Source organism: Bubalus bubalis, chromosome 17 (assembly GCF_019923935.1).
Source record: "Bubalus bubalis isolate 160015118507 breed Murrah chromosome 17, NDDB_SH_1, whole genome shotgun sequence".
Taxonomy (NCBI): Eukaryota; Metazoa; Chordata; class Mammalia; order Artiodactyla; family Bovidae; genus Bubalus; species Bubalus bubalis.
The window spans coordinates 51,792,452-51,864,540 of NC_059173.1; the positions used below are offsets into that span (position 1 = coordinate 51,792,452).

General features: G+C 36.5%; 1 long non-coding RNA gene across 1 annotated transcript; it reads right to left on the minus strand.

Moving 5' to 3' along the window:
* Positions 1-16,064: 16,064 nt before the first annotated feature.
* Positions 16,065-56,396, minus strand: LOC112579964. The gene is made up of 3 exons (XR_003104318.3): positions 55,988-56,396; positions 20,660-20,929; positions 16,065-16,378 (listed from the first exon to the last, which is right to left on the minus strand). It is a non-coding gene; the product is annotated as an uncharacterized LOC112579964 (long non-coding RNA).
* Positions 56,397-72,089: the final 15,693 nt, after the last annotated feature.

Here is a 72,089-nt window from a genome sequence, read left to right on the forward strand (position 1 = left end):
TTGTTCCAAGGAAACTAGCTCTGCTCTCGTGCATTTGGACTTTCACACTTGAATACATTCAAGTGTGCATTTAGACTTTAGATCTGCTCTCATGCATTTAGACTTTCACACTTGAATACATTCAAGTGCATTTCACACTTGAATACAGACTTGATTCACTTGAAGTACACTCTCATTTGTTTTGAGATAAGGAGGAGATACTTCCTGATCATAAGAGGTTTGAGGAAACCCACAGTATACCAGCAATTACTTCTCTCTAAAGACCTCCATTACATTGTCTTCAAATTTATAATAAAACTTAGAAAAAACATTCAAGATCACATTTAACATGTTACATGCATTTAGTTTTCACATGTCATGATTTATATTGAATTAATTTTTGTAAAGTTCTTGTGTTATCTTGTTTATAAAAAATTCAGGCAGCTTGAATTATTTAAGCAAATTTCTATGGAATAACACACATTACAAATGTTTATTTGTATGTCCCCTTTTCAGTGTGGCCTACATTCAACTTCTTATTTAAAACTGGAGACACATCCACTTCTAGAATACACCTACTGCCCTTCCTTGCTTAATTTTTCCCCACAACACTTGTCACAACATAACAAATCTAACTATGCTATATTATACTATTGTACTTATTCCTCTTATTTATCTTACAGCTACATAGAAAACAATAACATTGTATACCAGTGGAGATAGTAATCATAGAAACTGAGAACAGTCATCAGAGTTTTTATACTATATACAAATGTAGAAGTGATAGGATATACTGATGTAGTGAACGTAAAAGTGAGGGAAAGAAATCAAATATGTGTTCTGCTTTTTGAGCCAGAACAATTAGATGTTTTTATTGTTTGGTTTTTAAAATTACTGTTGTGCAAAAATTTACTGAAAAATTGAAAGTATTTTTTAAAATGTGAACTTTGGTGAAGTCATTAAGAGTTCCTGAGAAACTAGAACATTAAAAAAAAAAACTTTAAAGGATAAGGGAAGGAAACTAAGAAGGAACAGTCAGGCTAGAGGGAAAACAAAGAAAGTTGGGACACTGATGGTTTGGTGAGATATCGAAAATAGTGTAAGAAGCCAAGTTTGTAAATGTCTCTAAAGTAGGACAAGAAAAAGCTGGAAAAATATTCATTGTATTTATAACTATTAAGACCGTGGAATTCTCAGATGGATTTGACAAGAAAGATAAAGGTCAAATCCACAATGAAGAAATGAGTGTGAAATGGAGAATAAAGAAATCAAAGCATAGCAACTCTTTCAAGAAGCCGGGATGGTGCTACTGCAGAGGCAGAAGGTTGACAGTTGGAGGGGGGTACAGGTTAGGAGAATGGATCTGGATCTGAGGACTATTTTATTGTTGTTTTTAAAGAAACCTGGGCATGTTTATACACACATGAAAATGGATCAGTGTAACTACAGAATACACAAAAGACAAATAACACTTTTAAGTGTAAGAATTCTGAGCAGATATACAATCTATGTGCTTTATAGGATAGAGCTACTGTGGATAAACAGAGAAAAGGTGTCCTTTATTATTATATAAATCCTACATGTATGTTGATGATGAAAGTCATAATAATAGAAATATTACAAGGTAATTCAGTGTAGGACAGAATAGTAAAACATTTTACCTCTCTTATCTCAATTACTCATACCATTAAAATTTGTGAATCAATTACTATTGTTATTTCAATTCACAGTTCAAAAGCTGACACAGAAAATTTCTCCAATTCTGTCACTCCGGAAATGCTTGGATTGAGGATTTATAAGTTCTTGACTGTAAAACACCAACTCTTAAATCTTTGAAATACAATGCCGAGAAAAGTTAAGGGAAAAAGATAAAGGGAGGCTTTTCATCTTCATAACCAAGTCTAGCTGATAATGATATTTGACATATACTAGAATAACTAGAGCTTATGAAGTTTTATTTTCTCTTAATATTATATTAGAAAGCTAAGAATCACTTGGTGGATCATAATTACTCTAATTCAGATAATTTCTGGAAATTTATGAAAATGTGTGCCTTCATTTTGTAAAAATTACACTTCCAAAATGACTCTCTTGCTTCAATGAAGTTATTGAGTTTCCATAAATAGAAGCAACATTTACATTGGCAAATAGATTATATATGCATATATATGGTAATGTATCTCACATTTTATTTTTTGATCAAGTATAGGAATATAATAACAAAGTGACAATTACTGAGCAAATTTCTACAGCCTAGTTCACTAGTTTAATAAAAACAAACCCATGGAAAGTGCACATTGCAACACTTCACCTATTAAATTGCACAGAATTGAAGCAGTGTCTAAAGGCCATTCTACAAGCAACAAAAATTACCATACATACATATTAATATGCATGGGATTGATAAAGTGAGCCAGATTTGCAACCTATACATAAAACTGTCAACTCACATTTCAATGGTAAATCATGAAAAAAAAAATAAAGGGGTATTCAGGCATAGGAGGACTGCATATATTTTATGGGCTGGCAAAGACATTATCTTTGTGTGTCTGATTCATTCGTTGTGCTAATTTTCAAAATACCTGACATTTTACCAGAAAGTTAATATGACAGGTATAACTTAAAAAGATCAGTGTGAAAAATACGCCATGTTTTCACAAATCTACAGAAATCTATAAGCCACAAAGTGTTATTTTTTTCCATTTCTTATTTCCTAATATATTACAGTTTGGTAAAATCTCTACCAAAGATTCTGAAATTAAAAATATTTACTCTAGTTCTCAAAGTATTAATTGGACAGAAAGTAAACTTCTCTTATTACCTAAGAATACTATCACATAAAGTAAGAGGAAAACATAGTGATGTTTTTATGTGTTATATAGGTAGCTTCTACATAATAAATAACTAGTTGTAAACAACACTTAGCGAAAGAATGTGTAGCTACTCACACATATATAAAATGTTTAATACACATCACATTGACATTTCTTAAACTAAACTGCTTATATTCTCCTCTAAATCTGTCCATTGCAAACTTCCTTGGAATATGTTCACTTCCTACTTCTACAGATATTCTGTGTTCTGACATAATAATATCATCCCTCTACTGCAATATTCTCTTAGTCTCTCTGCTCTATCCTTGGCAAACCTAATAAATACTTTCATTACAGTAATTACACTTTGTCCTTTTAAAGCAGTCAGGTCACATCACTAATCTGCTAAAATTATTGCAATATCTGCAGATTTTACCTATGTAAAACACAAACTGTTTTAAAGGGCTTGTTGCTGTTCTTCAGTCGCTAAGTCATGACCCACTCTGAGACTGCATAGACTGCAGCATGCGAGGCTCCACTGTCCATATCTTGCAGAGCTTGCTCAAATTCCTGTCCATTCAGTCAATGATGCTATCTAACCATTTCATCCTTTGCCACCCCCTTCTCCTTTTGCCTTCAATCTTTCTCAGCATTAGGGTCTTTTCCAATGAGTTGGCTCTTCTCATCAGGTGGCCAAAATATTGGAGCTTCAATTCGGCATCAGTCCTTCCAACAAACAGTCAGAATTGATTTCTTTCAGGATTGACTGGTTTGATCTTCTTGTGATCCATGGGACTCTCAAGAATCTTCTTCAGCACCACAGTTTGAAACATCAATTCTTTGCCGCTTCTTCATGATCCAACTCTCACACTCCTACATGCTACTGGAAAAACATACCTTTGAGTATACTCACCTTTGTCAGCAAAGTGAGGTCTCTGTTTTTTAATAGGCTGTCTAGGTTCATCATAGCTTTCCTTCCAAGGAGCAACTCTCTTTTAATTTCAGAACTGCAGTCACTATCCACAGTGATTTTGGAGCCCAAGAAAATAAAATAAAATCTGACACTGCTTCCACTTTTTCTCATTCTATTTGCCATGAAGTGATGGGACCCAAAGCCATGATCTTAGTTTTTAGAATGCTGAGTTTCAAGCCACCATTTTCACTATCCTATTTCACCCTCATCAAGAGGCTCTTTAATTCCTCTTTGCTTTCTGCCATTAGAGTGGTATCATCTACGTGTCTGAGATTGTTGATATTTCTCCTGGAAATCTTGATTCCAGTTTGTGATTCATCCAGCCTGTTATTTTGCTTGATGTACTCTGCATAGAAGTTAAGTAAACAGGGTGATGATATGCAGCCTTGTCATACTCTCTTCCCAATTTTGAACCAGTCCAGTATTGTAATCCAGTTTTAACTGCTGCTTCTTGACCTGCATATAAGAGACAGGAGACATCTATGGTGGTCTGGTACTCCCATGTTTAAGAATTATCCACAGTTTGTTGTGATCCACAAGCCAAAATCTTTAGTGTAGTCAATGGAGCAGAAGTAGATATTTTCCTGGAGTTCCCTTGCTTTCTCTATGATCTAACAAATGTTGGCAATTTGATCTCTGGTTCCTCTGCCTATTCTAAACACAGCCTGTACGTCTGGAAATTCTCAGTTCACATACTGCTGAAGTCTAGCTTAAAAGACTTGAGCATACACTTGCTAGCTGTGAAATGAATACAATTGTATAGTGGTTTGAATATTCTTTGGCACTGCCTTTCTTTGGGATTGGAATGACTGTTTCCAGTCCTGTGGTCCCAGCAGAGTTTTCCAAATTTGCTAATATATTTAGCACAGAACTTTAAAGCATCATATTTTAGGACTTAAAAAGCTGAGTTATAATTCCATCACCTCCACTAGCTTTGTTTATAATAATGCTTCCTAAGGCCCACTTGACTTTACACTCCAGAATGTATGGATCTAGGTGAGTGACCACACCATCATGGTTATCTGTGTCATTAAGACCTTTCTTGTATAGTTCTTCTGTGTATCCCTGCTACCTCATTTTAATCTCTTCTGCTTCTGTTAGGTCCTTATCGTTTCTGTCCTTTATTGTGCCCATCCTTGCATGAAATGTTTCCTTGATATTTCCAATTTTCCTAAAGAGATCTCTCATCTTTCCCAATCTATTGTTTTCCTTTATTTCTTTGCATTATTCATTTAGGAAGGCCTTCTTATCTCCCCTTGCCATTCTCTGGAACTCTGTATTCAGTTGGGTATACTTTTCCTTTTCTCCTTTGCCTTTTGCTTCTGTTCTTTCCTCAGCTATTTGTAAAGCCTCCTCAAGCAACCATGTTGCCTTGTAACATTTATTTTTCTTTGGGATGGTTTTGGTCACTGCCTCCTGTACAATGTTATGAACCTCTGTTCATAGTTCTTCAGGCACTCTGTCTAGCAGATCTAACCCCTTGAATCTATTTGTCACCTCCATTGTACAATCATAAGGGATTTGATTTAGGTCATACCTGAATGGTCTAGTGTTTTTCCTTACTTTCTTCATATGAAGCCTGAATTTTGCAATGATCTGAGCCACGATCTGAGCCACAGTCAGTTCCTGGTCTTGTTTTAACTGACAATATAGAGCTTCTCCATCTTTGGCTACAAAGAATATAATCAATCTGATTTAGGTATTGACACATGATGTCCATGGGTAGAGTCATCTCTTGTGTTGTTGGAAAAGGGCGTTTGCTAAGACCAGTGTTTTCTCTTGACAAAACTCTGTTAGCCTATGCCCTGCTACATTTTGTACTCCGAATCAAACTTCCCTGTTATTCCAGGTATCTCTTGACTTTCTACTTTTGCATTCCAATCTCCTATGATGAAAAGGATATCTTTTTTTTTTTTTTTTTGGTGTTAGCTCCAAAAGGTGTTGTAGGTCTTCATGTGTATGTGCTTAGTCACATAGTCATGTCTGGCTCTTTGCAAACCCATGAACAGTAGCCCACCAGGCTCCTCCGTCCATGGGAATTCTCCAGGCAAGAATACTGGAGAATGGAGTAGCCATGCCCTCCTCCAGGGAATCTTCCCAACCCAGGGATCGAACCCAGGTCTCCCACATTGCAGGCAGATTCTTTACCATCTAAACCACCAGGGAAGCCCCTAGGTCTTCATAGAACTGGTCAATTTCAACTTGTTCAGTATCAGTGGTTGGAGTATAGACTTGAATTACTGTGATGTTGAATGGTTTGCCTTGGAAATGAACTGAGATAATTCTTTCATTTTTGAGGTTACACCCAAGACTGCATTTCGGATGCTTTGGTAGACTCTGAAGTTTATTCCACTTCTTCTAAGGCATTCTTGCTCACAGTAGTAGATATAATGGTCATTTGAATTCTATTCACCTATTCCTATCCATTTTAGTTCACTAATTCCTAAGATGTCAATGTTCAATCTTGCCATAGACTGCTTGACCACATCTCATTTACCTTGTTCCATGGATCTAACATTCCAGCTTCCTATGCAATATTGTTCTTTACAGAATTGGACTTTGCTTTCACCACCAGGCACATCAACAACTGAGGGTCATTTCTGCTTTGGCCCAGCCTCTTCATTCTTTCTGGAGCTATCAATAACTGCCCTCTGCTCCTCCCTAGTAGCATATCAGACACCTTACAACCTGGGTAGCTCATCTTCCGGTGTCATATCTTTTTGCTTTTTCCTCCTCCAGTGGACCACATTTTGTCAGAACTCTTCACTATGACCTGTCTGTCTTGGAAGTTTGGCAAGACATGGCTCATAGCTTCATTGAGTTATGCAAGCCCCTTCACCACAAGAAGGCTGTGATCCATGAAGGGAATAAAGGGTTTAGAAAGACCTTAATGATCTAGGCCCTCATAATCATCCTAAGCTCATTTCCTACCTCACCCCTGTCTTTCAAATAGGTCCCCTTCCCATTATACTGGCCTCTATTACTCTAATTTGCCTCCCATGATCCTGTCTTAGGACCTTTGTACTCTGTTTCCTCTGCCTGGAGCACTTCCTGTAACCCCAGGGAGGGATATGGCTAACTCCCTAACTGCCAGTCTAATCTTTACAAAAATGTCATCTTCCCAATATTAGCCTACTCTGATTACCTTATTTTACTTTGCAACTACAACTTTTGTCACTTCTATTTCCTTTATATTGTTTTACTTTTGCTTATTCCACTAATATTATTTTCTAATATTCTGTTTAATTAGTGTATTCATTATATTTCCCTATATCAATTAAAATATAATTTCCACTGAGCAAAGCAACTTGTCTATTGTTGAGCAAAACATCCTCAAGGATGCAATACAAAAACCTAAAACAATACCCTAGAAAGTATTTAAAAGATATTTTGAAGAGATTAGAATATTTTAATATAATGCTAGTGACAAAACACACACATACAAATTTAATTCTAGGAAGAGTAAGACAAGAAACATAAATAAGACAAGAAACAGTATTTTTTGATTGGTAGGAAAAAATATATTATTTGGATGGAAAGAAAAATAAGTGCTTTCAGAAGACTGTATCTGAGATGAGCCTCTAAAGATTGGTAAAATTTAATAAGTAGATAATCAAGGTGTAGGAACTATAAGAATTAATTAGAGGAATTAAGAATAAAACTAAGTATTATTTGCTTTGTATGTTCTATCATTCTATGTGACAATGGAAAAACAAAGATGAGTAATCTGGTCACTGATTTCAAAGCACCTGCTGCTAGTGAAATGTGTGTGTATGTGTTTCAATTCTAATACTCAATCAATAATAAAATAAAGTGCTAAAATGAAGAATATTTAGCATACACCTCTGAGAAGACATCTTCTCAGAGGAAGTTGCAAAAGTAAAAAAATCCCAAAATATCAGTTTTTTCCATAGTCAATGAGTAGACCTTATCTATATGGAATATTTGATAATATTGCCAAAGGAATAAAATGACATAGTATCTAGAAAGTATCTCAGTTCATGCTCAGATGGGTGTTCACTTGCAGCTGATTTTATAAAGCTTATTTATAAAATTTTCAATTTGGACATAATGTTCACATCCTTGCAGATTCCAAATCTATTTCTTGCCCAACAGTAAGGACTGCCAACCAGGAAGATGAATAAAAGGGAAGTTTCAGACAACTCCATGACTTTTATTCCTGGACATAAAACTTCTGTTCTCTTCTCCCCATTTGTCCTATTCCAATAAAAATGGTTGAGCAACTTAGAAAAACACAAAAGAACCTTTAGCATTACTTGGAGCTAAACTCCAGGCCAATCCTAAGCTTTCCCTCTTCCAAGTAAGTCTCATTTCATCACAATCTTTTAACATTCTGCAACAAATTACTTCCCAAAGGTTTTGCACAAATGAAAGAAAAAAATGGAGAAATGAGAATGACTTAAACAATGCTCCAAGAATCCACCAAGAGCAACCCCATTGTATCACACACTCAAAATTCTATAATCTCCAACACTGCATAGAAAAAAGAATATTCCACCTCTTTTGCCTGCCGCAGATTTGAGTTTCATTTTGATTCCTTTGTTCTTTCTGCCAAAGTTAGATCTTTATTTGTGTATTTTCAACTCCCAGAAGTAGTAAGATAAATGAAAATAAGCAAGAGCTTCCCTTTCATTTTTTGTTGTGGTTAACCTATTTTCTCTCAATCTGTATTCAGTAAATTCCAAAAGAATAAATAGAATCACTGTAAAAGGATGCTTCCCTTCAACTCATATACTGAAAGTGACCAAATTATCTTTTAAAGAACAGCTGCTACATTTTATCTCCACAAGTTTTACTAGCAAGGATATGATGAACTTAATTATTTTTAAAATTGAAGTATTTGTAAATACCTTAAGTAATTACGATCTTTGTAATAATTCTATAATATGAATGAGTTGGTACCTAATAGCCAAGGTGAACATCAACAAAATATTTTAGTGAAGGTATTTTCCCTTGGCTTCGCTCCCTTCTGGAATCAACTGAAACATCATTTTCTTCCGATAGCCATCTGTTCCACTAACTTTGGTTCATTATTTACAGAACAAAAATTAAAATATACATGCAAACTGGCCAAGGATTTTTAAAACATGTTTAAACTCAGATGAATTAAAATAATATTGGAGACAGGAGGAAAATAAAAAACATGTTTACCATCTTATTTTCTGCTGAAGCTGAAGACTAGAACAACTAAACTACATCCAAAAGAACCAAGATTAGAACCTTTGTTTCTTACACTTGTTCTGTGTTCTTTTCCCATTCTATCACATTCCATGTTGCCTCTCTATATTTTATGAATTTTAAAAAAATCTTCAGAATAGAACACTTCATAAAATTATAACATTTCATAATTTTTTACACATGAATATAATCTGTTTTTAAAAATTGTTAAATTTGTAGTCTACCCTTTTAGGTATTTTAGACACCTGAGGTACTATGTAATTATGTAACACTGAACATTTCACATGGAAGAATGAAATATTTCTGGAGCTTTCAGGGGGAAAACAGAAACATTCATTTAAGAGAGAACTGAAAAAAGAAAATATTAATAAACTTGTCTTCAAGAGGAACATACTATTTTAGACTACAATTCTACATATCATAAGGCCCAAACTCTCCCATGCTATTGCCTTGACTTTTTGAACTTCACAGGTCCCCTTGCTCTCACCAGGTATGCTTCCACACAGGAAGAAAACTTCCCACCTGGCCAGATCTTCTATCAGCTAGACCATCTGGACGCCATCTGATGATCCATAACATATGGGTTTTATCTGCTTGCAAGTCCTTGAAATCATTCAAATAAGCCAATCATACCCTCCCAGACCCTGTAGAAAGAAGCGGCAACCCACCCCAGTATTCTTGCCTGGAGAAATCCATGGACAGAATGGCCTAGTGGGCTATGGTCCATGGGATCACAAAGAGTCGGACATGACTGAGCAACTAACACACCCTCCCAGAGTTACCCCTGCCCTCTTTTTACCACAAACCCTACCTCCTAAAGCCTGTTTATTCACTGTATTCCTGAGTGCAACCCTGTATCCCTGTGTAGCATGTTACATCCTCCTCTGGGGCTGTGAGTATATTTGATTAATAAACTTCCATTTGATTGCTGAAGTGAAGTTGCTTAGTCATGTCTGACTCTTTGCGACCCCATGGACTATAGCCCACCAGGCTCCTCCATCCATGAGATTTTCCAGGCAAGAATACTGGAGTGGGTTGTCATTTCCTTCTCCATTCGATTGTTGGGTGGCATGTATTTGCCCATGACTGTGGGTGAAATCCAATTCACCACATTTCACTAATCAACATCATTTTAACACTTGCTTGTCCTCCAGGCAGCACACAACCTAAACAATACTGTAAGATTTCTGCCTAAGTTATTTTCTAGGAATTTGGAGTCAACTGCATCTAATTCAAGCTGAGTTAGTTACAGACAGGACCACCAACCCTTCAACTGGACAGGCACAAGTGTCCTCAGTGGCTCTGGACATCAGAGGGCTGAAAATTACCTTAAGAACAAGCAGAGGCCTGTAGTCCAGTTAAGTCTGTGCAACTGGACAATTAGCATGCTTTTCCAGTCACCTTTCCCTATAGTTCCCATGCCTTGGACTACTTTGCTTCTCTATTCTTTACCCCATAAATGCTGGAAGTCCCTTGCCTCCAGGGAAGCAAAACTGAGATTTGTTCTCCTATCTCCTCACTTGGCTGCCTTGTGAATAAACCCTTTCTATCTTTGCTGCAAACCTTAGTGGCTCAGCATTTTGACTTGTGTACATAGGGCAAATTGACCTGGCTCAACATCAGCCATTTAACACTATTTAGAGTAGAGAATCCCTTACTCACCAGCAGAGTTAATAAAAGGTGATCAAAAACTATAATATGGTGCAACGAAAGGACCAAACAAAATTTCTCAAACTCTACTTTGGGACAACAACTGCTATACTTTAAATTCCAAATATTCGATTTTAAAACCCTTTTCATCACTTAGATTGCATTAGCTAAACTTAAAAACTATTTCAACTGCAAAGAACGACAACTTGCACTGCATAGAATAGGAGAGTAATAGAGAAGAGCAACAGAAGATCTGCCCTAAACTCCTATACTGCTAGAATAGATTTTCAAATCCTGGCTTGAAGATTTCCATATTCATCTAATCCTTATAAACACTGGTGTTCCATACAAATAAATGATATTTTACAAATTAAGAAACACAAAGAAGCAAAAGCAATTTGATTTCTTTTCATCTCAGCTGTTCTCTGACTCACTGTAGTATAATTTTTAAAAAATTAACTTAATTGAGATTTAATTTATTTAATTTATGATCACAATGAAATACATGTTATAGAAGTGTGGCAATAAAACACAACTCTTTATGATAGCATGAAAATTTTGATTTTGATATGAAGAAATTTTTCATTTAATACTAGAGTGATTTAGAATAATATGTGTTTGTGCTAATTTGCTTCAGTCATGTCCAACTCTTTGCAACCCTATGGACTGTAGCCCCCCAGCTCCTCTGTCCATGGGATTCTCTAGGCAAGAATACTGGAATGGGTTACCATGCCCTACTCCTGGCCATCTTCTGACCCAGAGATTGAACCCTCCTCTCCTGTGGCTCCCACACTGCAGATGGATTCTGTACCACTGAGCCTTAGAAGAATATAAGCAAAGGTCAACAAAATTGACGCTAATGATTTAAAAAAATTTTTAAGTCAACAGAATTTTACATTTTATATTAAATATTTTAATATAACATTTTATATTAAATATTTTAATATAACATTTTATATTAAATATTTTAATATAACATTTTATATTATAAATTTCATATTCAGTTTTTAAAATATTCAACAACTCTAGATCCTAAAAGGTTTGTGGGAAGAGTCACTCATTTTATTATTATTCATTTTATTTACACTGTTCAATTCCATTGTAAGTTTTCAGTGTTTAATAGCACAATCTAATTTCACAAAGCATGCATTTAAACTTGAAACTATACAGTGAACCTTTTTATTTAAAATATACATTTTCACAATTTTTAAAATATTCATTTTATATTAAGCTATATAATTTATCAAAAGCAAATAGATTATATTCATAAATTTCCTTTTTAGAAAGCACAACCAAGACCATACAGATTTGATTTTCTCACAAACCACATAAACTTATGAAGAACATCTCCACATGCATCATACTTCCTTTAATTTTTTCCTTACTTAATACTTGTAGATTAACTTTATAAGTTTTATTTTGACCTATCACATTTATGATACTTTGAGAAAGGATAAAAATACATTTCCATCCTGACCCCTGTACCTGGATAAACATATTTTTTTGACATTGCAGCTTCTGTGAGGACTGAACTGGTAGAGATGTCTTAGAAAATCTACTCAGAATTTCAGATGTTATCAATGTATGTCACTGCATTTCTAATTTCAAATTTACTACAATATAGCTTTGTGAATTCAACGAAGTCATTAAACATTCTAAACTTCAAAATCTTTTTCATCAGTGCAGTGAGGAATTTGGAACTATTTCAGTAACAAAAAAAATGTTATGAATATACCACTTTGACTGACTTTTAAATATTTATTTTCATATGTTTACACAGTTCAAAAATCCAAAAGAAAAAACTGTAAACAATGAGAAGTCTCAGACTCACTCAATCACCATCAATCTAATTTACCCCACCTCGTTCCATCAGAGGCAACCATTGTTATTACTTTTGGGTACATCACCTGGGGTGCTTTGTGCAAACATAAATATATACTCATTTTCCCTTTTTGTTTAAAAAAAAGGTAAACTTGATATAGACAATACTATGAAAATTGCTTTTCAACTGATAATGATGTATCTTGAGCTCTTTAATATCAGCATATAGAAAGTTTCCTTATTTTCTTTACCTGCTTTACTAGAGTGATATATTACTAGTCCCCTATTGATGAACACAGGCTTCCCTTGTGGCTCAGATGATAAAGAATCTGTCTGCAATGCAGGAGACTGGGTTTCAAGACCTGGATTGGGAATATCATCTGGAGAAGGGAATAGCTACTCACTCCAGGATTCTTGCCTGTAGAATTCCATGGACAGAGAAGCCCAGCGGGCTACAATCCATGGGGGCGCAAAGAGTTGGACATGACTGAGTGACTGATACATACACACGCATTGATGAACATGGGTTATTTCCATTCTTCTGGTGTTACAGACAATATTTCAGTTACCTACTTTATAGCTATATCATCTCATCTATACAGAAATGTATTCCAGATAAATTCTAGAAAGTGAGATCAGTTGGTCATAGGATACAGGCAAATATTTCGATATATTATTCTAACTCCTTTTATTGGCATTATAGCACTTGTCCTCCCACCAGCAATGTATGAAAGTATCTGTTTCCCCTTAGCCTGGCCCACAGAATATTTTCTTATTTTCTCATCCTTTTGAATTATTGCTAATCTGAGAAGTAAAAAATGGTATCTTGTTTTATTTTTACTTTGCATTTCTCTTTTGAGCAAGGTTGAATTTTTTTTAATTACTCTTTAATGTATATATAAATTTGCTTTCTTTTGTTCATTCATCTTTTATATATCTGTAAGATATTTACATAAATTAGGAAGATTAAATCTTCTTCTCACAGATGAACTGAAAATAATTTTTCCTAGTTTGTCACTTGCTTTCAGAGTTTGTTTACAGTGCTTTTTTTCCCTTCATTTTGCTATGCAGAAGTATTTGATATTGTTATAGTCAAATTTATCAATATTTCCCTTTATGGATTATGGATATTAAATCATAACTGAAAAAAGCTTCCATACTCTAAGCTCATAAAAGGATTTGCACATATTTTATCCTAGTATATTTATATTTTTCTTACCCTGAAATTCTTGCTCTTCTCTAGTACATTTATTACCCGACTTCTAGTACAATTTTAAAAAGGAATGGTGAGAAAAAACATCCTTGCTTTATAACTGATCTTAGTGAAAAAGATTCAAGTTTCTCATCATTGAGTATGATATTATCTGTATGATTTTTTGTAGATGTTCTTTTTAAAGATGAAGAAGTCCCCTTGTATTCTCAATTTACTGAGAGTTTTTATCATGAGTGTGCACTGGATATTATTAATATTTTTTCTGCATCTGTTGATATGATCATGGGGTTTGTGCTTTTTTAGGCTATTGATGTGATGGATTACATAAATTGTTATTTGAATGTTGAACCAGCCTTGCATACCTGGTAAAAAATCTCATTTGGTCATGACATATAACTATTTGTACACATTGTTGAATTTGATCCACTAATATTTTGTTGAGGACTTTTACATTCATTTCATGAGAGATACTGATCTATAGTTTTCTTTCTGTCTTTGTCTGGTTTTGTTTTTAGGGTAAGCTGGCCTCACAGAATGGGTTAGCAAGTATCTCTGTGCTTCTATTCTCTGAATGAGATTGCAGAGATTTGGCTTAATTTTTAACAAAATGTTTAATAGAATTCACCAGTGAACCCATGTGGGCTTGGTGTTTTCTGTTTTGTAAGATTATTTATTAACTCAGTTTCTTTAAAAAATAAACACATATTTGAATTATCTATTCTTATATAAGTTTAGAAATTATGTCTTTCGATGAATTGGTGCATTTCATCTAAGTTATCAGATTTGTATACATAGAATTATTCATAATAAATCCTTTATTATACTTTTCATGTCTTTGGGTTTGTGATTTCACGTTTCTCACTTCTCACATTAGTAACTTGTCTTTTTTCTTTGTTCCTTAGTTAGCATAGCTAGAGGCTTATCAGAGTTTTTGATCGGAGTTCAGTATTTCTCTGTCCTCTAGATAACTTAGGCTCTGATAATATGCCAGCAAGTTAGGCTCAGGTTAACTAGCTTCACCGGAAGGGAGGCCTTGTTAACAAGAACAGAGTACTCTGGATTACTTCAAAATGGGTTCCTTTTCCCTTTCTCCCTGCCCAAAGCCTGAACGTGTTTTTTTACTGATGAGTAATGTGGGAGCTGGCAGACCTCCTGAAGGTAAATCCCACAATACTGAAGCAGGGACTCCCTATGACTGGTTTTCCCTGGAGTTGTTAAACCTCAGATTTGTCCATACTGGCCTCCAACAATGTTGTCAATAACAATTCAGATTTTCCTTCCCCACCACTGGTACCTATATTACTTCCTGATTATATGTCTCTGCTCTAGTAAGCCATGACTCCCTGTATTCACCTATCTTTTTATCCAATTCTGGAGGCAGCAATCTGCCATGTGATCTCCCCTCTCTTATGGATACAAAAAAAGGTGTTGATTTTCAGTCTGCTTAGATTTGTACCTATTCTTAGGACAGAGGGGTGACTTCCAAACTCCTTATATGTGGAAGCAGAAACTGTTCCAACCCTTACTCAGATGTTTAACTATCAGCTTCACTTGTTGCTCCTGGCCAACAGTAATTGTCAGAGCTCTGAACAATTTAATATTTAATAATTATCTTGAGTAATTTTCTTTAAATTATAATAATTTTATTTCTTATTCTTTTCAATATAACTTTACCTCCTACACGTATTTTACTAAAAAAATTAAGAAATAAAAGTAGTTGGGAGGGAGGGGACAGTGGTTGGGAACCAACATCCATATCCTTGCTAAATGCTTTCACTTCCTAAGAAAGCTTAGTAAAAACCATTGTTAGCAGAACACCTCAAGAGGATGAGAAAAGAAAAAAAGTTATTTTCCTAAGGACTTTGGGATTGGAGAAGCTGGGCATATTTCCAGCCTCTCCCACTTATCTATCTTGGCTCCAGTGCAGCAAAATATCTTCCCCAAAACACAACCATGCTTGAAGGACAAAAGTAAGTTAACCTTTCAATCACCATATATTTAGACCAATTTCATATACAGTGGAATCATGAATCACTCTGGTAATAGTGAAATCACTTGGACATGTTAGGCAAATATACCCTCTCAGAATCTTCCAAACTGGTCATGCATCATGCATTCACTTATATCATTCAAAGAGAATTTGCAAATAACTTTTATTACTATATACATTTTAACAACAAAAATTCTATATCACCTACTTCTAACTCTACACTGGAAGAGATAGGGTCCACATATGAAATCATTTCTGAGATCCATTATTAAGATAATTTTTAAAAAATAAAAAATGCATGGAGTATATGTATAGTAATTAGTCTCTTAAGTCATCAAGCTCCAAATGTGCACTTCATTCAGAAAATGCCTGTAATAATGGAGATTAACTATTCATCCCATAGTTGAAATTTTATTTTCCTTACTCTGCAATCTGCTTTCTTTTCCCTTTTTCAGAAAGCTTAAAGTTTGTTAAAGTCAAAGAACTTCTCAGCTCTTGTATGTTTTTACATATGATAAACTCCTATTTCAGAGAGGATGAGGTTGATGCAGCCCTCTGAACATCAACATTTCTAACATTAACACCTTTAGCATTTAGTTATAAAGACACAAGAATCCATAGTTTTAGTTCTTGTTTCACTTACCTACTAGATTTCTGGTTTAGCGCTTCTTAGTTTCAGTCTCTGTTGGGAATTCTCAGGCATCTCTACTCCTCCAGGTAAAGCCAATGAACTCCAAAATCTAAAGGAGAAATGTTCACTTTACCATTTTTGGACCATACTTTATTTTTAACCCAGTTTGATAAGCCTTCTGAAATCTTAGGATATAATGGTCATAGTTTACTGAAACAATCCTTCATCACTGGTAAATACATATAGAGTATTTGCTCAGAATGGTCTGGGTGCAACCCTAGCCTTCTATATCATTGTCTTGCTGAACTACTTTGCTGTTGTTTTTCCTAATTACTTCAAATCAACCCTAATAATCAGATTCTAATTTCTTCAAGTCAACTTAATTTTTAAGTTCTAGGTCTTGGCGCTAATCCATATTCTGACACCAACCTTTGAGGTTGATGGAAAGATGTTAACTGACAAAGATAAAGGATACAAATTTTCTTAAATGAAAAAAATAAGTGAACAGCTACTAAGACAACCACACAAATTGGGAAATCTAACATTTTCAGGCTCTAAGTCCCTAGTTTCCTATTATTTCTGCATAGGACTCTTCCAGCTATAAGAAACTTGCTTTTCTATTACAAAGAGGAATTTGTTCTGATAACTCTTCTGTAAAACTTGGCTACTATGATGGTATAAATAACTAATGCAAATAATCTCAGTGCATTTTTTAAATTTTTCTTGGATACCGAATGAATCTGAATTATCAGTTTTCAAGGCAGTACAAGCTTTAGATTTTCTTGAGGTAAGTAACTTGCATGGGGATCCATAGGTAAAGCCAAACCTGGATTCAAAACTAGTTCACTATCCTTTACACACTCTGCTCTACTGCCTGTGCCTTGTCACTAACTTTGACAGAACTGATTTCACCTTATTAAGCTTTGAAACTGCCCCTCAAATAATACTGATAGACAGACATAGATGCAGAGTTTGCCATGCATTTATTAGAAGTCTATAAGAGAAATTACTTTAAAATATAAGCATTTAAAATTTTTCCTTCTACTTAGCACCCATCATTTTCTCATGGATACAAAAAATTATGTTAATAGTCACATTTTCTTATTTTGTTTTGGCTATTGAGAAATAGTCAAATTTGGGTACATATTTTGCAATGCAGAGGAAGTTCTGGTCTCATTCCATTTATATTCTCCTTGAAGTTGCCAATTTAACAATTTTATTTAACAATGTTTTATAAGTGCAAAAACATCCATAACTTATAGATGGTTATGGTGACTGCAGCCATGAAATTAAAAGATGCTTACTCCTTGGAAGAAAAGTTATGACCAACCTAGATAGCATATTCAAAAGCAGAGACATTACTTTGCCAACAAGGGTCCGTCTAGTCAAGGCTATGGTTTTTCCTGTGGTCATGTATGGATGTGAGAGTTGGACTGAGAAGAAGGCTGAGCGCCGAAGAATTGATGCTTTTGAACTGTGGTGTTGGAGAAGACTCTTGAGAGTCCCTTGGACTGCAAGGAGATCCAACCAGTCCGTTCTGAAGGAGATCAGCCCTGGGTGTTCTTTGGAAGGAATGATGCTAAAGCTGCAACTCCAGTACTTTGGCCACCTCATGCAAAGAGTTGACTCATTGGAAAAGACTCTGATGCTGGGAGGGATTGGGGGCAAGAGGAAAAGGGGACGACAGAGGATGAGATGGCTGGATGGCATCACTGACTCGATGGACGTGAGTTTGAGTGAACTCCGGGAGTTGGTGATGGACAGGGAGGCCTGGCGTGCTGTGATTCATGGGGTCGCAAAGAGTCAGACACGACTGAGCAACTGAACTGAACTGAACTGAATAACTGATTTTATTCTGTTTTACATAAATTATTTTATTCAATTCTCACATTTTCCTTAGGACATATAGACCCTTAATTTTTCCAGCCAGTAGAAATTTTTCCAGTCAAGGGTAACCTTCTTTAAGGCTGTGATATGGAAGCTGCATATAATTCTGCCTGCATACAATTGGAGCCAATGTATCCTTATAAATATAGGCTAGGGATGCAGATTACAGACCAGTAGCAATATATTTGTATAAATAAAAGTAAGGAAGAAATAATAGACTATAAGTGATTGAAGAATCCAACAGAGTTTCTTAAGATAAATGAGAAGAAATAAAAAAGCACCTAAATTGATATTTATTTAAATATGAAGCAATTTGGCCTGAATTACCCAGTTAGACTATTCACATTGTTCACATAAACCAGTAAATTCTCCATTTCCTTCAAGTCATTTCTACATATAAGATTAAATTATGCCCTATCAATCTTTATTCTAGAATATGCAATGATATAACAAAAATGATTTAAAACTGCTTGAGCATATTATAAATTGAAGACTATCCTATATTTAATTTGAAAATGCTTGTATCACCACTCACGCTCTTTTACTATAATTTTAGTTTACTCTCCCATAAAAAATGCATAGGTGCCATTCATTGATTAATATTTTATATTGAATATGATTTATAACATTCTCTTTTATTGGGGACATGTCAAGCACATCAGATTTTAATGCATTGGCTATCCTGCATCATGGCACATAATTTATTTTTATTCCACTAGTCATAAATTTGGCTATAAATTTGTGTCAGGAAACTGTTTTCAATAAATACACTGAAATTAATTTGTATTGACCTCTGTATTTAAGAGGGATTCTGAAATATAACTATAGATCAATAACTAATAAAATTCAAAATCACTCTGTTTTGACAAGTTTTTTTCCTTATTGGTAGATTTCATTAAACCAAATATTTATTGGGTACTGGGGGGTGTACCCAGTACCCTTTCTATGCCTCCTTTTTATGCTTCTAGCATTGTCTTAATTTTTAGATGGTTATAAAAACATCAAAAAACATGGCTTATTTTCAGAGATACTTAGAGATTGAAGCCACCTGGGAAGATAAGATAACTTAACCAGAGATATCTTAGCTAATTTGACCATGTCTGAGGATGAAGATAGAGATGGTGTACTTTTAAAAAGGAGAAAAAAAACAAATGTTTAGCCTTGCTTATGGAATTATATGGTGACTGTATACTGATAACTTTAAATGATACTTTTCTAAATCAATAATAATTGTGTTTGAAAATGAAATCATCTCTTTATATATTTGTCTCTTATCACATCTTTTCTATACTGGAAATCAAGAATCTTATGAAAAGAACTATGTCAGGAATGACTGAGAAGTGACCTGAGGACCTCCAGGTTTACTGCTTATGCTAGACTTTTGCTGAGCACTCTAAATTAAACTGCTGAATAGTTGCTGAGTTGCCAAAAGGAAAGAATAATGCTGAGACCTGGAGTTTTCCTGCACTAAAGAAAATATACCTTTTCCTAGTAACAAATGCATACATTCTATAACCCAATCATATGTACAGAACAGTTTTACTCTACAACCCAAATTCTTGGTACATAACTTGTATAAGACTGCATTAACATACCCCCTTTTCCCCATAAAAACCCTTAATCATTTTCCTCTGGTAGGATACTATTCTGGGTTCCTCCTGAATCTGAGAGCCCCAAATTTTAACTGGAAGTCTTCAAATTGCCTTTTTGCCTCCTTGTAGTAGTTTGGGGTCCTTTAGGTTGACAGTCTTAGAATTGATCTAACTCAACAATTTTATAAATAGGTAAATATAACTTTAAGAATATTGAATTATTCAAATTAAAATTTCAATAATTAATAAACAATCTTGTGCTTATGCAAAGTCGTGTTCAACTCTCTGTGACCCTGGGACTCTGCAACCCCACAAATTGTAGCCTGCCAGGTCCTCTGCCCATGGGCTTTCCCAAGCAAGAATACTGGACTGGGTTGCCATTTCCTCCTCCAGGGTATCTTCCCAACCCAGGGATGGAACCCAGGTCTCCTGTGGCTCCTGCACTGGGAGACAGATTCTTTACCACTGAGCCACTAGGGAAGCCTTTAATGAAGAATATGTCTATGTATTAGATATAATACATATGTCTATGTATTAATGTAACAATATTTATCGAATACCTCTATACCAGATTCCTGAGCAAGTGTGGAGATAGTGTGGTAATCAGATCATATTCATTTTCTGCCCTTGTGAAGCTTCCGGGTCTAGTGAGAAAGAAGGATGCGTCAACTAAATACCCTGTGATGTGATTACAAAGCATTGTCAGTATTATGGGGAAAAATAAACAGGGAGAACTACAAGATATAAGAAGGCATTGACTTTATCAAGCTCACAGAACCAAGCAAAGGGTCTGTGAGAAAACGTACTTTTACCTAAGATAGGAAGGAGGAAGAGATGTTCAGTCACTTTTATTTATGGTGCACATTTTTCCCGTCAGGATTTAAAATTTCTGTATTTAGGATAAAACTTACAGTCAGTGGAGTATCCTTAGTTGACACTCTCCCTCGCGAGCGAGCTCTCTCCCTCTCCTTCATCTCTCTCCCTCAGGCTGGCTTGCAAGTTTTCTACCAAGCCGGCGCGCTTTCTCGCGAGACAGCGCTACCACGCAGGGTTCTACACAGTGCAGGCGCACTTTCTCGTGATATTGCCATCTCGCGATCTCACCAACTGGCTCTGCGGCTCTCAGCTCTCAAGTCTCATGCGCGCTTCTTTTTCCCCTCGGTTCACCGTTCCTCACGTCTCTACGGCACAAAAAATATTATTATAAAACCAAAATAACACATCACTACACGTCTATCAAAATGGCTTAAAAATAATCTGAAATGCTGGCAAGGGTACAGAGGAACTTGATCACGCGTACACTGCTGGTGGAAATGGAATATAAAATGGTAAGCCACTCTAGAAAAGTTTAGCCAGTTTCTTATAAAACTGAACGTGCATTAACCCTATGACCCGGAAATTGCACTGTTGGGCATTTAGTCCAGAAAAGGTGAATGTTCCCTAGCAACTTTATGAATAGCCGAAAACTGCAAACAGCCCAGATAGCCTTCGACCCTGAGTGATTAAACAGTGGTACACCTATACCAGGATTCCATGGCAGCTCAGACAGTAAAGAATACACCTGCAGTGTGGACAGACCTGTGTTCGATCCCTGCGTTGGGAAGATCCCCTGGAGGAGGGCATGGCAACTCGCTCCAGTATTCTCGCCTGGAGAATGCCATGAACAGAGGAGTCTGGCGGACTACAGTCCGTGGGGTGGCAAAGAGTTGGACAGGACTGAGCGACTAAGCACAGCACAGCACACCTATACTGTGAAGGCAAAATGAGAATGGGGCCGAAGAGGAGGTGATGGTTGGAGTAGAGTTATGGACTCAAAGTGCATGAATTTGAGGAAACTCTGGGAAATTGTGATGGAGGAGGGATTCTGGTGTGCTGCAGTCCATGGGTTCACAAACAGTGGGATAGGACTTATCGACTGAACGACAACAATGCTATGAAATACTGCATGTTAATAAAATCAGTTCAGTTCTGTTACTCAGTGGTGGCTGACTGTTTGCGACCCCATGGACTGCAGAAGGCCAGGCTTCCCTGTCCATCACCAATTCCCGGAGTTTATTCAAACTCATGTCCATCACATTTGGTGATGCAAACCAACCATCTCATCCTCTGTCGACCCCCTTCTCCTTCTGCCTTCAATCTTTCCCAGCATCAGGTCTTTTCCAATGAGTCAATTCTTCACATCAGGTAGCCATAGTATATTGGAGTTTCAGCTTCAGCATCAGTCCTTCCAATGAATATTCAGGACTGATTTCCTTTAGGACTGACTGGTTGGATCTTCCCAAGTTTGGAAAGGAATACATCAAGGCTATATATTGTCACCCTGCTTATTTAACATATGCAGAGTAAATCATGCAAAATGTTGGGCTGGATGAAGCACAAGCTGTAATTAAGATTGATGGGAGAAATGTCAATAACCTTATATATGCAGATAACACCACCCTTATGAAGAAGACCTAAAGAGCCTCTTGATAAAAGTGAAAGAGCAGAGTGAAAAAGTTGGCTTAAAGTTCAACATTCAGAAAATTAAGATCATGGCATCTACCCCCATCACCTTATGGCAAATAGATGGGGAAACAGTGACAAACTTTATTTTGGAGGGCTACAAAATTGCTGCAGATGGTGACTGCAGCCATGAAATTAAAAGACGCTTGCTCCTTAGAAGAAAAGCTATGATCAACCTGGACAGCATATTAAAAAGCCAAGACATTACTTTGCCAATAAAGGCCCGTCTAGTCAAAGCTATGGTTTTTCCAGTAGTCATGTATGGATGTGAAAGTTGGACTATAAAGAAAGCTGAGCACCAAAGAATAGATGCTTTTGGATTGTGATATTGGAAAAGATTCTTGAGAGTCCCTTGGATTGCAAGGAGATCCAACCAGTTAATAAAATGGACCACAGTATTAAAACATATGTATATACTGAGGTCACCTTACACTCTGATTTTAGTTTCTAAAAAAAAGTTTCTAAAATTCTCTGATATAAGGATCCAGGGATCCTTCGATAAATAGCTGATTCTAGAACTGATGAAGTAAATATAAACAATGAGCCTGGGATATCGTGTACTGCCAGCAAGTGAGAAAGTCAACAACAATAAGGAAATGAACAAACCCAGTGAAAGGGCATGCAAAAGGGACACAAGAGTCAATTAAATGAGCTCCCAAAGCTGAAACAATTAAAGCAAAGAAATAAATTGTATTAGAATATAATCTAAGTATAGAATAAATACCCATGAGTCTATAATGATTAAGTAGACGATTGAATAAATAAGTGTGGAAGAAAAGACAAATCTCCTGCAGAAGAATTCTTTGTAATCAATGTACACACCTTACCACCAAAAAGCTGGCAGGTAACTCCCACTTCTTAAGTATGACTATGCATAGTGACTTCCTTCCTAACATTACCATTTTGGAAAAGGAGAAAAAAACACTTTTAAGTGGAGAAACTTAACAACTACTACTCAGATGATTAAGGTTGATATCAACAATGATAGGCTATACCCTGAAAAATGAAAATGACCTTTTACCTTTGTGGTCTTCTTCCCCCAAACCCATAACCCCAGTCTGATCATGAACAAAAACATCAGACAGATCCAGTAGAAGGACATTCTTCAAAACACTTTAACAGTACACCTCAAAACTGTCAAGGTTATCAAAAACAAAAAAATTATGAGAAACTGTCACAGCCAAGGGAAACCTAAGGAGATTTGACAACTAAATGTAATGTGATATTCTGGGTGCAACTCTGGTACAGAAAAGATGATATTTAGGTAAGTACTAAGAAATGTGAATAAAGGCGAATTTAATGATAATCATATTTTTCATTAAATGTAACAACTGTCTTGTATTAATTATAAGGTGTTAATAATGGAAAACTGGGTGTGGGGTACATCAGAACTCTAAGCCATCTTCATAATTTTTCTGTAATTCTAAATGGCCTAAAAATTTTTAAATATATTACCAAAAAATTTTTTTAAAAAAGAAAAAAAATTAAAAGCTTACATGCAGTCCATTAGTATAATATCCTTGAAAGGACAGTAATATAGAAATAAGAGAGCAATTAGAAGTTGCCAGGAGGAAGGAAGGTGGCTGTGCCTCTAAAAGGGTATGACAAGAGATCACTGTGATGGAGTTATTCTATATGTTAGCTAAGATAGTAGTCACATGACCCTACACATGATAAAATTGTAAAACTAGTGAAAAGTGAATAATATTGGAGTATTATATACATGTTAATTTTCTAGCTATGAGAGTATCCTGTAATCATGCAAAGTGTTAATTGGCAGGAACTAGGTAAAAGGTTTACAGGAATAACTCTGTGTTATTTCTTAGAATTGTATGGGAATCTATAATCATCAATAAAGAGTTTAATTTAAATATTATTGTGCCATATAATCATGGCAGTAGATTTAATGGTGTACAATTGGGAAAGTGGGATAGAGATGCAAGATTGTGAAGATCTTTCTAGAGAGAGAGAATATCACTTGTAAAATGACCTGACATAGAAATTATGTTGCATTCATTGAACAAACATGAAAAAACAGCCCATGTAGCTTGAGTTTCTGAGTCTAGGATAGAGTAGTTCAATGTGGGATTGGTGGAAATAAATGGTGACCAACTTGTTGAGCCTTTTAGGGCACATCAAAATTTTGTTCTTAGTTTTAAGTGCCTTTGTAAGTCATGAAAGTGGGAAAGATTGTTTAGCATTAACTTTTCAGTCAATAGAGCAAGGGATAAATTTATATTTTAGAATTTCTGTGATACTTAGGAATTCTTATTCTTGTAAGATTAATTATATGTGCTTCTTGGCCAGATTTTTCTATATATATATACCACAGATCCATATCCTTACTGGATATTTGACATTGAGCTAATTACTCAGCCCTCATAAACAGCTTTTCACATTATATTTACACAGACTCGCCTACCTAGTGATCACCAAACCCTCATATGTATATGACTTGGACTAAACAAAATAATACATATGCAGCACTTAGTATAGTGTTTGGCACTTATTAAGCTTTACAAGACTGCTGTTAATTTTAGTTTTTCATAGACTTTTAAGAATTATACAACTAATATTGTTAATTATATAAAAGGACAAAAAAATGAAGATAAAATAAAATTTAAACTACTTGTTACAGCACCTTACATCCAAAATCACCCTTAAATGACCATGCATTAGTTAAACCTAATTATAATGAAAAAGGTGGATCATGGATGACAACCCTACAGTATCACTACTCTATCCTAGACTCAGAAACTCAAGCCACATGGGCTGCTTTTTCATGTTTGTTCAATGAATGGAGCATAATTTCTATGTCAGGTCATTTTACAAGTGATGTTCTCTCTCTCTAGAATGATCTTCACAATCTTGCATCTCCCAGAATAACACTTTTTTATGGATGCTATACATCCAAAACAAAGGAACACAAAATATTTGCTAAATGAATGGGGAGGTTAAACTTAATATATAATGGCTTTTATTTTCCCTGTGAAATAAGATTTATTCAACAAGGTTTATTCAATAAGGTTCAACAAAGAAAGGAGTGAAGGAAAGAGAGGATTTGAGTGGTGAATCTTCGAAATAACAGCTACAGAAATGTAAAAGATAGAGAACTGTGTAGCCAAATTAAGCTAGTAAGTAAAAGCAGGCAGAACAAGAATGGTGAGGGTAGAAGAAACAAGACACATGGGTTTTGATTAAGGAGTGTATTCCACATAAAAGGAAAGATGGAGCTGAGGTAGGGTAGACTGTAGATGCTTAAAAGAAAATACAGAAACACAGATAGTATTGATGTATATACAGAGCCATTATAATAGAACTAAGTGAAAGTGGAGAACATTAGAAAGCTGAAAATGGTATATTCAAATGGTTTGATACCTCATCTTGCAACAGGACAATGTTAAGATTCAGGTAAGGTCTTGGATTCATTTTGCTCACTTTATTATCTTCATATAATGTTCACTTTATTATCCTCATATATTATCTTCAATTATTTACCTTGTCTCACATATTATTAAATAAATTACTTGAATCTTAGCCAAGTTATAAATTAGAAACAACTAGTATGAACACAATAATTCTTTAGCTGCATATCTTTATGTTTATTTAATCAATTGAAGTTTTGAGAACATGTTTCATAATGTATAAATGTAGTTGTATAATGCCATTTTATCAAATATATAAATAAGTTAATGTAATGGGAATACATATCATATGTTTAAGAACTGGTTGTACAATCAGAACAGATTTGAGGTTAATACCGAAGAGGATAAAAGAGCAGGAGTCAGTAGGTTTAATTAGCTGAAAATGTAAACAGAATCCTCAATTAAAAGAGTTAAGCAACTAGCCACTTCCCTAGTGGCTCAGATGGTAAAGAATCCGCCTGCAGTGCGGGAGACCGGAGTTCGATCTCTCCGTTGGGAAGATCCCCTGGAGGAGGGCATGGCAACCCACTCCAATATTCTTGCCTGGAGAATTCCATGGACAGAGGAGCCTGGCGCTGCACAATGCGTGGGGTCGCAGAGTCCAAGGCGACTGAGCAACTAAGCACAGCACACAAGCAACCAGAAGGGGGAGCTCTCACACCCTGAGATGAAAGCAGAGCCCAACATGAAAAAAAATTCTTTACTGGCAAGTACCCAGCCAATGAAAAGCGATGGACTTTTTGTTAGTACCACTGAGAACTTTCTTTTCCTCTCAATAAAAATTTTCTCTTTCCCTTGCTGTGGGGGGACTTGCACGTGTCTTCATCATGGTTGCATATCCCTAGTTCTTTGCTGATCCCGAATAAAACCCATCTTTACTGGAGAAATATCTGGCTGCCTTTTGGACTCAGGTCAGCTTTAGACATTAATAAGAAAATAAATATTAGAGAAAAATTGAACTGTATATATAGAATAGTTACTGAAAAATGAACCTTATTTTAAATTTACCTGATATATTTATTTAGGAAACATTTATACTTTCTTTAATGATTAGAGAACAAAAGAAGTTATAAAAAGAAAAAAATTAATTTAATTTTGAAAGAAGGCGACCCTGGGCAATACAAACAAACAAAAAGACACATGCTCCTAAATAAATCACTTACCCTCTCTCCTCTGCTGAATCTTACTTTTCTTATTGGAAATGCAAATAATTTGTTTCTATTTCTAGCCTGATTTTTTTTCCCCAAAAGTTCTTGAAGGCAACACAGGAAATAGGTATGATAAAAATGATTTTAATATAAGAAAACTATGAATGTAGGGACAAAAGAAGAAACGCAATTAGATGAAGCCAAGAGAAATAATCCTACCCATGAGGAATATAGAGCCAAACTGAGCCAGTGTGCAGGATTATTAGGTTTTGTAAGTCATTGTCTATACAAATGCAAAGAATTATTTTTGTTACCAAACATGTGAAATAAGAAAGATCAGTGGCTTTGGTATGCAGAGAACTGATATTTCTTACATCAGCCCTAAAGTATCAGTATGACTTAAGCTTCCATTAATGCAAGAAAGAAGGGAAGGTTTTAGGAAGATGCCTTTAGTCTTTTTGTTCTCACGCACAAAAATGACACAATTCTTTAAAACAAAATGAAGGTTACTGATGTAGCAGATCATGTATAGAGAAAAGGGGTAGCAAGACCAAGGAAGCAGTGATGCCAACGGAGAAAGCCTTAAGTGGAATGGCCAGATAAGTCACCCGTTTGAAGGAAAAGAAATTTGTTGAAAGAGAGTGAGTCAGTCTTTGACACAGCTGGTCAAAGGAATAAACCACTTCTAAAGATATAATCACTGGCTATTCGTATAGAATTAATAAATAGAAAAAAAACTTTTCAAGTGGCTAAGATCCTTTACAGACTTTCGATAATGTATTATCAGACATTGCTTTTTTCATTTACTTTAACTCTTTATTTGTGATTGTGGTTTTCAGTCTATCTGCCCTCAGCTGGAGAAGGATGAGAGGCTTATGGAAGCTTCCTGAGGGAGAGACTGACTGAGGGGAAAACTGGGTCTTGTTCTGATGGGCAGGGCCATGCTCAGTAAATCTTTAATCCAATTTTCTATTGATGGGTGGGGCTGTGTTCCCTTCCTGTTATCTGACTTCAGGCCAAATATGGTGGAGGTAATGAAGATAATGGTAACCTTCAAAAGGTCCCATGCGTGCACTGCTACATTCAGTGCCCCCAACCTGCAGAAGGCCATCACCAACCCACGCCTCCACCAGAGACTCCTGGACACTCACAGGCAGGTCTGGGTCAGTCTCTTGTGGGGTCACTGCTCCTTTCTCCTGGGTCCTGGTACACGTGAGGTTCTGTTTGTGCCCTCCAAGTGTCTGTTTCCCCACTCCTGTGTAAGTTCTGGCCACTCTATGGTGGGGTTAATGGCAACCTCCTCCAAAAAGGCTTATGCCATAACCAGGTCTACTGCAAAAAGGCAAAATGGTTGTCTGAGGAGGCCTTACAAATAGCTATGAAAAGAAGAGAAGCAAAAGGCAAAAGAGAAAAGGAAACATATACCCATTTGAACGTAGAATTCCAAAGAAGAGCAAAGAGAGATAAAGACTTCCCAGTGATCAGTGCAAATAAATAGAGGAAAACAATAGATGGGAAAAAACTAGAGATCTCTTCAAGAAAATTAGAGATACCAAAGGAACATTTCATGCAAAGATGGGCACAATAAAGGACAGAAATGGTACAGACCTAACAGAAGCAGAAGATGTTAAGAAGAGGTGGCAAGAATACACAGAAGAACTGTACAAAAAAGATCTTCACAACCCAGATAATCATGATGGTGTGATCACTCACCTAGAGTCAGACATCCTGGAATGGGAAGTCAAGTGGCCCTTAGGAAGCATCACAATGAACAAAGCTAGTGAAGGTGATAGAATTCCAGTAGACCTATTTCAAATCCTAAAAGATGATGCTGTGGAAGTGCTGCATTCAATATGCCAGCAAATTTGGAAAACTCAGCAGTGGCTACAACAATGGTAAAAGTCAGTTTTCATTCCAATCCCAAAAAAAGGCAATGCCAAATACTGCTCAAACTACGGCAAAATCGCACTCATCTCACATGCTAGCAAAGTAATGCTCAAAATTCTCCAAGGTAGTTTTCAAAAGTACATGAACTGTGAACTTCCAGATGTTCAAGCCGGCTAGGAAAAGGCAGAGGAACCAGAGACCAAATTGCCAACATCTGTTGAGCCATTGAAAAAAGCAAAAGAGTAAAAGAGTTCCAGAAAAGCATCTACTTCTGATTTATTGACTGTGCCAAAGCCTTTGACTGTGTGAATCACAACAAACTGTGGAAAATTATGAAAGAGATGGAAATACCAGATCACCTGACCTGCCTCTTGAGAAATCTGTATACAAGTCAAGAAGCAACAGTCAGAACTGGACGTGGAACAACATATTGGTTCCAAATCAGGAAAGGAGTACATCAGAGCTGTATATTGTCAACCTGCTTATTTAATGTATTTGCAGAGTACATCATGAGAAATGCCGGGCTGGATGAAGCACAAGCTGGAATCAAGATTGCCAAGAGAAATATCAATAACCTCAGATATGCAGATGATACCACCCTTATGGCAGAAAGCGAAGACGAACAAAAAAGCCTCTTGATGAAAGTGAAAGAGGAGAGTGAAAAAATTGGCTTAAAGTTCAATATTCAGAAAACTAAGATCATGACATCTGGTCCCATCACTTCATGGCACATAGATAGGGAAACAGTGACAGACTTTATTTTTGGGGGCTCCAAAATCACTGCAGATGGTGATTGCAGCCATGAAATTAAAAGATGCTTGCTCCTTGGAAGAAAAATTATGACCAAACTTGACAGCATATTAAAAAGTAGAGGTATTACTTTGCCAACAAAGGTCTGTCTAGGCAAAGCTATGGTTTTTCCAGTAGTCATGTATGGATGTGAGAGTTGGACTGTGAAGAAAGCTGAGCACTGAAGAACTGAAGCTTTTGAATTGTGGTGTTGGAGAAGACTCTTGAGAGTCCCTTGGACAGCAAGGAGATCCAACCAGTCCATCCTAAAGGAAATCAGTCCTGAATATTCATTGGAAGGACTGATATTAAAGCTGAAACTATAATACTTTGGCCATGTGATGCGAAGAACTGACTCATTTGAAAAGACCCTGATGCTGGGAAATACTGAAGTCAGGAAGAGAAGGGGACGACACAGGATGAGATGGTTGAATGGCATCACCAACTCAATGGACATGAGTTTGAGTAAACTCGGGGAGTTGGTGATGAACAGGAAGGCCTGGCGTGCTATAGTCTTTGGGGTTGCAAAGAGTTGGACATGACCAAGTGACTGAACTGAACTGAACTAACTCTTTATTGAGATTGAATTTTATGTCCCTATTTTTCACCATAATTTTTACATAAAACAGTGTGTAGCACACAAATATAATTAAGTTATATGCATTTCTTGGTATCTTCAGAAATGATGCCTGTAGCCAGAAAATAAAAAGTTTAGTTATCATTACTATCATTTTTGATATTACTTATTCATACAGTTGAACATAAAAAAAAAAAAAGATCTTAAAACACAGTCTATAAAGATGTGACAGTTTTAAATTTTTAAATCTAAAAATAACATTTAATAAAATGTTTTTATTACTTTTTTCTCTTTTGACATGTAATAAACAATTTTGTCCAGTTATATAAGTGTATGCTCAGTCTCTCAGTCAAGTCCAACTCTTTGCGAACCCATGGACTGTAGCCCAACAGGCTCCTCTTCCATGGGATTTTCCAGGCAAGGGTACTGGATGGGTTGCCATTTTCTTCTCCAGGGGTCTTCCTGACCCAGAGAGCAAACCCGTGAGTCTTGCATCTCCTGCATTAACAGGAGGATTATTTACTAACTACACAACCTGGGAATCATTTATTTACCATTACTTATAGTTATATTTTACTTAACTTTGCTATCCATTTATTATTATTTAAAAGTACATTATCAATGAGCTCCACTAAAGCATTTTTCTATAGCTATTTGTCTTTTTGTGAACTTGTAATCTTACTGTGAACATTATTTGAAGGAGCTAACCTCTGGAAATGTTCTCAGATATTTTGCCACAGTTTTCTCTCTTTCCACTGATTGTACATTAAAAAATAAAACTACCAGTCCACGTTTGATGCACGATACTGGATGCTTGGGGCTGGTGCACTGGGACGACCCAGAGGGATGGAATGGGGAGGGATGGAATGGGGAGGGATGGAATGGGGAGGGAGGAGGGAGGAGGGTTCAGGATGGGGAACACATGTATACCTGTGGCGGATTCATTTTGATATTTGGCAAAACTAATACAATTATGTAAAGTTTAAAAATAAAATTAAATTTAAAAAAAAAATTAAAAAAAAAAATAAAACTACCAATTCTTAAAACATTTCCCAAATGTAGCCAGTTGATGTCTCTCTTAGACTCATCCAACCAATACAAAGAGGCCCTTTCTCCTCCTTGAGTTGGAACTCACCATACAATGCAACACTGTTTGGGACATTAAGCTATAATGTTACTTGGTACTTGTCCCTTGAGGTACTGTCAGTAAAATTTAGACAGACTGCTAAATGTTGACATGACCAATATACAAGGGGAGAAAATAATATCAATAGTTCTTTTATCTTTTTAGGGGGTATTCTGCCTGGTTCAAGAGTAAAACTATTAGATATAGTAAGGCTGAATGGTTTAAAGTAATGGCAACTAAAAGCAAAAAAAAAGATGTACTTCACATCTGTGAAGAAATAAACAATAGATTTATTAAGCAAATATAACAAATACCAATAATATATTCAGCATTGTGCAATATTTGTGTACCAACAGATCAGGTAAGCTCTAAATTTACTAAATTCTGATTTATCACATTATGAAAAAAAAATCATGAGGATTTAAAGTAAATCTATAATTAACTGTATGCAAAATATGGTATTTAGAATTTAATGGTGTATTCAACCTTTTCAATTCACATGGAGTTTATTTTTCAATTTTTTGAAAATGGTATACAATTTTTAAAAGTTGCTTTCCACTTTCGATTCTTATAAAATATTGGCAGTAGCCCCTGTGTTGTACAGTACAGCCTATCTTACACCAGTGGTTTGTCCCTCCCATGCTCCCTCCCCTGTATTGCCCTCCCCACCCTCCCAACTGATAACTACTACTCTGTTCTCTATATCTGTAAATCTGCTTCTTTTTGTTTTATTCACTAGTTTATTGAGATTTAGATTCCACATATATGTGAAATCATACAGTATTTGTCTTTCTCTGTCTGACTTATTTTACTTAGCATAATGCCATCCAAGTCCCTCCATGTTGCTGTAGATGCTATAATTTCATTCTTTTATGGCTGGTGGATTCTTTACTGCTGTGCCATTTTTAATTATTTTCCAAAGAGAACTTATTATATCCTTTAACTCATGTGCTTTTCATTAAAATTTTGTTTTATAGCTAAAATTTACTTCATCCAGCCCCATCATTTTATAAGAAAAGTATTTATAAATATAGTTTCAATATGATGCTATAAATTGAATAGGTAATATATACTTACAGAAAATATTAAATAACTTTGGTTTATTTATTGGTTGACTTTCCTCCCATTACTATCTTCCATTTCTCCAGTTTCTCTATTCATGGATAGGCTTTGATACTTATTTTTTGCATTACGAAGGTATTAGATGCATTTTAAGCATATTTAACTTCCTTTTGAATGCAAATGATAGAATACCACCTAGTAGGAAAATAAAACTAACAAGTTGTACAAAGACCCAGGTAAATCCAAATCTTCACTTTTTCTGTGCATACAGCTGAGCATCTACAACATGGCTGGAGAGAAACATACAATCATACTCATTAGCCTCACTTTTCCGTTAACTGTACTTGGCATAATTTTGCCTTAGTCCAGTCACTTTCTCAGTCCTCAAGATGAGTATTTAATCCTTGTTCCTGCTCCATAGATTTCCAAAACTGTGTCCTTCACACTCAGCTTATGACCTTGTTTCTGTTTCACTGAGAGAGCAAAAATAATGAGAGGAGAGTTTCCCACCTTTAATAGCCCTGTGCTCTGCCTTCTTTCCTATTAGTGTAGGTGAGTTTGCTGCACTCCCAGCAAGTATCAATTACTCATTTGTGAGTAGATAACATCCTCTCTTGTCTACATGTCTACATGATCTAAAATCTGGCAAATCTTTTCTTTTTCTAGTATGTCACTAATTGTTCCCTCTCTATTGAATTATTTTCATATTTCTGTTGTTTAAAATAATTGTATAAACAACCAACCTCGCTTGATCCAGGTTCCACTTTAATTGTTGCCTCGTTTGTCTCCTTCATTTGCAACAAAATTATTTGTCACCAAGTTTACCCTTCTCTTCTGTCTTGAATATAATTATATATGGTAAATATAATTATATTTCTTACTATATTATATAATATAAATTAATATGATATATAATTAGAATCAGTGTAGATTGGAAATGAAAACATTTCTAACATCGGGTTGATTTGCTATAATAATCATTCTACTTAGGTATTTTATATCCTTGATTATAATTTGGTATTTATTTGATATTTCTTCAGTGGAGAAGCAAACCAATACCTGTTATTCTTACATTTTCTGAAGGTTTTGCTTCATGGTGTTTGATGCTGAGTTCTTTTCTCAAAGTTATTCATAACTGATGCTTGTAACTATCTGTCATACTGTATTAGTTTGCTAGCATTACCATAATAAAGTACTGTAGTACTTTAATGTACTTTAATGGTGGACTAAACAGACAAAATTAATTTTCCCACAGTTCTGGAGGCTATGACTTTGAGATCAAAATGTCAGGAGAGCTCATTTCTGCTGAGGCCTCTCTCCTTGGCTTGCAGAAGGCCACCCTCTCCTTCTGTCTTCATTTCTTTCCTGCCTATCTGCGTTTTTATCTCCTCTTAAAAGGAAACCAGTCATATTGGATCACTCACCTGATATCAATCAACCTGAAATACCTCTTTAAAAGTCATATCTCAGGGATAAATGGGAGTTTAGGGATTAATATATACACATACTATACTATATATGTAATAGATAACCAACAAAGACCTACTGTATAGCACAGGGGACTATACTCAATATTTTGTAATAACCTATATGGGGAAAGTATCTGAAAAAGGATATATATCCTTTTCAAATTCTTTATATATATATATATATATATATATGCTGCTAAGTCGCTTCAGTCGTGTCCAACTCTGTGCGACCCCATAGACGGCAGCCCACCAGGCTCCCCGTCCCTGGGATCCTCCAGGCAAGAACACTGGAGTGGGTTGCCATTTCTTTCTCCAATGCATGAAAGTGAAAAGTGAAAGTAAAGCCGCCTAGTCGTGTTCCACTCTTCGCGACCCCATGGACTGCACCCCATCAGGCTCCTCCATCCATGGGATTTTCTAGGCAAGAGTACTGGAGTGGGGCACCATCGCCTTCTCCGATATATATATATATATAAAAAGATTATATATTTTTCATATATATATAAAAAGATTATATATTTTTCATATATATACATATATATATATCATTGCTTTACTGTATGCCTGAAACTAACACAACATTATAAATCAAGTATACTTCAATTTAAAAATAGCTTTTGCTCTAACACAAAAAAAATCCCTGGCTACAAATGACAGTCAAATTCTGAGGTAGTGGGGGAATTTTGGGGGACAGAATTCAGTCTTTTAATAAGTGAAATCTTTCTTCTTTGTTTGTTTAATTTAATCATAAAATTCACTTTGTACATGTTAAGATCTCATATTTTCCTGCATTTTGGAGCCATTTTTTAAGCTATACTATGTAACTTATTTTCAAAAGTAGGCTATTATTTTTTTCCCTGATTATAAAAACCTAGTGTCATGTTATAGAGAACTGGAAAATATATAAAACTAAAATTATGATGACAATATTATCCATAATTCCAGAAATATATTAGTGTTAAACACTTTGTTTCATATAAACTCACATGTGCATGTACACATACAAAAACAAATTGAAATCAGTGAAAATTCAGTCTTATTTCATATTCTTTTTCAGTTACTGGTAGCAATCATCCCTATGGTTGTTTTTTTTAAAAAATCATTATTAATAATGAATAGCATTCTTCTATATGACAATAATCTTCTTGATAATTTAGACTTTCTACTTGCACATTGAATAAACATGACTCATGGCTTTTCTCAGAACTCTCAGTAATAAAAATACCTACAGCACTGTATTCTTTGTAAAATACTGCCCTACCATGATAATTATTATGTCCAGTGCCATGTAATATCAAGTCTAAAGTTGTTTGAATATTAACTGAGGGGCTTTCTCAGTAAGTAATGAAATTATAATATTCCTTTTTCTTCTACCTTTTCTAATCTAAGCTTCTAGTTCTCTTTTTTCATAATGATTATCATGGCTTCTGGCCAGTTCATGGGAAAATGTGTTGAATGGGGCTTCATACCACCTCTGGGCTCTCCCCTGAGGTTTTCTTTAGTTAGATGAATACATTCTTTTCTGCAAGTCACTTATACCATCCTCAGAAGCTAGGAATTCAGCATTTCACTTCCAGTTCCTCCTTTGCTAAAGCCTATTTGCTCCTTTTGATGGTTTATAGCACAAATTAGAAATGTAGTAACCTCCGCCAAATTTATTTTTTCATGTGCTTCATAGATAACTTTGAGATTCTTTGCATGGACACTCTCTGTGAGTGAAGGCTGATCCAAAACCATTAGAGAGTCTGTTCCTAAAGTATCTGGCAAGTGTGCCATTTTAGCTCTGGATTTCTATAGGTAGAAAAAAAAACACACACACACACAAATCAAACTGTTACGTGCAAATAATCTTGAGGAAGCTCTACCCTTTTTACTTAAGGTTAGAAGAAGTCACAACCTATCCTTCCTGGTAAGTGGACTGGAACTTCAGAATATCAACATCTCTCTCTCTCAAAAAAAGCAAAAAACCTAAAAACATTCTCCTTATGAATTAAATCTCTCTCATCCATGTTTATGACCTTTTTGATTATGTGGTAGTGGTGACTGTGGGCATAATAATAGAAAAAATATGACAGGAAATAAATTTTAGCTGTGTATGTAATATAAGCATTTAGTGGAAACAGAAATAAATGTGACAAAATGCTAACAGCAGTTAATACAGGAGGATGGATTATATGCGTTCATAATTTAGTCTGTTCTTGAGTTCACTTTAAAATTTTCTCAATAAGATAGAAATAAAATGTTGTTAGTTCAGGTCAGCATTTCTCTTGCCAACCTATATGTTATTTGAAAATAGTTTTAAAATGGTCTTTATCCCCATCCTAAGCTCATTATCTTAGTAACATAAAATAGAGTTTGCAACAGTAAGTCTTATTATTAAAAAATTATATAGAGGATTTTTTTTATGTTTTCTGTATTATTTTTCTTCTTCTTAAAACTTAAACTGAAAGAATAAAAGACAACATGATCCCTACACCTTCTACTCCTTATTCTGTATAATATTCCAAGGCATTGAAAATGTCATGTAAACTCTTTTTGGCAGTGTCATTCTATCCCACTTTAATTCATAAGACTGGAATTAAGTTGTGCGTGCATGCTCATTTGTTTCAGTCGTGTCTGATTCTTTGTGACCCCATGAACTGTAGCCCACCAGGCTCCTCAGTCCATGGGATTCTTCAGGCAAGAATACTGGAGTGGGTTGCCATTCCCTTCTCAGGGGCTCTTTCTGAACCATGGATTGAACTCACACCTCTTACTGTCTTCTGCATTGGCAGGAGGGCTCTTTACCACTGGCACCACCTGACAAGCCCCAAATAAAGTCAGCACATTTCTAAAACACTGGCACGTTTTTCACCACACCCTGGGATAAACTGACCTAATTATGTTATTTTATGCCACGCTAGTCTAATATTTATTTTATTCAAAAATTATAATAATTGAGCACCTACACTGTACCTAACACTATTCAATATATGAGAATAGAGCAGTAAAACCAATATAAATTAAACTAATTAAAGCTAGAAATCATACAATCTAACAATTAATATGAGGTCCTCCTTAGAGTTGGGTAGTTAGATCAAAGATATTTGACAATAATATTAAAACTTAGCTGCAAAAATTGTATTTCAAGGGCACTATTATATTTCCTGGGAGAGGTGACCTTTGACAGAACCATATTTCTGGATAGATAATGCACTTAAATAGGAGGATAAGAACTCAGATATCAGGAACATCTATGGGCTATTATAGACATAACTTGTGGAGGAGGGGGAATTTGCAGGGGATGGGTTTCAAGGGCTGGAGAGCAGAGATTCATGAAGCAGGACTAACAGACTTATTGATTCAATACTGAGAAGATGACATGTTTTCCCATTTAAATAATGTAAAATGTATTTCTTAATCTGACTCTGTCAAATACACACAACATAAAAGTACCAAGTCCTGACCAATTTTACTAGTAAAGATACCAAGGAGTTACTTTTAGATTCAGAGACTTTATAGAGAAAAAAGTGAACAAAATTGCCAGCTCCCATGGACTTTGTCCCAACAGCAAAAAGGATGACACTGAAACAAAAGGGGCCGGTTGAGGACAACATGAGTAGTGGGAGCCAATTCTTTACTGCAGCTGAGTAGTTCTGTTTTGAAGCTTTATTGTGACTGTGGAGTTACAGAAGCCTGCTATCTCATTAGAACCCAGAAGGTGATGAGAAACAGTCTCATGATAACCCCCAGGGGAGATGGAGGGGAATGAGTAGGAGATGCCTTATAGAAGTTCTTTCTTTCAGGCAGCTGCCAATACTCAGATTCGCTCTAAATATATGCAACTTTGCCATGGTATCATGTGAAAGTGAAAGACACGCTCAGTCGTGTCTGACTCTGCAACGCAATGGACTATACAGAGCATAGAATTCTCCAGGCCAGAATACTATAGTGGATAGCTGTTCCCTTCTCCAGGGGATCTTCCCAAACCAGGGATCAAGCCCAGGTCTCCCATATTACAGGCAGATTCTTTACCGGCTGAGCCACAAGATAAGTTGGGTATCATGTGGCATGGCCAAAAATTTTGGAAAACATCAAAAATACTTAATGTGCTGCTTTTTCATTTTTGTCTACAGATTTTCTAATGTGCTATTTAAGAGAAATTGGATCAACTATCACTGTGTGTGCTGTCAATTTTAAACATCTTTCAGATAATCTAAAATATACTGTATAAAATAGCATTTTTCCTAGGTCTCCACTTTATTAAATGTCATTTGTAATGGACTACCCTCACTCATTATTCTGAAAGATCTGTTTTACCCAAATGTAACTGAATATTAGAGCTTCCTTGGTGACTCAAGAATCTACCTGCAATTTAGGAAACATGGGTTTGATCCCTGGCTTCGGAAAATCCCCTGAAGAAGAAAATGACAACTCATTCCAGTACTCTTGCCTGAGAAATCCCATAGATAGAGGAGCCTGGCAGGCCACAGTCCATAGTCTTGCAAAGAGTCAGGCGTGACTTAGTAACTGAGCACACACAACTGAATAGTAGAATCCACTTCAGGATCACCTTTTGAAAGCTTGTCCAACTAAGTAACAGATATCTCTGGCCCACCGTATTATTTGTGTTTCCATTACTATGCTTCAAATGTAATTCCCCCAAAATGGCTAGTGCAACCCCCAATAAGTAGTTTTTCTTTATGTAAATGATGTTTAGCTAGTCTGATTAGCCAACACTTTATGTTTTACCTCTTTTTAAAGAATAAATAGCTTTGCAAAGTTTAAAGTATAACCAAGACTGGTTATTCATCATAGATTTTAGTGCCTGTAGTCTAGTAGTTACTGCTACACTTTTTAAAAGGGTTTAAACCTAAGTAAAATTGAATCATGCAATTATACACAATGCATATTGTAAGGACAGCTAATGGACTCTATCATTTTGGTGCTAACAGCTGTTTTCCCCTCATACATTCTATTCTTAGACTCTATCCACACTACCAACCAAAATAAAACAGGAAGTTAGAGGAGAAAAATAGAATAGAAACATTCTCTTAGTCTTTTAAAACCAGGACCATTGTCTCTGGTTTTAAATGACCAAATAATTCAGGTGTATTTTAAAAAATCTTCTTGTTTCTTGCAGAGAGGAAGAGAGAGAGCAGGAGGAGGAGGAGAAAGAGGAGTAGAAGGAGAAGAAGAGAGAGAAGAGGGCAAAAATAACTAGCACATTAAGGAAGATAAGTCAGATTTAATGATGCAATTCTAATATTTGTTAAAGAACTTAAATATTGTAAGAGAAGCTGAAGTCCCTGGAGTAACTTTTCAATCCCTTTTCTCACCTTTACTCCACTAAAGTGAATATTGCATCAGTTTTTGTGATACTACTGCTCTTGCTAGCATAAGTTAACCATGTAAGTATTAATAAATTTTTTGTGTATTGGTTATATTTATAGTTTTATAATGTTACAAATACCTTCATTAAAATAAGCATTGATAAAGCTCCCTTTTACTTTCCTTCTTTTTCAAAGTTTTTGTTGATCTTGGCTTTTTTTTTTTTTTTTCAGTTTTGTATACATTTTAGTAAGAGTTTGATGAAATTCTAAGAAATACAACAAATGGCTAGTTTGATTGGCCAGAAATGGGATTTACAGTATGGATTGTGCCACCCACAAGCACTATATATATCTTCATTTATTTAGCATTCTTTTTTTTTTCTAAAGTTTTGTAAGCTTTTTTCCATAAATATGTTGCACTTCTTTTGCTAAATTTATTCATTTATAACATAATATTTCTTACTACAGAGATTTATTTTTAACTAAATTTCTTCTAATTTTTCCTTTATTTTCTCCTAATTATACTTGTAGTAAATTTGAATATTGTAATATTATCCCCAAACGCCTTTTAAAAAAACTAGTAAGTCCACATATCAGGAAAAAGGAAAAGATATACTCATTGCTATGCTATGCTATGCTAAGTCACTTCAGTCGTGTCTGACTCTGTGTGACCCCATAGACGGCAGCCACCAGGCTCCCCCGTCCCTGGGATTCTCCAGGCTAGAACACTGGAGTGGGTTGCCATTTCCTTCTCCAATGCATGCAAGTGAAAAGTGAAAGCGAAGTCGCTTAGTCGTGTCCGACTCCTAGCGACCCCATGGACTGTAGCCCACCAGGTTCCTCCATCCATGGGATTTTCCAGGCAAGAGTACTGGAGTGGGGTGCCATTGCCTTCTCTGGATATACTCATTACATCTTTTTAAAATGAAGCAACGAGAATACCCACAAATCTCAAAATAAGAATGAGGTTAACCAAACCACCAAAGCAGCAGCAATAGAACAACAGCTGATGGTGGGAAAAGCAGAGTGAAAATAAAATACAAAATTAACCTTTAATCATGTAAATACTCTCCCTCCCCAAAATAACCGCAAACTTATTATCACTTATTGTAGTGTATTCCACCCTGACCAGTGAAACTGAGAAAATTCCTCACAGAGGCAATGCAAAGTGTATGAGCAGATATAGAAGATTAAATATTGCTATTTCAGCATATCCTACTGACAATTTCAGATATATTAAGCTAAACTTCTTTTAGAAAATGGCTCACACAGAAACCAAATACTAATTACAAAATTGAAAATGAGCAGGACAAAACCTCCAGATCCTCAGTTCATATAGCATAGGAGGGTAACCCAGGTTGCAAATGCTTGTAAAAGCCATGAAGTTTGAAAATGTGCCCCAGCTATTTTCCCTGGAAAACTTTCATCATTTAAGCATCAGATCAGATCAGTCACTCAGTCAAGTCCAACTCTTTGCGACCCCATGAATCCCAGCACGCCAGGCCTCCCTGTCCATCACCAACTCCTGGAGTTCACTGAGACTCACGTCCATCAAGTCAGTGATGCCATCCAGCCATCTCATCCTCTGTCGTCCCCTTCTCCTCCTGCCCCCAATCCCTCCCAGCATCAGAGTCTTTTCCAATGAGACATCTCTTCGCATGAGGTGGCCAAAGTACTGGAGTTTCAGCTTCAGCATCATTCCTTCCAAAGAAATCCCAGGGCTGATCCTTTAGAATGGACTGGTTGGATCTCCTTGCAGTCCAAGGGACTCTCAAGAGTCTTCTCCAACACCACAGTTCAAAAGCATCAATGCTTCGGTGCTCAGCCTTCTTCACAGTCCAACTCTCACATCCATACATGACCACGGGAAAAACCATAGCCTTGACCAGACGGATCTTTGTTGGCAAAGTAATGTCTCTGCTTTTGAATATGCTATCTAGGTTGATCCTAACTTTCCTTTCAAGGAGTAAGCGTCTTTTAATTTCATGGCTGCAGTCACCATCTGTAGTGATTTTGGAGTCCAGAAAAATAAAGTCTGACACTGTTTCCACTGTTTCCCCATCTATTTCCCATGAAGTGGTGGGACCGCATGCCATGATCTTCATTTTCTGAATGTTGAGCTTTAAGCCAACTTTTGCACCCTCCACTTTTGCTTTCATCAAGAGGCTTTTGAGTTCCTCTTCACTTTCTGCCATAAGGGTGGTGTCATCTGCATATCTGAGGTTATTGGTATTTCTCCCAGCAATCTTGATTCCAGTTTGTGTTTCTTCCAGTCCAGCGTTTTTCATGATGTACTCTGCATATAAGTTAAATAAACAGGGTGACAATATACAGCCTTTACGAACCCCATTTCCTATTTGGAACCAGTCTGTTGTTCCATGTCCAGTTCTAACTGTTGTTTCCTGACCTGCATACAGATTTCTCAAGAGGCAGATCAGGTGGTCTGGTATTCCCATCTCTTGAAGAATTTTCCACAGTTTATTGTGATCCACACAGTCAAAGGCTTTGGCATAGTCAATAAAGCAGAAATAGATGTTTTTCTGGAACTCTCTTGCTTTTTCTATGATCCAGCGGATGTTGGCAATTTGATCTCTGGTTCCTCTGCCTTTTCTAAAACCAGCTTGAACATCAGGAAGTTCACAGTTCACATACTGTTGAAGCCTGGCTTGGAGAATTTTGAGCATTAGTTTACCAGCGTGTGAGATGAGTGCAATTGTGCGGTAGCTTGAGCATTCTTTGGCATTGCCTTTCTTAGGGATTGGAATGAAAACTGCCCTTTTCCAGTCCTGTGGCCACTGCTAAGTTTTCCAAATTTGCTGGCATAGTGAGTGCAGCACTTTCACAGCATCATCTTTCAGGATTTGGAATAGCTCAACTGGAATTCCATCACCTCCACTATCTTTGTTCATAGTGATGCTTTCTAAGACCCACTTGACTTCACCTTCCAGGATGTCTGGCTCTAGGTCAGTGATTACACCATCGTGATCATCTGGGTCGTGAAGATCTTTTTTGTACAGTTCCTCTGTGTATTCTTGCCATCTCTTCTTAATATCTTCTGCATCTGTTAGGTCCATACCATTTCCGTCCTTTATCGAGCTCATCTTTGCATGAAATGTTCCTTTGGTATCTCTGATTTTCTTGAAGAGATCCATAGGATACCACAAATAAATAAAACAAAACCCAAGCCTATGCCAGTGCATTCCAAGATTAAAAGATAAAAATAAATCAGATGTTTATATAAATAATGAGAAAACACCAGAAATAAATGGCAACAAAGAGATAAACAGGTAAAACAATAATCTACTTATACAAGTAGGAAAAATAAATTTTTAAAACTTGTGCAAGCCATGGAAGATCAGCTAAAATTAGATATATAGTAGCTCAGAAATATATGTATAGGAATCCAGAAGACCTCTCAGATATCAGGAAAGAGATATGGTGCGGGGTATTTGTGGGAGGAAACAAAGCAGAAGATACAGTAGAGGGAAAAAAAGAGCAAGGGGGAAACAAAAGATGGAAAAGACAAATATATAACAATATTAGAGTAATAAGAAAAACTGAGCAGAGTAGAGAATAACAGGTAACAGATCCATAATCCCATCTGTATCAACCAAAGAACACAGACCCCCGAAAATGGAAACAATAGTGGAATTTTTTGCATATTTTATAAAATAGTTTCCAAGTTTCTTTGCATAAGCGTTTGTGTTAAATTTTGTTTTTTTTTACCAGTAGTATGTGAGACAGTCTCTTCCTATTTTAAAGTCTTATCTGATGGGAAAAACATATTATTTTAATTTTTATTTCTTGATTAATAAAACTGGAAATAATTTATGTAGTCATTCATTTTCCTCCCTTTATCTCTTCTATCTACTTTACAGATAATGTGTCTTCTTTAATTAAGATTTTATTTTTTAGAGCATTTTTATATTCACAAATAATTGAGAGGAAGGTACAAAGATTTCTCATATATCCCTCACCTCCACAAGTGACTGACCTCCCATCTTATCAACATTCCCCACCAGAGTGGTATATTTGTTACAACTGATGAACCTTACATTGACACATCCTAATCACCTAAAATCACTATGTGCTTTATAGTTCACATTAAGAGTCACTCTCTGGGCTGTTCATTCTATGGATTTTGATAAATGTATTTGCTATCATACAGATAGCAAATACATATCATCATATGATATCATAGAGATGCCCTAAAAAAAAAATAGTTTTCAAGATGCTGAACATTAGGCCATATAAAATGGTGATAGTCTGAAAGAAGGACAGAAAGCCTTCGAGCCTTGCATTTATCTCAGTTTGTTGCCTTGAGAAAGGCTTCAAGCATAGTTCAGAATCCTGGCACACTCCCTAAGTTGAGGAACCTGAGAAGAGCCCTTAAGGAGAACTGCTACTGCTGCTAAGTAGCTTCAGTCGTGTCCGACTCTGCGCGACCCTATAGACGGAAGCCCACCAGGCTCCCCCGTCCCTGGGATTCTCCAGGCAAGAACACTGGAATGGGTTGCCATTTCCTTCTCCAATGCATGAAAGTGAAAAGCAAAAGGGAAGTCGCTCAGTCGTGTCCGACTCTTAGTGACCTGGACTGCAGCCTACCAGGCTCCGCTGCCCATGGGATTTTCCACGCAAGAGTACTGGAGTGGGGTGCCATTGCCTTCTCCCTTAAGGAGAACTAAGTGGCTATAATTTACAATAGAAAGTACTGGAGAGGAGAAAAGTGCACAAAATTCTGAATATCTGCGGAGTCTCCCCTGAGTATTCAACAAAGTACTGAGCAACCTGAGGATGTGGGGGGAAAACATTAGACAAGATTAGAGAGGACAGTTCCCAGTGCTTTAACAGGGCTTGAATACTACCTGTTTCTATCTGCCAGACTGAAAAAGCTCAAGAGTTATAAAGCACCACATTGAATACTCAGGAGAGTTTTGCCTCAGTAATGGGGAACGATTAACCCACTACTCAGCACTGTTCAGGAAACACCTAAAAAGAAATCATAAAAGCAAGACCAAAATTAATCCAACCATTTTTAGGTAACTAAATGAGGCAGTTCGGTTTTGCCTTCTAGAACAAAGATACAGGGTATTTTAGGAAATCAAACCATACAGCACAATTTGAATGTAGAAATCAAAATGTTTGGCATCCAAACATAGAACTAGGATAGGAAAACATGACTTTTAATGAGGGAAAAAATAATTATTATAAGCTGACAGATACTGACAAATTTTAGAATTTGTAAAAAAAAAGGGGGGGGCATTAAAGCCATTAGCATAGCTGTAATTCATATGTTAAAAAAATCAAAATTCTCAAGATAAAATCTTAATATCTGAAATGAAATTATACACTGAATGATATTAATGTAAGATTATACATTGCAGTAGAAAAGATATGTGGATTTGAAGACAAAACAATAGAAACTACAAAATGAAACAGGAAAGAAAGATTACCTACAAAAAGTACAGTTAACATTATCCTTAATATTAAAAATGCTTTCACCCTAAGGTTGGACCTAGACAAGTATATCTGCTTTCCCTCCATCTATTCAGCATTGAATTCATAGTTCTCGCTAGTACAATAAAGAAAGAAAGAAAAAGAAAGAAAACTAGACTGGAAAGGAACATATAACATTTTTCTTATCCACAGACTTCACCACAGGTTTATTTTTGAATATTTATCTTGTATCCAGCAATCTTGGTGAAGTCTAATTTTAACAATCTGTTTTTTTCAAATGAATTTTCATATTGGTAATAGGTTTTATGAGAATTCTTTTTTCCTCCTTTGTAAAGCTAATGCCCCATATTTCATTTCCTTTTCTTTCTTTTTTTTTTTTTTTTTTCTCCACTGGCTAGAACTCTGAGAAGCTTTTTAAAAAAATCTTATTTTGTTCCTGTGTTCAAAAGAGATAGATCTTATTATGTTTTAAGTATTATTCTTTCAAATAAAATGTGCTACTTTATCAAAATCTCCCTTTCTATTTAAAGAGGTAAACTTATATTTGGGCTATTTCAATCATTTTATTTTGTGTTTTGTATTTCTACTCATTGTATTCATTATCCTGGCTTTCATTCCATTTTTGACTTCTCTAAAATTAATAGAACATTTTATATTACCTTTCCCCTTTACAATTTCAGATGTTACATAGCCCATATTTTGTGTATTTATACCTAACATTTTTTACCTCTTATCTTTATAGATCATTCTTAATTTTACAAAGCAATGAATTTTCTCGAAGTGAGCATGGCATTCTTAATCATTCTCCAGGATAGGCAGAAGTTCACAAACATCCAAGAAATCTCTGGTGCTCCCTGCCAGTCACTATCACTAGCTACATAAGCTTCCTCTACGGGCTTCCCAGGTGGTGCTAGTAGTAAAAACTCGCCTCCCAGTCCTGGAGATGTAAGAGACGCAAGTTCGAATCCTGGGTCGGGAAGATCCCCTGGAGGAGGAAATGGCAACCCACTCCAGTATTCTTGCCTGAAGAATCCCATGGACAGAGGAGCCTGGTGGGCTACAGTTCATAGAGTCGCAGAGAGTTAGACATGACTGAAGTGACTTAGCACATGGCATATTAGGTGATTTCTTTAGATCTTTCTCCCAGTTCACCAATTCTCTATTTAGCTCTATGTAATCTTGAGTCTTTCAACTGAGTTTTCAGTTCAGTCATCATATATATATTACTTCAGGTTCTATTTCTTTTTCAAATTTTTATTTTCTTTCTTAGCTTTTCAAAAATGTTAAGCATATATTTGGTAGTTTCCTTCTGATTCTTGCATCTACTATAAACACTCATAAAAGGCTCACTTCTCATGTTTCAAATTTTAAGAGGTAAATTTCATCAAACATTTTTTCATATCTGATTACATTATTTCAGTCTCCCTATTTCTGACAAAGTTGAGTCGTTTTTAATGCCCTTGGAAAAAATCGTAGGTAAATATAAATTTGAAAGCTAAGTATTGTTTGTTTTTTTTTTAATCACGGAGTTTTGATTTTTCCCAGCACATTTTCTCTCTTTATACCAAAGACTAGACAGAACAGAAATTTTATGTCCACATTTTTTCTTTATGGGTAGTTTTTTTAGTTCACTTTTAATGGATGAAGAATCTCTGTGAAAGAATTTTCAAGACTAGAAAGTAGGGCTTAACTAACTTGAACAGCCACAGGCCATCTCCCTATCATTTTGTATGGATTTAAAGTCTAGGCTTCAGCCTTCAAACCCTGTGTAGAGGATAAAATCATTATGGATTATAGAGTCATAAATTCACAACATATTGATTTTTATTATTTTCTGTGCTCCTTAAACCTTTCCTTTTATTCCTTTGTGTTTGATTACATATTATTTTTAGAGTTTCATTTTATCTATGATCTCATGTTTGTAACAGAAGGAAAATTATCTGACTCAGCTTAGGACATTCATTGTGCTTTTCAAATAAGTTGTCCTAATAAGCAGCTGGACTCCACATCTGTGTCTCTTTTATTATAGTTCTCTCATCTTCAATCCTCATGTCCCCTCTTCTCTTTTCTACATTTCTCTCTAGCCTGTTTTCTCACCCCAAACAACCAGAGACCTAATCTCATCATGTGTATGTGACATTTCCACCATTTCATTGAATTTTCTCCAAACATCAAAATTCTTTCTTGATCTTTAATTTAGTTAAATTTAATTCACAGAAATAGTTTCTCTAATTACCGGTTTGGGGAAATCAATTGATATCTCCTCTTTTAAAATTAATTTTTAATTGTTGGTTTTCAGTAGTCTACTTTAAAGAGATACTTGCTGTTGGAGAAAACAAACAAACAAAAAAGTCAAAATCCACAAAAATCAGGCACACACACTATAAGGAACTATCATGAAAACCATGACTTTGTGTAACCCTTGATTAGCTGGAGTTCAGTTCAGTCCCCGTCGTGTCTGACTCTTTCCAACTGCATGGACTGCAGCACGCCAGGCCTCCCCCAGTGATACCATCCAACCATCTCATCCTCTGTCATCCCATTCTCCTGCCTTCAATCTTTCCCAGCATCAGGGTCTTTTCAAATGAGTCAGCTCTTTGCATCAGGTGGCCAAAGTATTGGAGATTCAGCTTGGTATCAGTCCTTCCAATGAATATTCAGGACTGATCTCCTTTAGGATGGACTGGTTGGATCTCCTTGCAGTCCAAGGGGCTCTCAAGAGCCTTCTGCAACACCACAGTTCAAAAGCATCAAATCTTTGGCACTCAGCTTTCTTTATAGTCCAACTCTCACATCCATACACGATTACTGTAAAAACCATAGCTTTGACTAGATGGACCTTTGTTGGCAAAGTAATGTCTCTGCATTTTAATATGCTGTCTAGGTCGGTCATAACTTTTCTTCCAAGGAGTAAAGTGAAGTCCCTCAGTCATGTCCAACTCTTTGTGACCCCATGGACTATATCCTACCAGGCTCCTCCCTCCATGGGATTCTCCAGGCAAGAGTACTGGAGTGGGTTGCCATTTCCTTCTCCAGGGGATCTTCCCGACCCAGGGATCAAACCCAGGTCTCCCGTATTCCAGGCAGACGCTTTAACCACTGAGCCACCAGGGAAGCTTCCAAGGAGTAAGCGTCTTTTAATTTCATGGCTGCAGTCACCATCTGCAGTGATTTTGGAGCCCCCCAAAATAAAGTCACTGTTTTCACTGTTTCCCCATCTATTTACCATTAAGTGATGTGGCAAGTCCATCCTAAAGGAGATCAGTCCTGAGTGTTCATTGGAATGACTGATGCTGAAGCTGAAACTCCAATACTTTGGCCATGTGATGCGAAGAACTGACTCATTTGAAAAGACCCTGATGCTGGGAAAGATTGAAGGCAGGAACAGAAGAGGACAACAGAGGATGAGATGATTGGATGGGATCACTGACTCAATGGACATGAGTTTGAGTAAACTCCGGGAGTTGGTGATGAACAGGGAGGCCTGGTATGCTGTGGTCCATGAGGTTCTGAAGAGTCGGACAGGACTGAGCAAATGAACTGAACTGAACTGAACTGAACTAATGGGACCAGATACCATGATCTTAGTTTTCTGAATGTTGAGCTTTAAGCCAACTTTTTCACTCTCCTCTTTCACTTTCATCAAGAGGCTCTTTTGTTCTTTGCTTTCTGCCGAAGAGTGGTGTCATCTGCATCTGAGGTTATTGATATTTCTCCCGGCAATCTTGATTCCAGCTTGTGCTTCATCCAGCCCAACGTTTCTCATGATGTTCTGTGCATATAAGTTAAATAACTAAGGTGACAATATAGAGCCTTGATGCCCTCCTTTTCCAATTTGGGTCCTGCCTGTTGTTCCATGTCCAGTTCTAACCATTGCTTCCTGACCTGCATACAGATTTCTCAAGAGGCAGCTCAGGTGGTCTGGTATTCCCATGTCTTTAAGAATTTTCCACAGTTTGTTGTGATCCATGCAGTCAAAGGCTTTGGCATAGTCAAATAAATGTTTCTCTGGGGTCAGGAAGATCCCCTGAAGGAAATTGCAAGCCATTCCAGTATTCTTACCTGGAGAATCCCCATGGACAGACGAGCCTGGCGGGCTACAGTCCACAGGGTTGCAGAGAGTCGGACACAAATGAGTGACTAAGCACCAGCTGCAGCAAATGTTTTTCTGGAACTTTCTTGCTTTTTTGATGCTGGCAGTTTATTATATATCTTGTTAGTCACTCAGTCTTGTCTGACTCTTTGTGACCCCATAGACTATAGCCCACCTGGCTCCTCTGTCCATGGAGTTCTCCAGGCAATGATACTGAAGTAGGTAGCCATTCCCTTCTCCAGGAGATCTTCTTGACCCAGGGATAGAACCCAGATCTCCTCCATTGCAGGCAGATTCTTTACCATCTGAGCCACTAGGGAAGTCCATTGTATATAGTAAACCATATTAAATATTAATATTAATCCTAAAGGGTCAATAATACTTCCCTGGTGGCTCAGACGATAAAGCGTCTGTCTACAATGCGGGGGACCCGGGTTCAATCCCTGAGTTGGGAAGATCCCCGGAGAAGGCAATGGCAACCTACTCCAATACTATTGCCTGGAAAATCCCATGGAGAGAGAAGCCTGCCAGGCTACAGTCACAAAAGGGTTGGACCCGACTTAGTAACTAAACAACAACAGGGAGATAGGAGAGGATGGGGAGTGTGGTGTGCTGCAGTCCATGGGATCACAAAGAGTTGGACACAACTTAGCAACTGAACAACATGAAGACCGTATTAAAAGCTGTTAGTCAACAATGATTGAAATCAGTACCCTGGAGGAGGCATGGCAAACCACTCTAGTATTCTTGCCTGGAGAATCCCCATGCAGTCCACAGGGTCGCTAAGAGTTAAACACAACTGAGCCACTAAGCACACAACTATTTCAGATTTCTCTTTTTGTTTCTTTTCATTTGTTTCTTCTCTAGAGTCAAATATTTTCCCTCTCAATTTTCTTCACACTCTTTGTTTATCTGCTTCAAAGCAAACCATGCTTATTAAAAGTGAAGCACAATAGTGAATGTACTAAGTGCCACTGAATTGTACACATTAAAATGGCTAATTTTATGCTGTGTGAATTTCACTACCACAACAACAAAACTGGGACTTTTCTTCCCGCCAATGTTGATAGAGCAGAGCCAATTAATTTCTAATTGTGCACTGCATTTACTCCTTGGTACTTGCTTAAGTTCAAATGTGGAAATACAACATTCCAGAGATTTCACCTGGCATTCTTAATCTATGCATCCAGTTTCCTATCAATATGTGCATTTTACTGAGTTGGAAGAGACTGCCCTGCTCTTTCCACCAGCTTGTCTCCTATTCACTTTTTAACCCTCTACAATCAGGCTTTCACCTATGAAATTCCAGGAACAGATACTTCTAATGCCAGTTTCCTACTGTTTAACAAATCCAATGGATATTTTTTAACCATAGGTTTCTGCAATGTTGAAATGGAGATAACACTATTCTTTGAATATCTCTTGTAATTTGTTTTTTTTTTAAACCTTGTGTGATTCTCCACCTTTCTCATTCCTTAGTATAATTTGCTCATTCTAATTTTTTACTTCTCCTTTAAAATGTGGAAATTTCACATTATTTAATCAATATAATCCCTTTCTTACAGATAAACATCCTTTATACAATTTAGGTTCACATATCTCTTCTAAGAACATCTATTGTTCTATTAAAACTCAAAAAAAAAAGTACATTATGTGCAGTCTTACTGCTATCAATAAATTGCTGAATACCTCTAGATAAAATTACTCTATTTTGCAGCATACCAATTACATCTTCTCCAGTCTCAACTGTGCTCTGTTATTCTTTTCTATGTCTTCAATCAACTGCCTATCTTAATCTCCAGGGCAAACATTCTGAACCTCAAACATTCTTCAAGAAAATTCAATTAATGTAAATTCCATGAGAAAATTAGTAGTTCCATAAATATATTTACTTAATGAATTCATGAATGACAATCTGTATTTTACTTGCATAATTGGAATCTATATTTTTATTTAGTACAACAAAAATATTGTCTTCCATACATTTCTTACATAGTAAGGACACTCTATACATATTTGTTAAATTATTAATTTATGCAGTAGGTACATTTTGTATTCTAAAATGATCTGTTCATTCTTTCTTGAGTCTGTCAGTAAGCTTTAACTGGAATGCAGCCTAATTACTGCTGAAAATTACTTCTTAAATGCATGAAAGCTCTCTTTAGACCAATGTCAATATTTTTACTCTAACATTACTTTTTCAAAGAAAAATTGCTGCTATTAAACTTATAGTTAAGGAAGAAAAAATTTCTGTAATTATTTCTGAGCATTGAATTAAGCAATGAGTAAAAATACTATTCATTTGAAAGAAAATAATTTTTACTTGCATGTTTTCTTTTGGCTATCTAAAGATATCTTTTAAAAGTTATCCAATGGTTATAATGTTTAATATCTTAATAAATATCCCAATATTTCATTATAGAAAAGTATAATAAGATCTTTCTTAATTCTTCTACAGTTAAAACCAAATATGTTATACAATATCATAACTCAGATGTGTTCCAACTTTTGATCAATACCATGTAATGATCAAGATCAATACCATGTAATAGCCAATTGACCACGTAATAGCCAATCATTCTGTCAAATATAAATATAAAGTGAAAGTCGTTCAGTCATGTCCAGGTCTTTGCAACACAATGGACTGTAGTCCATTAAATTCTCCAGGGCAGAATGCTAGAGTAGGTAGGCTTTCCCTTCTCCAGGGGATCTTCCCAACAAAGGAATTGAACCCAGGTCTCCCATATCGCAGTCAGATTCTTTACCAGCTGAGCCACCAGGTCAGCAATAATCAAGACAGTGAAGTTACAGTTGTATTCTCTCCATCTTTTCCAACTAATTTTAAATTAACTACAGCTTTTCCCTTATTATTTTTTTGTAGTGAAAGTTTACCTTTATCATTCAGTTCAGTTCAGTTTAGTCACTCAGTTATGTCCAGCTCTTTGCGACCCCATGAATTGCATCACACCAAGCTTCCCTGTCTGTCACCAACTCCCAGAGTTCAATCAAACTCATGTCCATTGAGTCGGTGATGCCATCCAGCCATCTCATCCTCTGTCATCCCCTTCTCTTCCTGCCCCCAATCCCTCCCAGCATCAGAGTCTTTTCCAATGAGTCAAGTCTTCGCATGAGGTGGCCAAAGTACTGGAGTTGCAGCTTTAACATCATTCCTTCCAAAGAACACCCAGGGCTGATCTCTTTAGAATGGACTGGTTGGATCTCCTTGCAGTCCAAGGGACTCTCAAGAGTCTTCTCCAACACCACAGTTCAAAAGCATCAATTCTTCGGCGCTCAGCTTTCTTCACACTCCAAATCTAACATCCATACATGACCACAGGAAAAACCATAGCCTTGACTAGACGGATCTTTGTTGGCAAAGTAATGCCTCTGCTTTTGAATATGCTATCTAGGTTGGTCATAACTTTCCTTCCAAGGAGTAAGCATCTTTTAATTTCATGGTTGCAATTACCATCTGCAGTGATTTTGGAGCCCAAAAAAATAAAGTCTGACACTATTTCCACTGTTTCCCCATTTCCCATGAAGTAATGGGACCATATGCCATGATCGTAGTTCTCTGAATGTTGAGCTTTAAGCCAACATTTTCACTCTCCTCTTGCACTTTCATCAAGAGGCTTTTTAGTTCCTCTTCACTTTCTGCCATAAGGGTGGTGTCATCTGCATATCTGAGGTTATTGATATTTCTCCCGGCAATCTTGATTCCAGCTTGTGATTCTTCCAGCCCAGAATTTCTCATGATGTACTTGGCACAAAAAAGCTGAAGTTGAGTGGTTCTATGAAGACCTACAAGACCTTTTAGAACTAACACCCCCAAAAGATGTCCTTTTTATTATAGGGGACTGCAATGCAAAAGTAGGAAGTCAAGAAACACCTGGAGTAACAGGCAAATTAGGCCTTGGAATACAGAATGAAGCAGGGCAAAGGCTAATAGAGTTTTGCCAAGAGAACACACTGGTCATAGCAAACACCCTCTCCCACATGAGGGAGAAGACTCTACACATGGACATCACCAAATGGTCAACACCAAAATCAGATGATTATATTCTTTGCAGCCAAAGATGGAGAAGCTCTATACAGTCAACAAAAACAAGACCAGGAGCTGACTGTGGCTCAGATCATGAACTCTTTATTGTCAAATTCAGACTTAAATTCAAGAAAGTAGGGAAAATCACTGTACCATTCAGGTATGACCTAAATCATATCCCTTATGATTATACAGTGGAAGTGAGAAATAGATTTAAGGGACTAGATCTGATAGATAGAGTGCCTGATGAACTATGGATGGAGCTTCATAACATTGTACAGGAGACAGGGATCAAGACCATCCCCATGGGAAAGAAATGCAAAAAAGCAAAATGGTTGTCTGGGGAGGCCTTACAAATGGCTGTGAAAAGAAGAGAAGCAAAAAGCAAAAGAGAAAAGGAAAGATATAAACATCTGAATGCAGAGTTCCAAAGAATAGCAAGAAGAGACAAGAAAGCCTTCCTCAGTGATCAATGCAAAGAAATAGAGGAAAACAACAGAATGGGAAAGACTAGAGATCTCTTCAAGAAAATTAGAGATATCAAGGGAACATTTCATGCAAAGATGGGCTCGATAAAGGACAGAAATGGTATGGACCTAACAGAAGCAGAAGATATTAAGAAGGGGTGGCAAGAATACACAGAAGAACTGTACAAAAAAAGAGCTTCATAACCAAGATAATCATAATAGTGTGATCACTCACCTAGAGCCTGACATCCTGGAATGTGAGGTCAAATGGGCCTTAGAAAGCATCACTATGAACAAAGCTAGTGGAGGTGATGGAATTCCAGTTGAGCTATTTTTAATCCTAAAAGATGATGCTATGAAATTTCTACACTCAATATGCCAGCAAATTTGGAAAACTCAGCAGTGGCCACAGGACTGGAAAAGGTCAGTTTTCATTCCAATCCCAAGGAAAGGCAATGCCAATGAATGCTCAAACTACTGCACAATTGCACTCATCTCATACGCTAGTAAAGTAATGCTCAAAATTCTCCAAGCCAGGCTTCAGCAATATGTGAACCGTGAACTTCCTGATGTTCAAGCTGGTTTTAGAAAAGGCAGAGGAACCAGAGATCAAATTCCCAACATCCGCTGGATCATGGAAAAAGCAAGAGCTTTTTCTGGCAGAAAAACATCTATTTCTGCTTTATTGACTATGCCAAAGCCTTTGACTGTGTGGATCACAATCAACTGTGGAAAATTCTTCAAGAGATGGGAATACCAGACCACCTGACCTGCCTCTTGAGAAATTTGTATGCAGGTCAGGAAGCAATAGTTAGAACTGGACATGGAACAACATTCTGGTTCCAAATAGGAAAAGGAGTACATCAAGGCTATATATTGTCACCCTTTATCATTAACTTATATTAAATCATTTTTCTACTCCTTAGCCATTATTGGAAAACATTACCTTTTTTTTTATTATATTAACAGCATTGTCATTTTATTTCTGTTAGTTTTATATTTTTCTAAGCTGATTCAAATATTCTGACTTTCAAGCCATTCTATTTTCTCCACTACTTTTCTGAATAAATTATTTGTAGCTGCATGTCTCTTCTTTTTTCTTCTTTATGGCACCCCACTCCAGTACTTTTGCCTAGAAAATCCCATGGACGGAGGAGCCTGGTAGGCTGCAGTCCATGGGGTCGCTAGAGTCGGACACGACTGAGTGACTTCACTTTCATTTTCATGCATTGGAGAAGAAAATGGCAACCCACTCCAGTGTTCTTGCCTGGAGAATCCTAGGAACGGGGAAGCCTGGTGGTCTGCCATCATTGGGTCGCACAGAGTCGGACACGACTGAAGCGACTTAGCAGTAGCAGTTAGGTCACTGAAATTACAAGAAAAATAGACAGGCTTTTAAATGTTCTTCCTTTAACCAATCTATCCTTACTAGAGGGTGTCTGAAGTCTGAATATTTGGTTCAGAGCTTCTGCAAATCATTGAGTAAAGCAGAGCCCAACTAACATGGCAACACCAGGAGAGAGGCTTCCCCTCAAGAAGCATGACTCTAATTTTTCTTTCCAGGTGGCTGGTTTATTCTCATACCTTCAATTGCCTTAACCAAGCCTTCTGAGAAACTCTTTTTGTTATAGCCAAGTAGTGAATTTGGGATGACAGTCAGTTAGAAGAATACAAATGCATATATTATTTCATAATTTGGAACAAGAAGAGAAATATATAATAAAAAGAAAAATGTGTTACAAATCAACCTTAATGTCTCTATTTTAGGGAGTCTTTATTTCCTCTTATTTCACAGACATTAAAATGACTGTCTTTTAGCTATCTTACCCTGGATTTCCTACTTCACTTATTATTCCATAAAATGGTGCATTTTCTTGATCATTTTTGCATGTGATTAAGCAGGATACTTCTATATTTTACAAATATACCATACAGATCTATGTCTAACTCACAGCCTTCACAATTTAACAGCATTTACTTTCAAAACCAACTTTGGTAAAATTCCACCTTGGCAGACTTATTCCAAGTTATTTTATCAACAAGAGAATTTGTTTAGACATGTAAATGGTCTTGAAAATACTTATATAAACGTTCATCATTGTAAATTAAAAGAATGAAAAAAATAAACCTGGATACAAATTCTAGCCTCATCATTTAGTATTTGCATAAATTTACAAAATTATTTGACTTCCCTAAACCTAAAAGATTCCACAAAGTTCATGGTATGCCAGCTGTTGTGCAGCCTTGAAAATAAAGTGTGGTAGCCCAGGAAAAAAACTTAATCAATTGAATTGAATGGTAATATAGATCTTATGTTATTGTATCTTTTCAGGGGGAGGGAGATTAAATTATATAATCTATGCATTTAGAAGAGTGTCTTGAACACAGCACTTTTCCAGTGATTAAGGGGAATTAGTTTTAATAGTTTGTAACCTCTCATCTACCTTTGTTGCACAACTACTTTTCAGAATTTTAAACCATAGTATCCTATGTTTCAAAAACTCCAATTAAATCCACTATCTACTGCCATTCATTTTAATTACTCTGTGTCAGAAGTAGCATTAAAATTGGTCATATAATTTATTATAATGTCAATGTTAAAAAGACAGAAAACTACTCATCATGCAGCAGTTTGGTGGTTTGTAAAAAATATTTTACTATCATACAAGGAATAATTAGCCAAATTACAATATCTGTAGATCTATGAATCTATGATTACTTATTTTAAATTCCTCTGACAATATACTTTTCCAATAACACTTTATAACTTCAAAGTCCTTTGAAACAGAGTATATAAAGACACAACAGAAATCTGTTAAGCACTACTTCATTACTCTAAAATAGTTCATCATAATTAACACATAATTTCAACAATTAACTTACCCTTGCTCTACTTCAGTCTCTTCTTGAGTATTTTATGTTGGAGATGAAATGATATGCTCCATAGAGAAAACCTTTTACTGAAGACAAATTGAATGTGGGATCAAGAGAAGACAAAAGAAGGGTCACAGTGTAACCATTAGTGTGGAATTGCCCAATGTCCTTCCTGCTCCTTAGTTGTCTTTCAAAAGTGTGAGATTGAGAGGAGGTTTGGGGATTGCCTCTGATTCGTAGTACTTGTTCTGAATTGTCTGGAAATCTATTTGTTTTCTAGCCCAGTGCTGACATGGGGTTGATGGCTCTAAGTTTCTTGTCATTATACCCATAGGATCCTTTTCCTTATCTGCTCTTGGCAGATTGTGACCATTTAAGGAAAGACTTCTTTACTGGTTTATCAACCTTATTTTCATAGCTTCTTATTTCCCAGTGTCAAAAAGTATTATGTATGTTAAAAAAAAAAAATAGATGTTCACTCATCCATACCAGGCAATTGTAAGTAGAAATGTATTTTAAGTGATACAGCAAACAAAATTGACCTTGGCAAGCTTCACGGCTTGTCAGAAATATGACTATTGCTTCAGTTCAAGTTATATTTACAGAATGCAAGAGCTAAGCTAAAGGAAAGTGGACTGTTTTATGAAGAAAACACAACTATTTTTAAGTATCATGCCATTGTGTACTGCTCAGCAAATGACAGCCTGGTATTTTATTTGTACAAAATAACTAAAGTCCAGTATTCCATCCTGTTCTACAGAGATGATTTCCATAGTGTGGGCCCCTGACCAGCACTAGCAACATTGCCAGGAAACTTACTGAAAATTCAAATTCTCAGGCCCCACCTCCCAGACCTACAGGGTCAGAAATTGGGGTGGGGCCCAGAATCCATTTAGTTTTAAAGAGCGCTCTTGATGATTCAGAAGCTCAATCAAGTTTGAGAACCACTACAGTGTAAGCAAGCTGTAGGCTGTAATTACAAGTGAGATGAGCTCATGTTTTTAACTGCCATTTATTTCTACAACTTTCTTGTTTATGAAATTCCTCATGTGAAAATTAATTGTCACTAAAATCAGTTTTTCAGAGAAAACTAGAATATGAAAGCTTACAAATTTAAAGCCCAACAATTCACTCTAATAAAAACCCACCAAGGTGGGGGTGTGTGTGGAAGGGTTACTGAGGTGGGAAAAAATGCATATATTAATACTAAACAGAAAAAAAAAGTCTCTAGATGGAAAACTTCAAAATCAGAAAGGAAAGAACCCAGTCCCAATCCTTGCAACAATTTCTTTGAGTCACTGATAGTCAGAACAATTCCAATGATATGTTACCAAACAAGGCAAGCATTCCAGACAAACATGTTAGGGATTTACCCTATGAAAACAGTGAACACATTTTCTGCCACTAAAAAAAAAAGAAAAAATGCGTGTACAGAAATTTCTTGAGAAAATATTGCCAGATTGGGTAATAGCTTTATGAATAACCTGGAAAGTAGAGGGCTATATGGAACTTAATAGTCAAGAGAGAGTCAAGGAGTTGTAAAAAATGCATTTTGTCTTCAGTAATTCACATAACAGTGGTTTTATTTTAAAAGGTTTCATGCTGAGAGTAGAAAAGCTCTGAAAAGAGAAACAGTGAGAGTCCCCATTTTTAAATGAGCTGAGTAGGAGTGAAAATACTGCCAAGTGGGCTGGCTGCATCTCAGGATCGTTGTAAAAATAAGTTATGGTGAACTCAGGCCTGAGTCAAAGGCTACAGCCACAGAGGGCAGGATAATGGCTGAGTGCTGAGGGTCACATTCCATTCCCAGTGCTATGAAAATAGAAAGCAAATATGAAGAATGAAGCTTTGGTGTGCACAGAGAAACGCAGGCATTTCAGTCACAGAATAGGATTGCTCTTTTCTCAACGGTGAAAGGATGTATAAAACAGTGTATATTTATCTTCAAATTTATAAAACATGCATACTACTAATAACATGATGATCATATCCTTGCTCTGTGCAACTGTTTTTTTATGGAAATGAATACAAAAAGTTAGAGTGAATCACTTACAATATTAAAAATGTTATTTCCTTGTAATATGTATTTTACAAGGCAGAAGTCCCCTTAATCTTGGATGGCCACATTGTGAAAATAAGTTTTAAATTAAAAATCAAACATAACACAACTTCCAAATCATAATCTTTAATGCATATTCTAGCTTTTCAACTCCTCAAACCTCACATAAACAGTCTTTTTTCTAAATGTAGTTCATCACCAGTTGACTATCTCAAAATAGTAATGTTCATTTAATGTTTATTAGTGCTAAAACTTGTGATTTGCTATTGGCCACTGCATTTCCTTTTTATTGATAAATTTTTCCATCAGCCTTTGAGGTTAACTTTCATTGTTTTATTAGGGTAATTTATCTGGGACTCTAAATAAAAGAAAAGATGTCTAGAGCTCAGTACATGAATACAAACTATCAATTACTAATTTCCTACTTTGAATTAAAGCATTATAAATAATGTATACATTGGAGAATTATACATTGGAGAATAATTTTCAATACAGAGAATCTTTAAATGTTGAATCTTTAATATTTTAGGACTATAAAGAAATTTTACTGAAACATGGTTTAGTGTAATTCTCATTGCATAGGTAAGGAAACTGAACTTCAATTACAGTAATTCAACTGTATCACATAGTGGCAACACTAAGAGCCAAGTGAATTTCTAGCAGATTATAAACTCTTTGAGGGAAAGGTACATTTTTTTACCCTTTAGGTATGTAGAGTGCATAATACAAAGTCTTGAACATATTTGCTGTTATTTAGTCATTAAGTTGTGTCCAACTCTTTGTGACCACATGGACTATAGCCTACCAGACTCCGCTGTCCATGGGATTTCCCAGGCAAGAATACTGGAATGGGTTGCTATTTCCTTCTCCAGGGGATCTTCCTGACCCAAAGAGTGAACCTGCGTCTCCTGCTTGGCAGGTGGATTCTTTACCACTGAGCCGCCTGTGAAACTCCCTTGCACATATAACTACTAGGTAATTAATGAATGAAATATACATTAGAGCTTTCTTTAGGTTGAAAACTGGGGTCTACAAAGTCAAGACAACATCTCACTGAAGTTTAAACTTCTCAAGTGTATAGGGGTAATACCATGTTTATTGTATGTGTCTCAGAACAAAGCACAATACCCTAGAGCATGCTGCTGCTGCTGCTAAGTCGCTTCAGTCGTGTCCGACTCTGTGCGACCCCAGAGACGGCACCCCACCAGGCTGCCCCATCCCTGGGATTCTCCAGACAAGAACACTGGAGTGGGTTGCCATTTCCTTCTCCAATGCATGAAAGTGGAAAGTGAAAGTGAAGTCGCTCAGTTGTGTCCAACTCTTAGCAACCCCATGGACTGCAGCCTTCCAGGCTCCTCCTTCCATGGGATTTTCCAGGCAAGAGTACTGGAGTGGGGTGCCATTGCCTTCTCCAACCCTAGAGCATAGTAAATGTTTAGTAAAAGATAGCTGAGTTAGTGAATATAATTGTTTACATATTGATTGTATTAATTGATATTGACTAAATTTCTAATTAATGAATACTGGGCTTCCCTTGTGGCTCAGCTGGTAAAGAATCCACCTGCAGTGCAGGAGACCTGGGTTCGATCCCCAGGTTGGGAAGATCCCCTGGAAAAGGAAAAAGCTACCCACTCCAGTATTCTGGCCTAGAGAATTCCCTGGAATGTATAGTACATGGGGTTGCAAAGAGTCAGATACGACTGAGCGACTTTCACTTTCACTTTCAATGAATATCAACATTAATTAATTGAATTAATGAATATAAACATATTATATCTAATATATCTAAAATATATCTCACTTTAAAAGAAAGCAAACTCAAAAACAGATAACCAACTGTGATTGCTAGTTTTATGCATCAACTTGGCAAGATTGGTGGTGGTGGTTTAGTCACTAATTCGTGTCCAGCTGTTGCAACCCCATGGACTTTTGCCTGCCAGGCTCTTCTGTCCATGGGATTCTCCAGACAAGAATACTGGAGTGGGTTGCCATTTCCTTTCCAGGGCATCTTCCCAACCCAGGGATCCAACCCAGGGATCAAACCCAGGTCTCCTGCATTGCAGGCAGATTCTTTACCTACTGAACTACCAGTAGTTACTAATTATTTAATCAAATACTAATCCAGGCATTGCTGTGAAGGTATTTTGTAGATGTAGCTCACACCTACAATCAGTTGACTTTAAGTTAAGGAAATTACCCTGGATAATATGAGTGGGTCTCATCCTATCAGTTGAAGACCTTAAAAGCAAAAATTGAGGTTTCTTGAAGAAGGAATTCTGCCCCAAGATTATAACATGGAAACCCTGAGTTTCCAGCCTGTCAGCCTACCCTACAGATTTCAGATTTGCCACCCTCCACAGCCACAGGATCCTAGTACTTAACATAATGAACACACATAAAAAGAAAGGGAGAGAGAGGGAGAGAGAATATCTATATAACTGTATCTATATATTATCGATTCTGCTTCCTAGAGAACTCTGATTGATACACTGGAATTGTCAATTCAACTTGGAAAACATCTGGAACTTCCTGCTACCTGTTTTGTCAGAAAGTTACTGTCATTCTTAATATTAGAGTATTTAAACTCTTATATTAGTATTTAAACCAATACATGATCAAAAATTTTAAAATAATTTAATATTTTGCTGATCAGTTGGCCAAAATTTGTACTTTATTTATTTGGTTTCTCTTTCCTAAACGAATCATTCACTCTCCACTGGAACCTGTTAGGTAATAATTTTGAAGAAGATGTTAGGATCTTCTTATAAGCAAATGCAGTTTAAATAGTTCTACTTTGTAACCTACTTTATATTCAATTACTTGAATGTAACCATCTATTTCTCTATTGTTTGTCACATTATAAAACAGTCTTTAATGGTATATTGCACCCAAAGATTGAAATATCTTAAATTAACTGATATATGTTTTTTAAAAAATAACAAATTTGTAAAAACCAGACATCTGAACTGTTTGGTGTTTCCTTGCTGAGCGTTTTGGTAAAAGTTTAACTGAAACCATCTGTTGATGATTCATTCACTGTTGAATCATCTAAAATAATTTTTTTTTTTTTTACCAATTTGTTCCAATCTCCAAAATGCTGTCTAAACTATCTGAATTACCATTTTCCTCTATGAAAGGAAAGTCAACCAAAGAAGTAAAGAAATAAATGAATTAGTAAAGCTTTTTCTGCCATTGATATGATCATGAGAATGTCTTCATTTGTCTGTTTTTTCCCTCTGGAGTTTTATCTTTTATTTTTCCAGCCTTATTGAGGTCTAATGACACATAACTTTGTGTAAGTTTAAAGTGTGCAACTAAGTGGTTTCAGTTGTGTCTGACTCTGCGACCCTATGAGTCTGCCAGGCTCCTCTGTCCATGATATTCTCCAGTTAAGAATACTGGAGTGGGCTGTCATGCCCTGCTCCAGGGGATCTTCCCACATAAGATCTTGTGTCTCTTATATCTCCTGCATTGGCAAGTGAGTTCTTTACCACTAGCACTGCCTGGGAAGCCCAATTTAAGGTGTACAAAGTACTGATTTTGTACACTTGACACATTTATAAATTGCAAAATGGTTACCACCATCTAACTGAATGGACATGAATCTGAGCAAACTCCAGGAGGCAGAGGAGGACAGGGAAGCCTGGTGTGCTGCAGTCTAGGAGGTCACAAAGAGTCAGACACAACTTAGCAACTGAGCAACAAAAATTAGCTACCTCTTCCATCCATCCTCTTCCATTCCTATCAGATAGTTAACATTTCTTTTTTTGTGAGAGAATATTAAGACCTATTCTTTTAGCAACATTCAAATATTGTTGATCTGTACAATAGATCTGTAAATATTAGGGATCTGTACCTTAGATCCCCAAACTTTATCTTACAACTAGAAATGTACATCCTTTGACCAGTATCTCTCCATTTCCCCTACCCTTAACCCCTGGTTACCACCACTTTTCTCTGTTTCTCTGAGTTTTTTGCTTACAGATTCCACATGTAACTAATAACATACAGTACTTGTCTTTCTCCGTCTTATTTCACTTGGCCCTCAAGTTCCCAAGTTATCACAATGTCAGGATTTCCTTCTTTATAATGGCTGAATAATATTTTATATATATATATACCTTCTTTATTCATTTATCAGTTAACAGACACTTAGGTTGTTTTCACATCTTGGTTGTTGTGAGTAATACTGTAATATATGAGAATGCAGAAAGCTCTACAAGATCCTGATTTTAATTCTTCTGGCTATATACCAGAAAGGGGCTTGGTGGACCATATGGTAGTTCTATTGTTAATTTGTTAGGAACCTTCATACTCTTTTTTTGTACTGGTTATACCAATTTACGTTCCCATTAACAATGCACTTGTAGTGGCTTAGTTGTTAAGTCATGTCCAACTCTTGCGACCCCATGGACTGTAGCCCACCACACTCCTCTGTCCATGGGATTTCCAGGCAAGAATACTGGAGTGGGTTGCCATTTCCTCCTCCGAACAGAACACTATGGCTTCCTTTTTTCCACATTCATGTCAACACTTGTTATTTCTTGCCTGTTTGGTGATAGCCATTCTATCCGGTGTAAGGGGTGAGTTAGGGGAGAGATATTTCACTGTGGTTATGATTTGCATTTCCTTGACTATTAGTAATGATGAGTGATGATTAGTGATGTTGAGCACCTTTTCATATAGCTTTGGCCATTTGTATGCCTTCTTTGAAAAACTGTCTATTCAGTTCCTCTACTCCTTTCCTAATTGTGTTTGAATTTTTGTTATTGAGTTGTATGTATTCTATATATTTTCATGATGTGATTGCTGGTGCTGGCAACTCTCTGTGGCCATGGAACAACCAGAGCTGGATGCAGCACTGGAAAGATATGATGCTTCATGGGACAAGGCGGGAAAACTGAAGCTTCAGGCACAGAGCAGGAAATAGAAGCTTCAGGAAGCGGCAATTAGGAGGTGGTAATGAAAGCAACAGATTTCAAAACTAAGGCCAGAAGCAGGGTTTTAGTAAAGCAATTGGTCAATAATTTGAAGTAGAGGACATTTATTTTTCTGTAATAAAACTAATAAAAAATCAGAATCTGCCTGCCAGTGCAAGACATGGGTTCAACAGCTGGGTCGGGAAGATCCTCTGGAGGAAGAAATGGCAACCCACTTCAATATTCTTGCCTGGAAAATCCACTGGACACAGGAGTTTGGCAGGCTACTGTCCATGAGGTTGCAAAAGAGTCAGACATGACTTAGCAATTAACTAACAACAAATAGAAGCATAAACAACACCATCGACCAACTGCTTCTAATTAATATCTTTAGAACACTACACCCAACAGCAGGATATACAGTTCAGACTTTTTAAGTGCAGGTGAAACATTCACTTCAGTAGACCATTTGGGGAGTTATAAAAACCATCTCAGCAAATAGAAAAGAATAATACCAAGTTATGTCCTTTAACTATAGAGGAATTAAACTAGACTAATAACAAAATGATAACAGAAAAATCTTCAAATATCTGAAAATTAAACAGTAAATTTTTAAATAATTTATGGGTCAAAAGGAAATCTCAAAAAAAAAAAAAAAAAAAACTGAATGGAAACAAATACATCAAATACATAATACATCAAAATTTGTGGCCATGGCAGTCCTTAGAGAGGAAGCACTAAAGCAATGCTAAAGCAATGGAACAGCTAACACAATGCTAAGAATGAAGTTTATAAAAAGCTCATATTAGAGCAGACATCATCTCAAGTTAATAATCTAAATTTCCACCTTGAAAAGTGAAAGTAAACATCTAAATAAACCTAAGCCAAGCAGAAGGAAAAAACTAACAAAGAACAGAAAACAATGAATTGAAAACAGACCATTAGCATATACCTACATTTAGAAATGTGGTAAACAGTGAAAGACTAAGGAGTCATTAGAGTAGGAAAGAAAAAATAAAAAAGAGAGATGATTTTCTCTGGATTTTTGAAAGAACTTTCAGGAGGAATAAGCTGATCAGTAATGTTAATACTGCAAAGTGTGTGCATGCTTGGTCACGCAATCATGTCCAACCCTGCAACCTCTTATGGACTGTAGCCTGCCAGGTTTCTCTGTCCATGGGATTATCCAGGCAAGAATACTGGGGTGGTTTGCCATTTCATTCTCCAGGAGATCTTCCCAACCCAGAGATTGAACCTATGTCTCCTGCATTGGCAAGCGGTTTCTTTATCACTGTGCCTCCTGGGAAGCCCAATACAGAAATGGATAGCAACCTTAAAGAGTTCATATTAGATTGTTGTTATTTGTAAATTAAGAGACAATGATAACTCACTCTTTTCGTAGGAGGGTCAGAATGGCCTTGTGACCTTCAGAGTGATAAAAATGCTGCAATATCTGCACTTAGGATATATATAAGGATTTATTTATGTATGAATAAGAGGAACACTGTTTGGCAGAGAAGACCTAACTGAGGTTAGAGGCAATGGATTTTAATGAAACAAAGAAATGTGACTAAATAATTTCTCCAAAATCTAGTGCAAAATGTCTCCACCATTTTCTTGATACAAAAGGGAAAGGATTGCAACCTGAGAAGGAGAGGAACTTTGGATATCAATTAATGGGTACCTGAAATTTACAACATTTCTATGACAATATTTGAGTTATAAAAGTAATAGCAGACATTTACTATTTCTGAAAATCTAACATAATGCAAAAAAATTATTTTAGTATTTTCACTCATTATAATCTGCCATCTTAGCTCAGTTATTTTTAGTTATTTTTATTTCTCTCCTGTGTTTTCCTGGACTACTTTTTCTCTCCTGTAATTTTAAATGTCTCTTTATTCCACCATTTTACTTTCTTTTTATTATATTGTGCATTCTCTCTCTCCTCATTCCTCCATCTAACTCTCCTGGAAATCTATGTTTTAGCTTGTTTAAATGTCAGTCTTTTCTCCACATTTTAAAAATTAATTCTCTAAGAAAAGAAATACTTATAGGGCTGAAAGTGAAAGTTTCTTAGTCCTGTCTGACTCTGCAACCCCGTGGACTGCATAGTCCATGGAATTCTCCAGGCCAAAATACTGGAGTGGGTAGCCTTTGCCTTCTCCAGGGGATCTTCCCAACCCAGGGATCAAACCCAGGTCTTCTGCATTGCAGGCAGATTCTTTACCAACTGAGCTATCAGGGAAGCCAATGGCCAAACTTATAAGGCTAAGATTTTTAAAATTAAGCAACACTCTTTAATATTATAGCAATCTAATTATACATATTAATTTTTAACCAATACTAAGATTTTCTTTAAAACCTAATTAAAAAAAAACTGAAAACATATGAGCAGGGAAAATTATCAAAATAAACAATAATAATGTGTCCTTTTCTCCATATTTGATTATTACCTAACCTATCATTTTTATCATTTTATTCACATACATTAAATCATAGAACTTATTAAAGAAAAGAAGCACTTCAATATAGTTTTAATTTTTGATCATAAATATTAGTAGCAAAGCAGCTAACAAAAAAAGACAAAGAAATTCAGCTTTGCATATGAGCATAGATAATTTCTTATGCCATGAAGTTCTAGTAGATTTTCAGAATTTTACTATTGTCTGAGACATGATGAATATGATGGCAATAAGAATGCAAATCAGAACAATGTTAATACTTTGATTCACATTTTCAACTTAATTAAAATTCCTCCCTGTCTTTAGATTGTTTTCCTTTGTATCTGAAGTTAAATCCCTTTGTATCCTCTGCCCATGGGCCCACACTGATTTATGTGACTGTACTGGTAGACAGTTCAAAAACATGCTTAGAATATTTTATTCCATTTTTGCTGTTTTGATTTAAATACATGCTTCAAACATCAAGGGTAATCACCTCCTGAGGCCTATAGGAAAATTGTACAAAGCTTTTATTCTGGTTTTCCATAATTGTTATAGTACTAGGCCCACTAGCATGCCTAGTCTGAGGACTACATTTAAAGGCATATCTAAACTGTTATGAAACAATTATAACTAGAAATGACATCAAACAAAGCTGAAAAGCATAGTCAGTGAGACACATTTTTCACAGTAAATGAGGGCTCAGGCTTATAAAACCTTGAAAAAACTCTTGGACTTGCACTCTGAGTTTAATTGAAATGAGGATACAAATACAATATTTTAATTTATAAATTGTATATCCAATTTGATTGGTAGCATAGAAAATTACAAAAATGTTATCTTCAATTAAAAAACAAAGACTCTGAAGGGCACACAAAGGAACAGTATTAAATATTATTCTCTTCATAGTTCTATGTTGTGAAGACACTTATTTGAAGTTGAATCATAATCTTTGGAATCAAATATTTCTCCATTTTTAAAATATAATAGGAAATGTCTAAAAATTGATAAATTTCCATTTTAATGTGGAAAATTTGAGGTGTTTATTTTGCCTGTAATGGAATATAACACTTTTATATAAAAATATATTTATTGGTGGCCAGTGACATTGAAGTTAGTTCTTCAGTGGACTCTAACTCTTCAATGGACTCTAACAGACACAAACACACAAACACAGAACAAATGAGTAGTTTTAGAGAAATACTCCACCAATTATATACCAAATTCCCCCAAATCAACTCCTTTATTTATTTGTTAAACCTTTATAGTGTTTCTTGTGTCAAACACGATTTTAAGCATTTTATGAATACAGGCATATCTCAGGGATATTGCTGGTTCAATTCCAGACCACCACAATAAACCACACACTGCAATAAAGTGAGTCACAAAATTGTTTTTAGTCTCGTAGTGAATATAAAATTTATGTTTACACTACCCTGTAGTTTATTAAGTATGGAATAACATTATGTCTGAAAAAACAGTGTACATACTTTAATTTAAAAAAATACTTTATTGCTAAAAATTGCTAACCATCATCTGACAATGCAGGGTGCCACCAACCTTCAATTTTTGAAAAACGTAATATCTGCAAGATGCTATAAAGCAAAGTGCAATAAAATGAGGTATACCTGGACAAACTTATTTAATGTTCATAAAAATGCTAAAGCTAAACCCTATTAGTGATACAATTTTACATATGAGGAAACTGAGACACAAAGGGGTCGTGTAACTTGCTCAAGGTATTGTGTCAGAGACAAATTGTGAACATCTTCTAAGATGAGATTCAAACCCAAGCACTCTGTAATTTCCTTTAGCAGAGGCTATGTCAGCTACTGCTAAAAGAAAGCAAATTTAGGGTCGCAGTTCTCTACAACTTATTCACATTATCTGTTTTGGATAATTAAACATTCTCATCAAGGTATCTACATCTGTTTTCTTCTTTTCTCTCTCTCCCCCTCACCACCTCCTTTTCTTCCTTCTTTATTTCTTTCAAGGCTAAATGAGCATCAGGTATTTTGTCAAGTCTCTGAGGATATAAAAACAAAAAGCTCTCAAAAATCTGTACCTAGGTGCTCACATCATACGAAGAGGCACACAGGATGAAAATCCTTGGCCACCCTAAATATAGGACTTTACTAGATATTCTGAAAGTGACAACTGAAGGGGGCTTTGTAAAAAGTGGTGATAAGCAAACAGCAGGGGACTAGATAGCATAGAGCATATGATACAAAGATGAGAGGACATAAACAGTTTTGGGGACTGCAATTCATATATTATAGAGTCAGAAAGTTAAGCAGGAATTGGGACATAAAAAGACAAATTGAGAAGGTAAGATTCCATCCTCCAGATTACACAAGACATTGAACCTTCAGTTAGGTAAGTATCTAAATTCTGTGTAGTAAAAAAAAAAAAAAAAAAAGAAAGAAAGAAAGAAAAGAAAAAAAATCCTAGAAAATTCACCAGTTAAACATAAGGATACTTTTAATCATTCACATGTGAAATTGCTGATAGAAGACAACTTGACCAGAGCAGGAAAATGTAGAGGAGCCATATGTGAAGAAAAAATTTCCCTGGTGGCTCAGTCAGTAAAAAATTGTCCTGACAAGCAGAAGACCCAGGTTCAGTCCCTGCATTGGGAAGATCTCCTGGAGAAGAAAATGGCAACCCACTCTAGTATTCTTGCCTGGAAAATGAACAGAGGAGCCTGGCAGGCTACAATCCATAGGGTTGCAAGAGGTGGACATGACTTAGAGACTAAACCACCACCACCATATGTGAAAAACAAAAAAATTGGTAACAAGTATGCTGCTGCTGCTAAGTCACTTCAGTCGTGTCCAACTCTACGCGACCCCATAGATGGCAGCCCACCAGGCTCCCCCGTCCCTGGGATTCTCCAGGCAAGAATACTGAAGTGGGGTACCATTTCCTTCTCCAGTGCATGAGAGTGAAAAGTGAAAGAAGTCACTCAGTCGTGTCCCACTCTTAGCGACCCCATGGACTGCAGCCTACCAGGCTCCTCCACCCATGGGATTTTCCAGGCAAGAGTACTGGAGTGGGGTGCCATTGCCTTCTCCGGGTAACAAGTATAGTTTAGGATATTTACATGTTTTGATAACAATGGGGCATTTGGGCAGTGATGTAGAGTGATATTTCAAATAGAAAAATAACAGATAAAGAAAAGCCTTAGACTGAAGGACTCTTGGGCATCTCCAGTTTCTGGAGAATAGTTGAAGTCATTAGAAATGATAAGAATTTTCAGAAATACTGCATATAATGGAAAGAATAAAGGACTAAAGATCAAACTGCAGAAGGCACTGATATTTAAAGAGGGGGTTTCATGTAAGAAACTCAGGATGAAGACTGAGAAAAAAATGGGTAGATAAAAGGAAAATCAGAAGAGACAGGGCCAAGAAAACCATGAGAATAGAAATTGTTTTAAGCATGGAGAGCTTAATGCTTTCAAATGATGTGGCAGTAATAAATAAGAGTGGACTGTGCCAAGTGAGTGGCTTCCCTAGTAGCGCTAGTGGTAAAGAAACTGCCTGTCTAAGTAGGAGACATAAGAGACATGAGTTTGATCCCTGAGTTGGGGAGATCCCCTGGAGAAGGAAATGGCAACCCACTCCAGAATTCTTGCCTGGAAAATCCCATGGACAGAGGAGCCTGGCAGGTTACAGTCCAGGGTCACAGAGTTGGACATGACTCAAGTGGCTTAGTGCATACTCACATGCTGAGTGAATTTGGCAGCAAAGATGTAATAAGCAACAAAAGCACAGATAGTTTTGGTGAATTGTTGGAGTGAAAGGTATTGTAGCAACGTGAATACTGAATGAGTAAAGAAGAATAGGAAAAGCAAATACATTCTACTTTTCAGAAAGGTTTAGCCACACAGTTCCTTGGCTTCCTTATTCCCATAAAATTTCTCCTTCATTCATGTTCATTCTTTCCCAAAGTATCCCAGCCACAAATGAAACTCACCATGCAGGGAAATTTCTTCACACCCCAACCATGGTGTACTTGTACCCACAAGCACTCTAATACACTTTTTCAGCCTTCCACTCTCTTGCTCTCACTGCTTCTCAACTCTATAATGACCATTCTCTGTAAATTCATAATCTCTCTGTATAACTTAACACAATCAGCCTATTAAATGACTCCCTTAAGTGCCATAGAATCTTTTCTTCTGTGAATTAGTCGAGATCTTGGGGCTAAAAGTGATAAAAATCCAACTCCAACTAGATTCAGCATAAAAGAAACTTTATTGACCAATGTACCTGAAAAGCCTATGAGCACACCAGAGTTAGGCAGCTAGACTCAGGTAATCAAACCTTACAATCATGAACACATTTCTCCATTTCTTGGCTCTGCTTCCTTCTGTGTCACAGTAATTTTCAGGCAGATGTTTTTAATATGTTGGTTAGGAGGATGATTCCCAGAAGCTCCAGACCTACATACTTGTCATGGCTTGTGTGATACTGTGATTTATAAAAAGAAATATATGTTTGGTCTTTGTCCACTACTCCTGCACAGAGCTCCTAAAGCCTGTGAAAATGAATAAAGGGAAATTCATTGAAACTCTGAAGGGGAGAGCTCACTCGGATGACACTCACCTCAGCTTATAGACCCCAAGAGGAAGAAAGATTTTCTGATCCAACAACAATAGACTGGCCCTGGTCTCCATCCAGACAGACACATCCACCACAGCACTCTCTAATTTCCTCCTTTCCTCTAGAAAAGCAAGCCCTTCTCCCCTGTTCTCTGGATTTGCCTACAGTTCCTCGTGGCTTGATTGCCCTGAATTGCAATTCTGTTTTTCCCAAATAAACTCATTTTGGTGGTAAAATAATGGGTTCTTTTGGAGAAGGAAATAGCAACCCACTCCAGTACTCTTGCCTGGAAAATCCCATGGACGGAGGAACTTGGTAGGCTAGTCCATGGGGTTGCAAAGAGTCGGACATGACTGAGGGACTTCACTTTCTTTCTTTCTTTTGTCTTTCAGAGGTCAACAAACTTTGGGATTTTACTAAGCAGGAGTGCATGCTCAGTCACTTTAGTCATGTCTGACTCTATGACCCCATTAATTTTAGCCCTCCAGATTCCTCTGTCCATGAAATTCTCCAGCCAAGTATACTGAAGTGGGTAATCATTCCTTTCTGCAGAGCATCTTCCTGACCCAGGGATCAATCCTGGGTCTCCCACATTACAGGCAGATTCTTTACTCCCTGAGCCACCAGGGAAATCCCGAGGCAAGGACAGAGAGCAATAAAGCTATCTTTTTGCTATGTTAATGAAGTGATTTTTGGAAAGACCCTAAGGACAGGGCATGGTTGCCAAGAAACCAACCCTGTGATTAGAGAACCAGAGCTTTCCATTGCACCGTGTGACCTTCCAGGAGGACTGAGGGGCTGGAGGTTGAATTCAATCATTGATGGCCAATAAATTTTTATCAATTATGCCTATGTAAGGAAGTCTCTATTTAAAAATTCAAAAGGACAGGATTTGGAGAGCCTCTGGGTTGAGAAACTTGTGAAGATTCAGGGAGAGTGGCAGGGGCTTCATAGAAGCTCCACACCTTTTCCCTATACCATGCCAATTCATCTTTTCCATTTTTGTTATATCCTTTTATTATAAACAGATAGACTAGTAAGTAAAATGTTTCTCTGAGTTCTGTGAGCCACTCTAGCAAATTAGTTGAACCTGAGGAGGGCATCCTTAGACCCTTCAGTCTAAAACCAGTCAGTCAGCAGCATACCTCTGCGTTTGTGATTGATATCTGAAGTTGAGGAGTGGTATAATCTTGTAGGACTGAACCCTTAACCTATGGTCTGATGCTGTCTCCCAATAGATAGTGTCAGAATTGAAATAAGTTAAATTATGTGCCTGCAGTGCAGGAGACTTGTGTTCAATTCTTGGGTCAGGAAGATCCCCTGAAGAAGGGTATGGCTGCCTCCTAAATCTCCTTACCTGGAGATTTCCATGGACAGAGGAGCCTGGCAGGCTGCAATCCGTGGGGTCACAAAGAGTCAGACACGACTTATCAAAATCTAGTTTTGCAGGGAATTGCTTGGTGGTATTGGGAAAACCTCACACACATTGGCATTGTGATCAGAATTGTAGCTTGAAGTTCAGTGGGCTGGGAACTTTTTATTTTGATTCTGATGGGCCGACTAACCTATCCTTAAATTTGAGGAAAAGGATCAGTCCCTGTATCAAGCACATAGGATGAGAATGGGGGAAAGTAGCATCTGAAGAAAACACATTGTTTTAAAAACAAAAGAGGGAGGGATACTACCTGGCAAACAAAACTAAGGTCCACAGCAAAACATTATCCTTACTTGCCTTTTGAATACCTAAAACTTATTTCTTCATTTCTCCATTATGGTATATTGGAAGACTCATGGGTTTGAATCAGGTATACCCTACAAGGATTAACTTGACAACCAATGTTCTGTCAGACATTCTGCCATAAACTGTGTTAGCCTCATGTAAATCTCCATGGAAACCCACTAGGGCCTAGTGCTTAAGGTAGTTGTTCAGGGTCCCCCAAATTCATGATCATGCCCGGAATCATGGCTGGCCTATGAGACATTCTGCCCCTACCATGCCATATTGTAAAGCTGCAACTACAAGGCTTGGAATAAGCTCCCTAATCACACTAAGGAATGAGATGGTTCTCTTACACACAATTT